This window comes from Poromitra crassiceps (genome assembly GCF_964638095.1).
Source record: "Poromitra crassiceps genome assembly, chromosome: 11".
NCBI lineage: Eukaryota > Metazoa > Chordata > Actinopteri > Beryciformes > Melamphaidae > Poromitra > Poromitra crassiceps.
In genome coordinates, this window is record NC_139643.1 from 26,141,018 (window position 1) to 26,213,106 (window position 72,089).

General features: G+C 42.6%; 4 protein-coding genes across 5 annotated transcripts; 1 reads left to right on the forward strand and 3 right to left on the reverse strand.

Annotated features, from left to right (window-relative positions):
• Positions 1 to 1,142: 1,142 nt before the first annotated feature.
• On the forward strand, positions 1,143 to 15,699 carry LOC310785555 (synaptic vesicle glycoprotein 2A-like; the record flags this gene model as incomplete). The annotated part of the gene is made up of 12 exons (XM_083646673.1): positions 1,143 to 1,758; positions 2,646 to 2,826; positions 5,636 to 5,787; positions 6,713 to 6,846; positions 7,217 to 7,306; positions 8,213 to 8,320; positions 9,972 to 10,060; positions 10,156 to 10,320; positions 10,992 to 11,125; positions 13,711 to 13,914; positions 14,026 to 14,185; positions 15,516 to 15,699. 12 exons carry the CDS (start codon positions 1,143 to 1,145, stop codon positions 15,697 to 15,699), a joined length of 2,217 nt encoding a protein of 738 aa, XP_083502799.1.
• A 7,147-nt stretch (positions 15,700 to 22,846) lies between these two features.
• On the reverse strand, positions 22,847 to 26,917 carry LOC310784931 (cathepsin S-like; the record flags this gene model as incomplete). The annotated part of the gene is made up of 7 exons (XM_083645956.1): positions 22,847 to 22,946; positions 23,124 to 23,226; positions 24,025 to 24,190; positions 25,198 to 25,422; positions 25,575 to 25,727; positions 25,926 to 26,048; positions 26,798 to 26,917. 7 exons carry the CDS (start codon positions 26,915 to 26,917, stop codon positions 22,847 to 22,849), a joined length of 990 nt encoding a protein of 329 aa, XP_083502082.1.
• Positions 26,918 to 38,446: 11,529 nt separating this feature from the next.
• Positions 38,447 to 50,912, reverse strand: LOC310785582 (cathepsin K-like). 2 transcript variants are annotated; one of them, XM_083646706.1, is made up of 9 exons: positions 50,871 to 50,912; positions 50,453 to 50,500; positions 44,929 to 45,047; positions 44,715 to 44,834; positions 44,213 to 44,371; positions 43,519 to 43,740; positions 41,168 to 41,333; positions 39,988 to 40,093; positions 38,447 to 39,093 (listed from the first exon to the last, which is right to left on the reverse strand). In XM_083646706.1, exons 2-9 carry the CDS (start codon positions 50,475 to 50,477, stop codon positions 38,994 to 38,996), a joined length of 1,017 nt encoding a protein of 338 aa, XP_083502832.1. In that variant the 5' UTR covers positions 50,478 to 50,500; positions 50,871 to 50,912; the 3' UTR covers positions 38,447 to 38,993. The 2 variants fall into 2 exon arrangements, with proteins under 2 accessions (XP_083502832.1, XP_083502833.1); XM_083646707.1 differs by lacking the exon at positions 50,871 to 50,912 and having other exon boundaries at positions 50,459 to 50,492.
• Positions 50,913 to 59,236: 8,324 nt separating this feature from the next.
• On the reverse strand, positions 59,237 to 67,048 carry LOC310785585 (cathepsin K-like). Its single transcript, XM_083646710.1, has 8 exons — positions 67,013 to 67,048; positions 66,627 to 66,747; positions 66,420 to 66,539; positions 65,460 to 65,621; positions 65,059 to 65,283; positions 63,426 to 63,591; positions 62,926 to 63,034; positions 59,237 to 60,613 (listed from the first exon to the last, which is right to left on the reverse strand). The coding sequence occupies exons 2-8, from the start codon at positions 66,744 to 66,746 to the stop codon at positions 60,514 to 60,516; spliced, it is 1,002 nt and encodes a 333-aa protein (XP_083502836.1). The 5' UTR covers position 66,747; positions 67,013 to 67,048; the 3' UTR covers positions 59,237 to 60,513.
• Between the last annotated feature and the right edge of the window lie 5,041 nt (positions 67,049 to 72,089).

Below are 72,089 nucleotides of genomic sequence, written 5' to 3' on the forward strand. Positions count from 1 at the left end.
ACCTTCAGACCTGTCACATTTCAAAATGACCCACCTTCAGACCTGTCACACATTAAAATGACCCACCTTCAGACCTGTCACACTTCAAAATGACCCACCTTCAGACCTGTCACATTTCAAAATGACCCACCTTCAGACCTGTCACATTTCAAAATGACCCACCTTCAGACCTGTCACATTTCAAAATGACCCACCTTCAGACCTGTCACATTTCAAAATGACCCACCTCCAGACCTGTCACAGTTCAAAATGACCTACCTTCAGACCTGTCACACTTCAAAATGACCCACCTTCAGACCTGTCACATTTCAAAATGACCCACCTTCAGACCTGTCACATTTCAGAATGACCCACCTTCAGACCTGTCACATTTCAGAATGACCCACCTTCAGACCTGTCACACTTCAAAATGACCCACCTTCAGACCTGTCACACTTCAAAATGACCCACCTTCAGACCTGTCACATTTCAAAATGACCCACCTTCAGACCTGTCACATTTCAAAATGACCCACCTTCAGACCTGTCACATTTCAAAATGACCCACCTTTAAGGCAGTAGGAGGAGCTTACATGATGACACCACAGTGATGTGCTTTGATTCCTAACTCGCCCATCTTTTGGAGCGTGTCACGATCACATTGCCAGTGTGTGAATCATGGCCCACTGTTGAAGGCTTGGCTTGTGCTCTAGTTAATTATTGCTTGAGTCCATCTGTGACTGTGCAGATATGTAAATGCAACAGGTGTATTCTTCAGTTATATAATTACGGTCTAGGGAGGAATTTTGATTGGCTAAAAAAAACACTAATATATCTGTCCAAAGAAAAAGACATGGGGCACTATAATGTTGTAATAAGAGGTCCTCTGAAATGGGCATTGTGATTCCTTTTGCAGCTGCCTCCCTTCAGCACAGAGACCCTCTCCATGCATCCTTTCCACACATCATTTGAATGATTATGAAAGAGACCATACGATTGGCTAATTTCCATCTCCATTTCCTTCCTAGGCCCAAGAGGACCGAAAACCACCTCATCAAACCGGTGAGGTATCTGAGTGAAGCTTGCCACCAACAGCGCATCGTTCAGGAGGCCTCTCTGCCAAGTCTTTGACCACTTTTTGGATCTCCCGAGCCTCTTTGAAAAATGGAGGAGGGGGGCTACCAAAACCGGACTGCCTTCATAAAAGGTGCCAAAGACATTGCCAAAGAAGTGAAGCGACAGGCCTCCAAGAAGGTCGGCCGTGGGGTGGACCGCGTCAACGACGAGTACAGCAGGCGCTCCTACAGCCGCTTCGAGGAGGACGAAGACGACGACTACCCCACCACGCAGGGCAGCCAGGACGGGGGCTACTACCGCGGGGACAGCCAGGCCGCCAACGACGACGAGGGCGGTCACAGCGACTCCACAGAGGGCCACGACGAGGACGACGAGATCTACGAGGGGGAGTACCAAGGCATCCCCAGGGCCGATTCAGGCAAAGGAAGCCTGGCTGGAGGCCCCGGCTCGGTCGAGGCCGCAGGGCAGCAGTTCAGAGATGTCGGGGTGTCGGAGGCCGAGAGACGCAAGGACCAAGAGGAGCTGGCTCAGCAGTACGAGACCATCTTACAAGAGTGCGGCCACGGGAAGTTCCAGTGGACCCTCTACTTTGTGCTGGGCCTGGCTCTCATGGCCGACGGTGTGGAGATCTTCGTGGTTGGGTTCGTTCTCCCCAGCGCCGAGAGGGACATGTGTCTGTCCGAACCCAACAAAAGCATGCTAGGTAAATGACTCTGGACAAATCGTTTGTGTGGGATTGTTTCTCCTACATCTGCTGTGCACATTCTGTTTTCAGTGTGTCACGTTGGATGTTTGTGTTGCTAAGGAGAGGAGAGAGGTGAGGAGAGGAGAGAGGAGAGGAGAGGAGAGGGAGGGGAGAGGAGAGGAGAGGAGAGGAGAGGGAGGGGGGGAGAGGAGAGGAGAGGAGAGGAGAGGGAGGGGAGGGGAGGGGAGAGGAGGGGAGAGGGAGGGGAGGGGAGGAGAGGGAGGGGAGGGGGGGAGAGGAGGGGAGGGGAGGAGAGGAGGGGAGAGGAGGGGAGGGGAGGAGAGGAGAGGAGAGGAGAGGGAGGGAGAGGAGAGGAGAGGAGAGGAGAGGAGAGGAGAGGAGAGGAGAGGAGAGGAGAGGAGAGAGGAGGGAGGCGAGAGGGGAGGGGAGGGAGGGGAGAGGAGAGGAGAGAACAGGAGAGGGATGGGAGAGGGGAGAGGAGAGGAGAGGAGAGGAGAGGAGAGGAGAGGAGAGGAGAGGAGAGGAGAGGAGAGGAGAGGAGAGGAGAGGAGAGGAGAGGAGAGGAGAGAGGAGGGAGGCGAGAGGGGAGGGGAGGGAGGGGAGAGGAAAAGAGGAGAGGGAGGAGAGGAGAGGAGAGGGTGAGGAGAGAAGAGGTTTAACAGTCCATATTTAAATTGTCACCTGCCTGTGAAGAGAGGGCTATTCATAACAGGGTAGGAAGAGTGGAGGAGAGGCTCACATCTGAAACAGTGTCCATATGATCCTGCAGTGGATAAAACAATGGAGCAAATCATTTGTGTGCAGAAGCTGTTTTGCATTGAAAATGGTAACAGTGAGATGTGTGATGTTACAGTCCACTGCTCTTTCTGTCCTTGTCTCTGCAGGTCTGATTGTATATTTAGGGATGATGGTGGGGGCGTTCCTGTGGGGCGGCCTGGCTGACCGGATAGGCCGCCGGCAGTCTCTTCTCATCTCCCTCTCCATCAACAGTGTCTTCTCCTTCTTCTCGTCCTTTGTCCAGGGCTACAGCACTTTTCTCTTCTGCCGTCTCCTCTCTGGTGTCGGGTAAGAAAGCTCAGAGGATCCTTCTAGTTATTTTCGACCTCAGCCTTTATGTTCCTAGTCTCTGCCTTCATCATGAATCACACCAACAAATTGGATCCAAATCCTTTCAGTTTGCAGGAAGTGGCTGCTCTCCAATCCAATCCAACGTGCAATAAATAAAGGAATGAAACCCAATCACTTGTCAGTCTTTAGAGTCGTTAGTAAGAGTTTATTTTAGTAAGAGTTTATTTTAGTAAGAGTTTATTTTAGCTTATTTGTTGTTTGCAAGTTTCAGGGTCCCATTCTAGTACTTTTCTTTCATTATTGGTGGAAGGCTATGATATGAAATATTACATGAGTAACTAGAAATAAATTAGCTAGACATTTTAAACTGTTTTAACAATATACTATATCATGAAGCTGACAATGAAGTCCAAAGGCCTTTTTGCCATCCCATACTCTAAATCCAGATGGACTATAGAGACACTGCGGAGTGCGCCATCATTCAGAAACCACGCCCAAAACGGGGGGAAACAACCCCCGTTCCCCCCCCAATCCTGGCGTTCTCCTATGTCACGTGCATGGTCGCGTGTTGCACACAGAGATCATATACATACAGTAAGATGAAGACTCCAACTTACTTCCTTGACAGCTAGATCCACATTTCTCTTCTCGCCAATTCTTAAAGGGATAGTTCGGTTTGTTTGAAGTTGGGTCCTATCAGCTAGTCACATACACTAACGTAATTAGGTACAGTGTTCTGGACGCTGAGCGCAGTGTCTAACGAGATCCGGCACCCAGAGGAGCAGCCTCGCGCAGCCTCACCAGCTTTTTCTCTCTCAGTACTGGGGGTCAACAACTAAAACTATAACTGTAATTTAGCCACCTAAAACAACGCCCACCTAAACAAATCGATATCCGTGTACATGCACGCTCTATTTTGACAATTTTCAGCGCTTTACTTTTCCGCAAAACAGCAGTTTCATTCGGCACTGCTTTTTCTCCAAACCGTACAACTACCGTGTTCCTCCGCTAAAAGCCAGGTCAGAGCCGCAGCACTGGATTACTCCGCAGTTATTTGGCGGTAGGCTATTTTATTTCTCCCGGTTTGAAGACACAACAAATAGAATACACGGACGAAAATATGAGTGATTTTGATAGCGAGGATGATATGCCATTCACCTTGGTGACAAGAGGATACAATTATGAACCAGAGAGAATACAGAAGAGGAACCTTTGCAGAGAGTGAACAGGCAGAGAGATGCGCCTGCTGTCTAAATGCCTGGGTGCCCTGGCTGCAAACCTTATTCACCATTCCCAGGATAAATTGTGGAAAACGACCCAGACCAGAGAGGCCAGGTGACTTGTTGTCTCTAAAGTAAGTCAGTGTTTTATCTCTCTTCTTCCTGTTTTGTAAACCGCGGCTCTGTGCTCTGTGCTGGCTTTAGCGGAGGAATACGGTGGTTGTACGGCTGGGAGAAAAAGCAGTGCCGAATGAAACTGCTGTTTTGCGGAAAAGTAAAGCGCTGAAAATTGTCAAAATAGAGCGTGCATGTACACAGATATCGATTTGTTTAGGTGGGCGTTGTTTTAGGTGTTTTAGGTGGCTAAATTACGTTTTAGTTGTTGACCCCCAGTACTGAGAGAGAAAAAGCTGGTGAGGCTGCTGCCGGATCTCGTTAGACACTGCGCTCAGCGTCCAGAACACTGTACCTAATTACGTTAGTGTATGTGACTAGCTGATAGGACCCAACTTCAAACAAACCGAACTATCCCTTTAATGGCTTCCTTGTTTTGCTCGGGAGTACAAAAAAACTTTAATTGGCGATTTTTTTACATAATGTTGTGTGCACAGCCCATCACACAACAGCTTTTAGCTATGTTTAATTAAAGGAAAATGACGCTGGTGTATGGGAGTGAATGGAGCGCTTTCCCCCGTGATGGGTGTGGCCTATTTCATGCAGTGTCTCTATTGTAAGTGTGGTAGTTGGAGGACACATTTGAGACATATTTTGCTGCTGTTCATTCTCTCCCATGACTGCTCCCCGGCATGTATGTAGCTGATGTGCCGATCTCTGCCTTTCTGGCACCACAGTCATCACATCATGAGCACTCTGTTACTGTAGGCCAGTGGTTCTCAACACTACCACCAGGGGGTCCCCAGCAAATTGCTGAATTGTTAACACCATTGTTTAATTTACAAGAAGTTAAAACAATTAGAATACAGAATGTAGAAGAATGCCTTTTTCGCTCAAAGTTCCTCTCTTATGTCTCTAACCTACAATACAGACAGTCATGAACTGGACAAAATCATACCTGTCAATACAACAATTCTCAGATAGTCCAACAGACAATATCTCATCAAATGGGGTCTCCGGCCCGAACGTGTAGGCTACTAAATGAGGGGTGCTTGATATGAAAAAGGTTGAGAATCATCGCTGTAGGCTACCTTCTGCTGTGGTTTAGCTAAGTGGCAAAATGTTCCATGTTCCCACAGAGCCTCTGTGACTAACCGTAGTGACACAAGAGCAGAGGGAAAAAACAGAATAGTGTTCATCCTTTTATTGACCAAAAACAACAAGTGCAGTAAATGTGCAGCTTTGTGATGTAGGATTTGTGTTGCTAAACTGTCTTTGTGTCTGTGTCATAATCTGCCTCCTTCAGCTCTCATATCAGACATTTTGATCTGGTCATGATGGAAGGTCTGATGTGCAGTTCCTTGTGCCTGGTGACAATTGCTCTTGCTTTATTCACCTTATGTAGGCCCGGATTTTTGCTATGAACTATGGGCAGTGCAGCTCTGGACTCAGCTCATGTCTGATCTTTGCAGGATTGGCGGCTCAATTCCAATTGTGTTTTCCTACTATTCTGAATTCCTGGCCCAAGAGAAGCGTGGAGAGCACCTTAGCTGGCTCTGCATGTTCTGGATGATTGGGGGAATATACGCATCTGCTATGGCCTGGGCCATTATCCCTCATTACGGTAAGTACAAGAACCTGCATTTATATGTTTGTTCATTCTACCTGCCACACCTCAATGCATTCAAACAGATTCTGCAACATGTCATAGTCCATACTGACCCTGTCGACCAGCCCTCTGCTCTCTTGTACATACTGTAGTATATTTATTGATGTTTTTGATGAATTTTTTACTCTGCACTGTTTTTGCCATTTCTTGTGTACTGCTGTATGAGTTGTTTGTCTTGACTGTGTTTCTTATATACAGTATATATATATATATATATATATATATATATATATATATATATATATATATATATATATATATATATATATATATATATATATATATATATATATATATATATATATATATATACATACATTGATTGATTGATTGATAGATTTATTTAAGTGCCATGCACTCAAGGTGCCCAACCCCCGTGGGTTTACAAGACACACATACACAATAAAACCCTAACCTCTGCTCTATACCTGGTTGATCTTCTTCAGTGTAAGGTAGATGGAAAATAAGGGGGAGCACACAATTTGTAGCTTCTTCAGTTTTGACCTACTGGTTACAGAGACTGTTCTTTAACCGGAGAACTCGGGTTTAGGCCTCTTGGTCAGCAAGCATCTGCTCTACTGCAGTGTCTTGGATAAAGACTGTAATAAATCTCTTCCAGCTCCAGTACTCCAGCACTGTGTCTGACCTCTGACCTCCCTGGAGGGGGGAGAACATTTCTCTCCAATTACAGCGAGAGATAGTTTTACCCAAGTCTTGTCATTGATGATCCAATTTGGTTTGACTCTCATTTGTAGGGCAAAGAAGAGTTCATGCGAGAAATGGAAAGGTCTGAGTTGAAATGAAGCGGTTTCAAAGTGTAACGTGTAAGTAAGCTCGTTTATTCTTGCATTGTAATGTTTCTGTCTTTTCCTTTTTGCAGGATGGAGCTTCCAGATGGGTTCGGCGTACCAGTTCCACAGCTGGCGCGTGTTTGTGTTGGTGTGCGCGTTTCCTTCTGTTGCAGCCATCGCTGCCCTCAGCGCCATGCCGGAGAGCCCTCGCTTCTACTTAGAGGTCAGCACATGTTATTTCCCCTGTGCTTTCTGGGAGGAGAGAGTCTCTGCTGGGAGGAGAGTCTCTGCTGGGAGGAGAGAGTCTCTGCTGGGAGGAGAGTCTCTGCTGGGAGGAGAGTCTCTGGTTGACCGTATTTACTGAAACCAAACAAGAATGCAATTCATTCTGCCATCATAAATATAAAATGTTGCCCCCGTCCCTTTGGTTTGACCCATATGTAACAACATAACAGCATACACACATCAACATTATGAAAAGTCTTCGTAAAGACAAGTTTGTTAAACCAGAAAGAATCGACACATCTAGGGAGATGTAGAAATGCAATGCACAATGTATGTGATACGATGTAACCTGTGTTCACATTTCACAGAATGGTAAGCACGACGAAGGCTGGATGATTCTAAAGCAAGTTCATGACACCAACATGAGAGCGAAGGGATACCCAGAGAGAGTGTTTTCTGTGAGTATCTAGGAGTCAAACAACTAACAGACATGTTGTTTTGATCAGCTCAGCGGGCGTTCATATAGGCACACGATCAATACTTCTATTATATTCATTTAGCAATGGTGGAGCGCCACAGCAAGAAATACAAATACCGTTTTTTGCACTGTAACCTCAAACTGCACTGAAATCAAAACTGGGAACAACGCTGTTTCAAAATATTGGGGACACACTGACACAACATGAGTTTATTATGTTAAGGTTCCCTGCAATTCTTTATCAGACAATGTTGAAAGGTTATAGCATATTTCTTGTATCACATTTTGAACGGGGAATACAGTTACCGAATATGACTTTTACAATATATTAGATTTTATTCTAGTGGGTCCATCTACAAGCTGTATAATCCATTTAAAACATGCTGAATTGGGTTTTGAGTTAGTATTTAACTTAATAGAATAAGCAAGCGCTTAGAAATGGTGCCCCTTTTAGCTTGGCATCAGCCTACTTACAGTGCAAAGACAGGTCTATGTTAGGATAAAAATACAATACAATTCAGTAGAAAAGTGTCACATGGTTAAAGGTACAACATGTACGATTTCCTACAAAAGATATTTTGGTCAAAACTGTGGTGGAATTAAACATTGATGATGCAGTCTGATGGGGGAAAAGTACCATTGCTATTTTAGAATTTAATGGAAAAAATAAAATGCTATATGTGTTCTACATCTCACGGTGACATCTACCTGAAGTTCCTCTCTGGTGGACTGGCCGGTAATAGTCGAGGGGAAATAATGTGAGAAGCAGCTGAGAGGGATTAGACAATGTGGTACAGTAGCCATCATCCAAATAGATTTGAGTTGAAAGTCATACTGCCAATAGGTTCTACCTCTAAAGCAAATCTGTCCTTTTCTTTCATCCAAGGTCACCACAATCAAGACTGTGAAGCAGATGGATGAGGTGGTGGACACCGGCACAGACACACCAGTCTGGAAGCGCTATAAACTGAAGATTATCAGCCTCTCCCAACAGGTGAGAGAAGTGAAGAGAAATAAAATAATAATAATTTGTGGTAGAAAATATCAACATATCGTTGCTGTCACACACACACACACACACACACACACACACACACACACACACACACACACACACACACACACACACACACACACACACACACACACACACACACACACACACACACACACACACACACACACACACACACACACCACTAGATTATGATCTGTAATTGTTATCCTCTGCACCAGTAAGTGTTACCCTTCTCTTCTGTTTAAACTTGTTTCCCAAACCTTTTCTTTCAGTTTTGAGCCTGGCTTTCATTTGCCCTCAGCCTACGTTCTGCCTACACTCTCCACATTGACCTCTTGTGAATCTGCTGCTGTACTGCCTGCCTGCCTGCTTATTGATTGAACTACCTCTCCTTCACTTTTTGTATTGAAGTGCTGCATTTGTGGGACTAAAATTGCACTTTTAAGATTCAAGATTTCTTTTATTTGTCATTTTTGTTGTTGTACATACATAAAAAAAAAAGGTGTCTCTATAAACAGTGCAGAGAATCGCCATTATGTCTAGAATCACATAAGAGCAATTGTGATGTCATCAGTGATGCAAAGTTGTGACATCATCAGTTTGTGACACCATCAGTGATGTCATAAGAGCAGGTGAGGCCGCACAGCGAGCCGAGCCCACACAGCGGTCGAGCTGCGTATGCGAGCCTAGGAATCGGATGCCTAGTATTAGAAATGAGAATAGAAACAAGTAAAATATCCAGTGTCAGATTGTTCAGTCTCACAGGACAGGAGCCAGTGCAGGTCAATAGTAAAATGTGTGTCAAAGGGATATCCGTGCATATCCGACCTGTTGTCCTTTGCCACATGTCATCCCCTCTCTCTCCCCACCTTTTCTGTCAGCCTACTGTTCTATACAATAAAGGCAAAAATGACCCAACAAATAACCTTAAAAAGAAAAAGAGAGAGAGCGTAAAGTGCATTTAAAATACATGTAAATCAGATTAATCCAGAGTAAGGGGACAAAAGCGTTTTTTTCAGTCAGAACGCTAAGAAAATCATGTTGAGAGCGCTTCCATTGTGCACAAAACACAGCGCACGGAGTGTTTTTTTTGTGCTCCGTTTGTTTTCCCTTGTAGTCGCGTGCAGTACAGATCAGAACACAACGACCACAAGGACGGTAGCCAGCTGGTTTTGTCTGTTTGATGTTGTTCACTGTCAACACGAAAGCCAGATTATTGCCAATTCTGGCAGCAGCGGAGGTCGAGAATACCTCGGGAGGAGAGAAGGTAGGAGGAGTGGAAAACAGGAGCAGCGCGCTTTTCCTCTAATGTTCAACTTTTTTTTAGCACGTCCTTACATAAAGAATGAATTGCAGAAAGACGCTGGCAGCTCCAAAAACGCTTTTGGTCTGGATGGCCCCTAAAGTGACCAGTGCATGGGTCATTCGAGGTCAAGAGGGGAGAGTGGGCATGCTTACGTGTTCATGGACCGCCTGGGGGAACTGAAGCTATTCTTCTTTATGTTTTAGCTTGTGTTGTGTTGCTATATTGACATTAAAGTTAACCGAGAAATTGCATCACGTCTTACATCTTTGTCTCCCATGCTTCCTGACACGGCCATCTTGTTTTCTTGTTGACATGTTACAGATGCGGAGTAACTTCCTCGCCTGCTTCACCCCAGAATATAAGCGAACCACGTTCATGCTGATGGCCGTTTGGTTCACCATGTCTTTCAGGTAGACTAAAGACACACACACGATCCAGTGTTTTGTCGTTAATACTGTGATTCTCAATCAGAGCTATGTTAACCTATCTGCTCTTTTCTTTGCAGCTACTACGGCCTGACGGTTTGGTTCCCCGACATGATCAAGTACATCCAGAAGCAGGAGTATCAGTCACGCACAAAGGTGTTCTCGAAGGAGCGAGTGGAGCATGTCACCTTTAACTTCACCCTGGAAAACCAAGTACATCGTGAAGGACACTACTTCAATGACAAGTAAGTACTGTATGTAGGAGGATGGAGAGCCTTTTGTTTTCCATGATCTGAATCAGCAGTAAGAAACAAAGACAATCCCATGGTACAGAACATCAGCTTATGGTAACATTACGTTATTCTTTTTTGTTTTTAGTTCTGATGTTTTTAGAAGTATTCTTTTTAATCTTACCTGAACAAATTATTAATTTGATTCCCACTGTTTTTATATTTATTTTCATTTAATGTTCATGTGTATAGCGACAGATACATAAACATAGAAACATTTAACAGGAAACTGTCTTACGTCATATATGATGAACATTTCTAGCCTAAGCTAATTTACAATGTTTGTCTCTCGATGTTATAGGGCAAATATTAAAAACAGATATACAATAAAATAGACAATAAACAGTAAACAACAAGGATGGAGCACACACAAATGATAATCAACATAAAACAGCAAGTTTACCCCACACTCACCCACACCCACTCTCACACTTAGCCTTACACACTCAGATACCCGCACACCCACACAGCCCACCCCACACACACACACCCACACAGCCCACCCCACACACACACACACACACACACACACACACACACACACACACACGACGTCCCTTCTATGTTTCATTATTGCGTGAATTCACTAAACTAAGCTAAAAACAAAAATGTGATCCATCCACAAGATTCCTCAACCTCAAGATGAAGTCCATGGTGTTTGAAGACTCCGTGTTTGAGGAGTGCTACTTCGAGGACATCACCACCACCAACACCTTCTTCAGAAACTGCACCTTCATCGCCAGCTTGTTTTATAACACAGGTAAATACCAACGGGAACTCAAAAGATATGTCATAGGTACCAAGTAAGGGATAATGTACAGAGAGTCATCGGCTTGAAGGGAAATATTTCAGCAGTATCAAAGTGCTGTTGTTTTTTTGTTTTTATTTATTTATTGATGTTTATGCGTAAATCACTTGACATACAGAAATCAATTCTTATATGGTATAACCCATCCATCATCACATAGATTTACATAGTTTTTTTTACATACATTATATAAAAACAACATAAAGACAGAACAGTACACAGAAAAAAAAGGAAAATAAATTACAACGAACAAAAATGTTGATAGAAAAGAAAAATATATATATATACCACGTGATCAAATCTTATATCTCATAGTACTTGTTATATTATCAGAAGGGAAGAACCTCATTTAGTCTTTAAAGTGCTGTTGTACTGTATATCGTGGCGGCTGTGATTCGTTGTAGGCCGAGTGCCAAAGATAATCACAGCCGTGACGATATACAGTAGCAACATCACGACCTCGAGTGTGATATTGTTTCATACAGTTGTACAGCATAAACAAAGCTATTCATCAAGCATTTCTTTTAACCAGAATCCAGACTGCAAGGTAGCTAAGCTAACGTTACTACTAAGCTACTTTGAGGTTAGCACAGACGAATTCCCGTTCAAAATTAAGGTCAAATGTGTCCATATCGCTGTCCCTGCTCCCTACTAGCTGCAAACACTGTTTGAACGCAACCTAATCAAGGTTAGATGAGAACAGCTGTGAAGCAGAGTCATACAGTACTGTGCTGCTGTTCTACAGGGCAGCCATTGAATCCATCATCCGCTATGGCATCACTACATGGTTTGGTAACCTGTCCGTTAAACTCAAATCACAACTCCAAAACCTAATTAAGAGGGCTGGTAAAATTATCTCCTCTCCAAGAGATCTTCGAGGAGACGGCGAGGAAGCAGGGCCTCAAAATTACCTGCGACCCAAATCATATCCTCCATAAAGAGTATGAGATGCTGCCGTCAGGCAGAAGGTACAGGTTACCAAACTGTAAATTGAACAGGTATAAATTTTCCTTTGTCCCACTGTCCATTAAAGCACTCAATAGTAAGAGATAACGCAGACCAACTTAATACAGCTCATGTTCTATTTTTAGGGAAGCGGTGCAATATTTAATAATCTTTCATTTCAACATTTTTCTCTTTCTTTGCGGAGGGCTGGTGCAATACTTTACTACTGGGTACGCTTGATGTATATGTACACTGTAGGAATTTAATGTTAATTGTCGTCTGATTGCACTGTCTATATGTCAATATGTATATGTCTAATGCTGTGTCTCTTGATGCCCAAAAAGAATTTCTCCCAAGGGAGACAATAAAGGCTTATTCAATTAAATTAAATTCAACAGTGAAGCGTCCCATGATGTTAGACTAAATATCATCACAGCTGGAATGCCTCTTGTCCAATCAAACTGCTCGGCCGTAACTGTTGTATAATTTGAAATAACTCCAGATGTTGTGCCGGAATTGGTATCCCCTGTTTCCCCTTGTGGTGTGTGTTCACATTGATTTCATGCCGGGGAAGAACATAATAAAACAATTACATTTTCTGCAGAGTGTTTTTCTAGCTTTCCTGGCTTTTTAAAACGGAAAACATTTCACAGAATACAGAGAATAAAAGTACATCACCAAAAATAACCAACCTGCCTCATAACGAGTGAAGATCATACATACAAAACACAAGCAACTATTCATTCTACAAGGAGTTCTGTCAGACAATACATTTGTTTACTAATGATTTATTAAGTGCTCATCTCCTTGTGCAGTGGCAAAGCTGCACCCCACACTGCCAGGTGAAACACCTTTTTTGAGGGGAAACAAATTGTGGCACAACGTGACTGCAGAGTGATACCATCAGATGACATTGACATTGACCTGACATTTCACATTCTCCACATGTCTGAGAGACTCGAGAGGAACAGTAATAGTTTCATATCTCAATCCAATGTGGGTATGAGGTAGTTTGATATTTAAAAGCCTCCACAGTAACTGCTTTTAGAGAGTGGTATCTTCTGATTTCCCTGAAAACATTCTTTTGTCTATATGTCATCTTGGCATAGAAAGATGTGGTTGTCGTTGAGCACTATAACCATGTTCCGCCCAACTCCCCGCAATTAAATTCTTATTGTTTTCCTGTGTGAGACCAATTGCAGTGTAATAACGAAGCTGATGTGACAATACAATAGTGGGGCTTCCACTCCCATCCTGGAGGAGAGCTTGTTTTGAGGAACATCGTCTGACCTTTTCTGCTGCTTGCCCATTAGGAACATGTACTGTAAGCAGTCTCATGGGGACAAAACGTGAATGTGACTGCGGTTTTCATGTTCAGTGTTTCTGTCTAAAAGGAATTTTGATTAAGAGCAGATGCTGACAGATGATTGGTTGCACAGTTTCTATGCAATGCAAGGTTCAGGCTCCCTCTTCAAACGGGCCTTTTGATTCGCTCATGCTATCCTCAATATACTGGATTATGTAGTAATTGGTGCTAATCAATAGTGCATTAACGACTGTTTATTTGTCTCTTTCTTTCTCTCCCTCATTAGACTTGTTCAAATACAGGTTTGTCAATTGCAAGCTGGTGAACAGCACCTTTATACACAACAAAGAAGGCTGCATGCTGGACTTCAGCGATGACAACAATGCTTACATGATCTACTTTGTCAGCTTCCTCGGCACGTTGGCAGTGTTGCCAGGCAACATCGTGTCAGCTCTACTTATGGATAAGATTGGCCGTTTGAGGATGCTGGGTAGGTAACAGACTGTAGATAATTCACCTGTGGGGATAATTATTATTAGAACTACAATTCCATTTTCTTACATTCTTTTCTCTCATCTTCTCTCTTCGGGTTTCTGAACAGCGGGCTCCAGTGTCATATCTTGCATCAGCTGTTTCTTCCTGATGTTTGGCAACAGTGAGTCAGGAATGATCGCCCTCCTGTGTCTGTTTGGCGGCATCAGCATCGCCTCGTGGAACGCCCTGGATGTGTTAACGGTGGAGCTCTACCCCTCCGATAAAAGGTAAGAGAGGAACAGCTGGTTTTTCTGTGGGCGTGACAGATCAAAGGTAAGAGGAACAGCTGGTTTTTCTGTGGGCGTCATGTGGAAGATCTTATTTTGTGTTTTCTCACCATGGTCAGACAGCAGTGACAAGAGCACATCTGGGCCTCTTAGAGCAGACGCTCTCAGGCGTTTCATGTCATGGTCCCTCAGAGAGTCAATAGTCATTCTTCTGCATTGTACAATTGGAATAATTTCTAGTAAATTAAATTATAGGCCAATGAAATTAAACTATTCCTCATTTTGCTGGGGACCCTCTGGAACCTCCACAATGACCCTTGGAGGTCCGTGGACCACACTGTCACATGTCACAGAGGCAACCTGCAGAATAAGTCCTTACCAAGTTTGGTTTGGTAGACGGTTTTGGACTGCAGACAAAGATGCCAATAAAGCAACACCAAACGTTTTATTTATTTATTACATTATATTGAAAATAAACTCACAAATTAGCATTTCAATTTACCAATTGAATCACCTCACCTTTTTGTAGATAAAGATAAGTGCATATTTACAAGGGTACAGCTTTCCCAGTGACACATTTTACATATTGGTACCATTATAGTAAAGCAGTAAAGTAATGTTTAAGTTATAGTTTAAGTTTAAGTTATAGTAAAGATCATAAGGACATAGTGTACAAAGTGCAAGACCACCCCCTAGTGGGGTAACCAGAGCTACTACAACTCCATAGGAAATGTGGATACAAAATTACAGAAAATTTACAAAATATTGACCAAATAGATAGGGTGCAGACTAAACATTGGACCCCAAAGGGGCATCATAAATGGTGCAACCTAGTCAGCCTATAAAGGGAGTGAAGATCTAGTGACGCCAATGTCCCTGGAAAGAAGACAAAGGATTATAAGAAACATTTAAGTTAAAATTCAACGTTTAGTCTGTACACTGTACATGACTTGACAAAGGCCACCAGGCCAAAACGTTGTTTGTCTATTACATTTTAAATCTTGGCATCTGAGCCAGAGTGTGCGGTTTCTTCTTTTTCATATATAAAAAATAAAACACATCTATACATCATAAAGTAGATAAGTAAGGATCAGTATTATACTACATAGCTTTCACTTAACTCAGTAATATATATACCGTATGTACGTGTATATGTGTGTGTATATATATATATATATATATATATATATATATATATATATATATATATATATATATATATATACACACACACACACACATATACACATACATATATATATATATATATACACGTACATATATATACAATTATTGTAGCTGAGATGTGTTTCTGTGTTTCTCTGTTCAGGTGCACAGCGTTCGGCTTCCTAAACGCTCTCTGTAAGCTGGCTGCAGTTCTGGGCATCAGCATTTTCCAGTCGTTTGTGGGCATCACCAAGGCCGTGCCCATCATTTTTGCCGCTGGCGCGCTCGCTGCAGGTAGTTTCCTCGCAACAAAGTTGCCTGAAACCCGGGGCCAAGTGCTGCAGTAACACAAAATGACCACCAGTGGGCAGCAGAGTGGACCCGGAGTGGGAAAACGACAACAACACGAACACCCCCGGCAGACAGCTCCAGCCTGCCCGTCCAACACCAAGAGGACAGACTGACACCCTCATTGTAAGCCCAGAATCCTATGAAATATGGATTTCATCGTCCTAACACTACACAGACCCATGGTGTTTAATAGCAGAGCATACAGGTGTAGAATATGACAATACCGCTACAGATCGATCTTATAAATCCAGCGCTGCGGTTGGATCCAGAATGACTAACACTTTATTTCAACTGCACTCTCACACATTATGCATTGTTAAATGTCAAACATCTTACAAAATGAGTCATTTACACTTGTTGATACTATACAGATTGTGATAGCAACTTATATTGTGGTGTGTGCAGTTAGGATAAAATGTTCATTTCTGTCCGTGGATATAGAGGAAACACTGGTGTGAGAGATTTCTTAGTGTTCTCATATGTTTTACACTGTCGAATGCCATTGACAATATGGAGTGGTCAAATATATATATATATATATATATATATATATATATATATATATATATATATATATATATATATATATAGACATTAATGGGAAAATGTGTCAAAAGATTTAGCCGTGGATCTGGTCCCCGTATTTAAATAGAATTGCTTTCCTTTTGCGTCTATCCTTGGCTTGCAACAACTTGATTAAATGTTCCTGTGAAATGCTAACGATACGATCTAATTTGTCACATTTCTGACCAAACCTACGCTCTTAGATGAAACTATATTGTAGCATATTCTTTGATCTCGCACAACAAAATTCAGCGTGAAAATATATTCCGTAAAAAACTGCCCAGGACCGGTTCATTGGCTACTTCCAAAGGAAAACAAAAGAATATGCCTTCTGCCTATTGAAACCAGGCCAACCTTAGAGCACAAAAAAGATTCTCAGACAGGTGAAGTATCAAGACGCATTTCACAGGATTCTCTGTGGTAAATGGGTAGATTTTGATCCAGTTCTTGAGTGTTAGCATTCTTAGCATCAAGCTACCCCCCCCCCCCTCCTTCCCTGTTGTTAAAGCATACAGCTATGGCAGTGTCATGGTGTTTATGGTTGTGTTAATAACCTAACACAGTACAGCTATGGCCGTGTCATGATGTTTATGTCTGTGTTAATAACCTAACACAGGAACGTTTGTGAGATTGATTTTGGTCAAGTGCTAAATGTGATAGCATGCATTATGACATTAATATTTGTCTAAGTGTGTGTGTGTGTATGTGTGTGTGTGTGTGTGTGTGTGTGTGTGTGTGTGTGTTAGACGAGGGAGGAGAAAGCAACTGGTTTATTCTTTTAATCTCAGCATTTCATACCAATCATTAGATCCAGTGTTAACGTTTTCAAACAATTTCTACTCATTTCGGCTACTCACTCCTTTCAAACAGATTAACTCGTGTCTCAAATATAGCTGGTGTAATGTTCAGATTTCAGCACCATATTATAAACAGGATCATTCACTTATGACTCAAACATAGAGTCCCATTCTAGCCCATGTGCTTAGTAGCGAGAGCCTTACTATGAAAACAAGCCACACGAAGATGTCTTTTGATTGTTTTGCTGTGTTTTCTTTATGTTATTTCAATGTATTTTTTATTGTTGCACTGCTTTTCCTGTTTGTGTGGGCTTGAAACATGTGCAGTGCACTGAAGACTGTTTTTTTGTTGTGTTGTGCGCCTTGGAAAGTCACGACATGATGGCGTCGTAGTCTTAAGCACAAATTGAATGGGACCAAAACAAGCGATTGACCTTAAAAGTCAATGAAGTCCTATTGATCAGGCAACGTTGCGCACAAGAGACAAGCGAAGACGCAACACCTTTTGTCTCATTTTGCTTCATTTCAAGGGCTCCGACTCGGTCATTCCTTAACTGCCTCCGTTTGTGCCAGAAAGGATGAAAAAGTTCTTACCTACTGAGCTTCTAAGCCTCCAGTGGCATACATACCTTCCAAGAAGCACCAGTCGTGACTTTAATATCAATCGGATAGACGCACACCAAAAGGAAAAGTGCAGAGTCACGGTATTAGTAAATATGACTTATATTATAGTAGTATAGTATATTTGTAGTGGCAAGTGGTCATAAATCTAGCTCTCTCACAATCAATAAAGGTGTTCCACAGGGATCCATCTCAGGCCCAGTATTGTTTACTTTATATATAAATTACATTCTACCCTCCTCTGCACTTTATAATGTCCATTATTATGCAGACGATACAATCATATATTGTTTCGGAAACACCCCCGCCCAGGCGGTTGAAAGTCTGCAAACTGCTTTTGACTCCTTTCAACAGGCACTTTTTGACCTCAAACTTGTCTTGAACTCAGACAAAACAAAATCAATGTTATTTTCACGGTCCCATAATATAGACAATGGTCTCTGTATTTGCACTCAGCAAGGCGCACAAATCGAAACCGTTGGTTCATATAAATATCTCGGCATTTGGCTGGACACCAAACTGTCCTTCCAGATCCATGTGGAACATCTCACAAAGAAACTGAGGAGAAAAATTGGTTTTCTTTATAGAAATAAGTCCTGTCTTGCACCCTGTGTTAGAAAGTTCATTGTTCAGTCACTAATATTGTCTGTTTTTGATTATGGGGATATTATTTATATGCATGCTGCTCCATCCATCCTGAAGCCGCTTGATGCGGTGTATCATAGCGCCTTGCGCTTTATAACGGGTGATAGATTTCTTACTCACAGATGTATTTTATATGAAAAGTTAGGCTGGCCCTCTCTGACAGCTCGAAGGGAGCAACACTGTCTTTTATTCATTTATAAAGCCCTGATTGGGAAACTCCCCCTGTACATGTCCTCACTCATTAGTCAAGTGAACACAAACTATCAAACCCGATCGCATTCACATATCAGGTTGTCTGTTCCACGAGCAAGGACTGAACTAGGAAAAAGTGCATTTTCTTATTATGCTGCTGAGAAATGGAATTTGTTGCAAAACATTCTGAAATTGAATCAGCTGATTCCCCTGGAATCCTTTAGAGTACTTCTTGACGGTACTCTGCAAAATGAATGCTCTTGTTTTATTTGATCTGCTCTTACCTTGTTTTATTTTTTTTATTTTTGTTTATTTCTATCTAGAATCTTGAATGTTTTCTATATAGTGTAATATTTGTATTTGTAAGTTGTCTGTAATATTGTAACTATTGTAAATGTTCTCACTGTAACAGGGCTCCCTTGAAAATGAGAGCTTGCTCTCAAGGGCTCTTCCCTGTATAAATAAAGGTTAAATAAAATAAAAAAAAAAATTATATAAATATTACATATCATGACATCAGTATCATTTCTCCAAGAGTCTACATCACATGTGTGGTGACAATCAGTGGTGAGTGCGTGGGTGGGTGGTGCTGCCCAGGTGTTTAAATGCCATGTGAGTGTGGTGTGTGACCTGGAAGATGTCCTCTGGATTGTGTGCGTGTGCATGTGGAAGGTGTGTCCTCTTTAGACTAAGCTAATTCATAAGCGTGTTCTTCAGTTAGAAGTGTGGTGTGAGAGAAAGAGAGAGAGAGAGTTTAAATGTGTCAGATCTAGATTGCATTCAGAGGATCAAATCTCTTTTGCTGTTTTTTTGTGTGTATTTTCATATGGAACCAGGTTCATTTGGTCTGTCTTGTCCATGTTTGAGGGACTGTTTGGGCGTTTCCTTCATTTGTGGACGTGTGTTAGACCGACTACAAACGGTACGCTGTGCTAAATGTGTCTGCCACATATTTTTCTACTTCTTTTCTGTCGCAGTGGTTTCATCCCTGTGATAAACACAGCTCAGTCGGGGACCACGGAAAATATTAACACTACGAAGAGAAGAAAAGAAAACATGCAAATTATGCAGAATAGACTGTTGTTCTTTATCATAATATGAGACTTGGGTGCTCTTTTGTTGATGCAACTCGGTCAATTAAGGAAAACATTCAGCTGATAGTTGGAAGCGTTTTGGTCGAATGGAAAACAGGATGTCACATCTTAAATTCACAAAGACAAATTCACCCCTCAATTCCTCTATATTCAACCGATCGTTACGCATGTTTGTATCGTATTGTCTGATTGGACGTCCTGTATGCCAGCTGTTTTTGTCCCAAGCAAGAAGTCGTGTTTTCATTGTTGTTGTATGACGACACATAGATTTGCTGCTTGCAGTGGTTGTTCTTGATCAAAGTGGGGTTAAATTGGTGCAACTTCTGTATGTGTTTTGAAAGTTTGTGGTGACTGTGACTCCTCCTCCTCCTCCTCGGACCCAGGTGACTTTTTCGTTGTTGTTTTTTTGTTGTTTCTTTTTATATGCCTGATTTTCTGAGGAGGATGCTCGTACTTGTACACCTCATCTCGTCACAGCAGTAGAAGGTGTGGCCAGAAAAAGGGGCGTTGCACTTTGGTGAAGGGAGCCAAAAAAAAAACCTGCATCAATGTAGTGATGTAGAAACAGTAGAATTTGACATGAACCCGTTTGTCCACGTGAGTCCGTTTTAATGGCGGCAAGTGTGAGCAATAAAGTGGACCCTTGCCCCTCTGTGGAAACCCAGAAATCAGTCTTTAAATTGGGAAAGCACCGCAGCTTGTCGACTCATTACTTGAAACTCATGTCCCAAAAATTGAAAAGTTGACTATTTAATGTTGCTATGTGTAGGATTTTCAACTATCACATAGGTGTGAATTTCAGTTCTATCTGGAGTCACGATGACAGTTGATCTGGCAGTGATATGGGATATGATAAAACGAAAGCGAAAACCAGCCTGAAGGCGTCTCAGCAGTGGGATAACTGGGTGGAGAACTTTTTATGGCCTGGTTTTTGTCCAATCAACTCTTAGAGGTCAAGATCACTACTAATATATCTGTCCAACACAGTCTCTTGTGAAATAGTGACATTGGTCGACAGCCACAAAATTTCACAATTTCGGCTCTAAAATTGTTAAACTTTTTTTTTTAATGGGAGTTTTTACAGGGCGCTCTTGACCACCTCAGACCCTCTAACCCTAACATTAAACCTAACCAAAAACCCACCAATTTTCTTTTTTCAATTTAACAATTTTTCGAGCCGAAATTATGACATAGAAACATTTTTGGGCCGTGAACCAATGTTACTATTTAAAAAAATTATAATTGGAGACTGGCCGGATCTGTCCTGGGCGATCATCTGGGTCCTTTATAAGGAGTCGTAAAGTATTTTGGATTCTTGAAATTGGGATCATATCTGGTTATTTAGATATATGTAACATAATAACTAAGAGAAGAAATGTATCATGGGATGAAGATGACCACTCAGGTTCCTCATATTAACAGTGAGTGAATACAAGTTGCTCACTCTCTCATGGATGACTGGATCAATCCAAGCCACAAAAAACCAAACCCCTCACCAGTAAAGAACCTGCAAGAATCCTTCACTGTGGTGGGACCGAAGGAATTTATGTTTGCCTTTCCTTTAGTTTGACTCTAACCTGTACATTAAATGAGAAAATTCTACTCTAAATGTGACGTTCAATTCGAAATCAATGTGCCGTGTGTAACAACTAGATGTTTGTATGTGCAAGTATGGAATTTGTGGAACAAAAGAACAAGGAAAACAATTTCAAAAAAAGTTCAGTAAGACACAACTCTATTGTATGTTGTCTTTGTGTTTTGTAAATGAAGACTAAAGATGTTGGTAAATTCAATATTTATTACTTCTGGATATTGAGAATATTTTAGTGATGCTGAAAAGGTGCTGTATTTATTTTATGTGAGAATTGTTGATTATGCTGGGGTTTGCACTTTTGTGCCATTTATCTATCCAGTTCTATGAAGAAAATGATAAATCATAATGGAAATAAAACCTGAAGAAAGAAAACCTGTTATGTTTGCATTATGAAGCGTTTCAATTCTCTTTCACTTCGGGGGGTGGGATGTTCTTTAAAATTCTACTAATACAGCTTTTGCATGAAAAGGTTCTGGTCAACATGAGATCATTGTCAAGGCTCTATCATCACTACTCTTTACTTCAGTCCCTACCTTTTTCATAAAACAAAGTCCTCTCCAATAGGGATGTTAATGATTAATCGATCATTAAGAATTTGATCGATCAAACTATGCTAACTGATTAATCGACAATGTAGGTTATGTGCTATTTTCTCATTTTTATTTTCTTTGCTGAAATGATTTAACACAAGGGTGAGATTTAACTTTCACTGCTCATACAGAGGAAGAAGTCAAGCTAGCAGGCACAAAGTCCAGTGTGGGAGAATTACTCAAAAAGACAACAGTAATCATTGTAAATGTTAATACAATGTTGAATAGGTCACGTCCACAAGCACAATGACAGCTAATGCAGGACGTTTAGTTTGGTCAACTTGTTGGGTCGGCCTAAAGACAGGTGTCAAACCCTGCATTTTATATTTTATATATCAAAAGCCGTTTAAGATTAATTTATCGTTAACATGACCAATTAATCGATTAAAGAAATTGATAAAAACTTGCATCCCTACTCTCTACACAGGCTTGATTAAGGGTAACTGTCGGGAAGAAGATTGTCAAAAGAAATTAGTTTGTTCAGAGGCTGCAGGTTTATTTCTGGTACCAACAGTGCTTATACTGCTTTAGTGTCCCTGATCAGAGCAAATGTTTTTTCGTCAATATTTTAATTTGAACAAACTAGAGCAAAACAAACTCAAGACACAAACCTACACAGAAAAACGGCAACCTACACAGAAAAAGAGCAAATGACTTTCATGCTGAACAAGCTTGAGAACTGCAACAAGGCTTGATGAGAACCAGCTCAAGTTCAGCCCAACATAATGATGCATCATTATATGCACTGTATAAATTAAATTAGTGGTTTGAGTCATACCAGAAATTGCCTTAACAAGCAGCCGAGTCACTACTGTCCAGTAAATAATATTTGACTGCCCCAAATTATGTTTAAACACCAGCCACTGAAGCAGTTACCATACAGACATGCTGCCTATCCAAGACTTCCGGCACAATTCTTTTGTCAACCTCAATGTTTTCAAAGACCACCACACAAGTTGCACAGATCAAGTGTTTATTTCATTTTTAAAACTAAATAATGCATCACTATAAAAAAAGGCATCAAACATATCCAGCAACTTGGGAGATCACATGATGGGGAAACAAGGGTAGAGAGCGATGCCACACTGGTTTCGGCGATTCCGAGCCATCTTGATGTAGCCTCCATCTCCGTATTTTTTGCCCCAACTGCAGAAAAAGTCAAAAGCATAGTTTAAAAAACAGAAATGACAATCCTCAAATACGGAATATCAATGACACGCAAAATGCCACATACAAATAAAGCAATTTGGGTGCTCAAGAATACAAATTTAACGTCCCATTTTCTGCCATTTTCACACTAAACCACAAACCTCCCAGACCAACCTGTTCTTGATCAGCCAGTAGTCGCATCCATCTTCGGTACCAAACCCAACAGCCAGCACTCCATGGTTGATATGGTGGGTACATGTGTGGTCTGTGTACACACCTGTTGAAGACAGGTGAGTTCTCCTTTCAGCCCATAGACCCAGTAGCAAAGCTGGGCTCCAAGTCTTAAGCCACATGCATACATAGATTCACTCTGAAAACATCACCTCAAGTCCAGGTTTGTTCCACTTACTTTTCAAGCTGAAACAAATAAAAACTACCAAAACTGCTTTGCGTTTGTGCTGCCTTCATGTTCATACGGCTTTATCTTTTGTGTTGCCTTCATGCTCAAACTGCTTTGCGTTTTGCGCTGCCTTCATGTTGTTTGTGTTGCCTTCATGTTCAAACTGCTTTATCTTTTGTGTTGCCTTCATGTTCAAACTGCTTTATCTTTTGTGTTGCCTTCATGTTCAAACTGCTTTATCTTTTGTGTTGCCTTCATGTTCAAACTGCTTTATCTTTTGTGTTGCCTTCATGTTCAAACTGCTTTATCTTTTGTGTTGCCTTCATGTTCAAACTGCTTTATCTTTTGTGTTGCCTTCATGTTCAAACTGCTTTATCTTTTGTGTTGCCTTCATGTTCAAACTGCTTTATCTTTTGTGTTGCCTTCATGTTCAAACTGCTTTATCTTTTGTGTTGCCTTCATGTTGTTTGTGTTGCCTTCATGTTCAAACTGCTTTGTGTTGCCTTCATGTTCAAACTGCTTTGTGTTTCCTTCATGTTCAAACTGCTTTGTGTTGCCTTCATGTTCAAACTGCTTTGCGTTTGTGTTGCCTTCATGTTCAAGCTTTGTGTTTCCTTCATGTTCAAACTGCTTTGTGTTGCCTTCATGTTCAAACTGCTTGTGTTTGCCACTCACCATGGCGGTAGAAGACAAACTTGGGACGGGAAGCATCAATGGCAACCGAGATGGGTCCGATAATAGCCAGGCCCGCCTTCAGCGCATCTTCATCTCCCTCCGGTAAGAAGGCATAGGCAGAGCAGTTGGCAGCCCGGTACCGAGCGTTATACCTGCACTGACCAACCTAAAAAGACATACTGAGCGTTATACCTGCACTGACCAACCTAAAAAGACAGATACTGAGCGTTATACCTGCACTGACCAACCTAAAAAGACAGATACTGAGCGTTATACCTGCACTGACCAACCTAAAAAGACATACTGAGCGTTATACCTGCACTGACCAACCTAAAAGACAGATACTGAGCGTTATACCTGCACTGACCAACCTAAAAGACAGATACTGAGCGTTATACCTGCACTGACCAACCTAAAAAGACATACTGAGCGCTATACCTGCACTGACCAACCTAAAAGACAGATACTGAGCGTTATACCTGCACTGACCAACCTGAAAAGACATACTGAGCGTTATACCTGCACTGACCAACCTAAAAAGACATACTGAGCGTTATACCTGCACTGACCAACCTACAAAGACATACTGAGCGCTATACCTGCACTGACCAACCTAAAAGACAGATACTGAGCATTATACCTGCACTGACCAACCTAAAAAGACATACTGAGCGTTATACCTGCACTGACCAACCTAAAAGACAGATACTGAGCATTATACCTGCACTGACCAACCTAAAAAGACATACTGAGCGTTATACCTGCACTGACCAACCTAAAAGACAGATACTGAGCGTTATACCTGCACTGACCAACCTAAAAGACAGATACTGAGCGTTATACCTGCACTGACCAACCTAAAAAGACATACTGAGCGTTATACCTGCACTGACCAACCTAAAAAGACATACTGAGCGTTATACCTGCACTGACCAACCTAAAAAGACAGGAAATAATGAGCGACCATGCGTTTGCAGGAAGAATATATTTCTACAAAAGGTTCAACCACCCAATGCACCTGAACCTTTCTGAAGGTGCTTTTATGATATTTTAAAGCAGCCATCCTACAGACAACTTCGTTTTAGTGATGTGGTCTGCTTAGTGACCATGCCTGGCCTACACTACCTGGCAGTGTCAGGTTAGGCCTACACTGCATCCAAGTCAGAAACTTACCTTGCCCATGTAGGGGTAGGCTGCCTCAGAATCAATGCCTTGGTTTTTCACAACATATTGGAAGGCATTTGACATAAAGCCACCGTGACAGCCACGGTTGCCGTATTTCCTGGAGCAGTCCATCAGATTTTGGGGACTAAGAGACGTTAAGTTGCCTGTAGTCTTCTTCAGCTGCCCTTCCAAAGCCCCAACTGCACTGAAGGCCCAGCAAGAGCCACAAGAACCCTACAAATAAATAGGGCAACCAATTCAGGCACAAGGAAAAACATGGGAGTTTTGATCTTCAAATTACAGCCACAGACAAAATAATTCATCCTCCAGATGTTCAACCTTAGATTTTGGGTTAATGTGCGCTGCCTTTTGTGCTCAGCGCTCACCTGCATTTTGACGTCTGTGACCAGGCCTTTCTCTCTCCAGTCCAGAGACGGCGGCACAACGCTCTGCTCCGCCCCGAGAGAGGGGGTAGGACCCCTCTCCAGGTCAGATGGTACATGGGTGCCTGTGAGTGTAACACTGATCTCTTCAGTAGTCTGCAATTGAGAAAACATAAGAAAATGGCTCAATTCTCTGCTAGTTTCTTTCAGTCACTAGCTAACCAACCGTTGAGGTCATTGCATCACTGGAAAAAGCCATGAGGCCACCATTGCAACAACATGGTGAAATCAATATTGACGTCTGCTGGTGGTGTACACACAAGGAGGAGAGATGACGTAGGCCCATATACTCACCAAGTCTCCCAAGTGGTTCATTGCCAGTTCATAGGTGTGCATGCCCATGGACGTTTCCAGGTTGTGGACATTGATCATTTCCAAGTTCTCTTCCCATATCCGTCTGCGGCCGAACTCCTCGATCTGGATGGACAACATGAACTTCATTGTGATGCATTCAATGGTTGATCTTTATGACCTTAAATGTGTCACAAGACGCAAACACTAATCACACTAAATGTAGGCTACAGAGCAGCAGAGGTGAATGAGTTTATAGTTGTAGCTCTCCTGCAGAACTTGTTAAGCGGCAGACAGAGGGTCAAGAATGAGAATCATTGCCTGGACTTGTTGATCAGTTTAGCATGACATGCCAATGAATCCCCAGCAACAAGCACCACTTCAAATGAAAAAGAATATGTTGTACACCACATCAGGACTTTACTAGAATGACACAGGGGGACTGGGCTTTCTGGAAGACACATGGCATTGCCACAAAATGCAGGTAGCTGATAAGGTTTGAAATGACATAAGGTCAGCAGAGTCCAGGCTGCTGAAATGAGAATAAAAGCAGGCAATATACTCTGTAAGATTTTTTTTTTTTTTTACAGTTCATATCCTGATTTCAGTTGCCTGGATTCACATAGCCTAGGTAAACCCAGCCCCCACGTGACCTGCTCTCAGAGTTCTCAGTCACTAGCACTCACTGTAGTGACTGAGAACAGGTCTGAGAGCAGGTCACGTGGAGGCTGGGTTTACCCAGGCTAGGATTAACAGTGGCTATACAACTTCCATTCATTTAGACATCTGACTTTGCTTATGGTGTTTAACCGTGCAAATAAATAATACATTTTAGAATGAGACATGGTTGACAAGGTGAAGGAAATGAGTGCTACCTGCTGAGAATACACTTTATTGTGCATCTTCTTCCAGAGCTCCCAGTGCCGATCCAGTCCTGGGTTGAGCAGGGCCACTGCAATCCCACACAGGAGGGTGAAAAGCAGGCTCCCCAACATCTTTCCAGAGCTGAAAAAGATAGGTCTCATAATTGTCTCAAACGATAAGACTATAGTTCAGCCTTGGTTTCAACATCGTTCTGCAGCAGCACCCTATGCAGAATATAGGCCATCTTTGATGTCTTAACATAGTTGGAAATCTAAAATAGGTGCATCAACATGCATGCAGTTAAAAACGCAGGTAAACAAGCATTTCCAGTGTCCAGAAAACAAAGCCTATGCAAACACATTTAACACATTTTCAGATGGGTCTAAATTTGAGAGACATTTCAGAATAATGTATGTTTTAATAGGCCGAGATGGTGGGGGAATCTAGACTGGCCCCCACTTTTCTTCTTTTAAGCTGCAACTCTTGTCATAAAGGGAGGTGGACAATTAATTGATTGCAAGACTAGAGAGACCAATGATGTCAATGCTGCAGCACCAATCTAATTTATTTTCTGACTTGTCAAAAGCCTAACATAAGAGAGCCGTATTAAGTTGAGTCCTCTCTTTGGAAGCATGAAGACGCCGACACATACCTGAACAGCAGACCACAACGACCAAAAGTGGCGCCTCTCTCGGGTTTTATTAACGAAGCTCATTACGCACCTGGAACAATTAAAGGCGGCCAATTTGGGGGGCTCCCAAGACCCGCCCTGCCCTACTCTGCCTCTCACCATCATAGATATTATATTATTATAGATGGGTCACCGCAGGCTCCGCCAATTCTAACAAATGGTAGCAGGCAAGTCTCCTAAATGGGCGGGTCCGTGGAAAACCATGTGCAAAACCCACGTGACAAAATAACAGGAAGTGAGTTGAAGTTGGGCCGTCTTGCTTGCTTGAATCCCATCGTCTTTGCTCTCACTCAACAGTTTGGAACCTAGCTGAAAGCGCGAGCTGAAGATTGAAAAATGGCGTCGGAAAGTGAGAGTGAGAGCGAGAGCGAAATTGAAAATGATCAGGATAAAAGGGGAATTGAGAATAAACGTAAAAGTTTGTCGAGTGTTTCAAGTGGCACAAGTCAGTCAGTGAAGAAAGTGAGGAAAGGGTTAGGTTCGGATAGTGAGTGTAGTCGAGCAGTGAGGAAGAAGCAGGAGTTTGTAGTGGGGATGAGGGTGGTTTCATCGAAAGAGGATGGTATATTTAGTGATCAACATAAAGTAGGGGAGTATGTGGAGAGGGTACTTGGGCAGGTAAGGTCAGTTAGAGTAGCAAGAAGTGGATTAGTTATAATTGAGTGTGTTTCAAAAGAGCAGAGAGACAAAGCTGTAAAGGAAATAAAGTGGTGTAGAAATAGGGCTACTGGAGGTGAACGTGCTAGTGCAGCTATTGTAACATGTTTTGTACTTGGATCTGAGGTAAGGAAGAAGGGTGTGGTGAGTGGTGTGCCTCTGTCGGTAGAGGCTGAGTTGTTTGAAAGTGTGGAGGGTGTGCTGGAGGCAAAGAGATTGACACGAAATCATGGGGGGGAAAGGGAGGAGAGTTTGTCTGTGTGTTTGACCTTTGATGGAGAGTTGCCTGAGAGAGTGTATGTGGATTATTGTTGTTATAGGGTAAGGCCGTTTGAAAGAGCACCGATGAGATGTTATTGCTGTCAAGAGTATGGTCATGTTGCTGCTGTGTGTAGAGGGGTCCGGAGATGTGGGAGATGTGGGGGAAAGGAGTGTGAGAGAGACACGTGTTTAGAGGAAGACAAGGCAAAGTGCCTACACTGTGATGGTGATCATCATGCGGGTTCAAAGCAATGCCCAAGGAGAGTAAATGAGGTGAAAGTGAATCAGATTAGGGTAAAAGAGAAGGGTATGTCATATGCTGAAGCTGTTAAAAGAGTGGAGAATGAGAGTGATAAAATGGAAGAAATTGAAAAGGAACCAGAGAAGAAACAGAAGGGAGTTGAACAAATCATTTGTGTGGACAAAAAAGGATTTTTGACATTTATGGCCATGGTGATTAATTGTACAGAGCAGATCAAGGGAAAAAAGGAAAAGATTAAGATGATGATGGATGCAGCTAGAAGGTTCTTGAATGTTGTGGACATTTCTGGAGAGGAGATTGAGAAGGCGCTGAGGGATGAGTTCCCGACGACTGAGCAGTAGAATGGATATATATAGAGTGAATGGGAGCATTATGGGTGGATACATGATGAACACTGTAAATATAAAGAAGACATCAAATTTCATTTGAACTGTGGAGGGCAGTAATACGCCTAGTAGCGTCTACACTGCCGGAAATAAAAAAGAAGAAGAAGAAGAAGAAGAAAGCGCGAGCTGTTGTCTGCTGTCAGTCACTGCAACAGGAAGTAACAACAGCAGCACAGCACAGAAGCACCATGACAGAGAGAGAGGACACCATGACCAGGAAAGAGAATTCAAAGTGGAATAAGAAATTGTGACAGAATTGACAGTAAACAACAAGCCTTTCATCGTTTCCCCCAAAGACCGAACCTGGCAGGTAAGTGGGAGCTATGCTAGCTAGCTATGCACCTGCCAGGCATGTCTCCAGGATATTTTAAGGTGTGTGTGTGTGGGGGGGGGGGGGGGGCTTAATATAATTGAGTGACACCGTGTTCAAGGTTAACTGAAAAGAGTTACTGCGAAGAGGAAGACCCGGGAGCATAAAAGCAAAACTTTTACAGCAAAAGTTTTGGCCACCTCTGGTTTGGAAGAGAGTATTTCCCCATTCATTTTTCTCAATCACAATAAATCCTTATCTAAAGTCTAGTTTTTAAGCCTGGAACCAAGCCAAACAGCCAGCTAGAGAATTGTGACCATAATACATTTGATAAAAAAGGAAAAACATTTAAAAACAAAAAAAGTGCAGTGTGTACAAGAGTGTGTACATTATTATTTTAAGAGTAAAGGAAACTGTGAATCCCATAATCCATTCCGGCATTCCCAGCCAATCAGAGAGATTAGTGGATGATTGAGCGACTGAGCGTTTCAGCCAATGGGAGAAACTCCCATTGGCAGTGGGCGGGACCAGCAGTCTGAGCGGCCGCCATTTATGCCGCGTTCGATTATAAGTGGGATGTGGCAAGTTGCCAGTTGCTACTAGCAAAAATAAAATAAAACGCCAATATAACTCGGAGTTCCTACCCGCAAACTTGGGTATGATTTCTCAACCCCCAGTAGCTCCCACCACGTCATTTGACGTAATTTCAAGATGGCCACGCATGTTGTTTATGGTGAGAAACATCAAACTTTTATCAGATTGAATGAAACGCATCATTTTGCGTCATGTTACTTGCTACTTCCCAGTGCAATCTCGAACGCAAATAGGTTGGATGTGACGCGTTGGCCACTTGCCACTTGCCAGCTCCTACCATAAACGAATGCAGCAAGAGTACCGCAGGGATGACGTATTTTTGTAGGCTTAACCAGAAATCGCCACCATGTTTCCTTCCCCTCTGAGTGAAGCGCTTTGAGTGTCTAGTAACTCCAATCAATTAGCCTATTATTCATTATTATTATGTTGGTTGGTAACAGATTTCAGAACGGGTGCTGGCGTTGAAAGCAGCGTGACTCATAATAGCTTCGACAATACTTTCAGTCATTCAGTGGCTGTTTTAGCCCTTCACTTTGCAAGCTGTAGCAAGTCTGTAGTAGCCTATCCAGAGAGAGAAATGAGTGTAGGCCACCAATCACAGACGACCATACAGCTAGCCTTGACGCAGAGACGAAGTTTAAGCTCAAAATTGTAAACAGTGCAGTACACCCTCCCAACCACTGAGCTCCCAACTGATACATCCGACGCTGTTGAGCAGTTTAAACCCAAAATGACACAGCCGAAGAAGGCTGTTTTTGACATCATCATCAGTGATGTCACAATGCCTCTCTATGACATCATCAGTGGGACAAAAATTGAAACAGAACAATGCCCACTTGCTCCCTGCCATTGTTTCTCAACTTGCTCGCCCGTGGTAAGTCTACCTTGGGTGGTTACAACATTATGGCTAATAATCAAAATCTCATTGCAGAATATGAACGGGATACTCTTCCGGAACCGTGACGTCAAGGAGCCGTCATGTGACTGAGGCTACAGAGTGGAAGTATCCAAGCCAGCAAGGGTAAGTTATTTAAAAAAACGTATATTCTGCCATGCCAATTGATTTTATTCTGGCTGCAAGCAAGTCTGTGTTTTGTAGTCTGACATCGCCAAACCAACTCGCAAAGTGGTTGTGGATCTGACTGCCCGACCATCTGGTGCCGTTCAGGTCCCGTTCAACGGGAGGGGACCCAGACGCATCTCCCAGGCTGTGATGTGTGTGTTGCTGTGTGATGGTGGCTGTGTGTGCCTGCTGTGTGTGGCGTGCCTGACCAAGTTGGTGCCCTAGGCAAGATTTTTGCTGGTGCCCCCCCTCCCCCCTCCCCCAAAGAAAATATAATAAAAATTATATCACAGCTAATTCCACCACTGCAGTGCAGGTTCAGAATCGCCCTCCCCCAGTGGTGCTGGAAGTACTTTTAGGTAGGGGGTGCTGTAAGGAAGGGACTCTTGGTGCTGCCCGCGAGGGCAGCGGCGAAGAAAATTAGACGTTTTTTGGACTTTCATCCATATTTAGAAGAATATTTAATTTTAAATTAACATTAGAATTATACTGTTGTGATGTCATTATTCAGTATCTTCTCCTTTTCTCACTCACTTTCATGTAAGCACCTGTTCTCCCTTTAGTCATTTTACACTACAACAGACAGAAACACAGGCATAAACACTGAACTTATTATTATTATTATGGAAAACCAGATTATGATGAAAATCAAACACTTTTGAAGAGAGAGCGTATGAAGTAAGATTAGAGCTGGGAAGCACAAACTGTTTTTTAATGCATCTTGTTGGTGGCATAAACACAAGACAGCCAAATCCAACAATTTCGAAAATCCCATTTCTTGCCACCAGGGGGTGCTGCAGCACCCTCAGCACCCACCTTCCAGCTCCCTTCCCCCACTCTGGGAAAAAGCTCCGAGCAGGTAGAAGGGGGCGTGGCCGCGCAGGGGGTGGGGTGGTATGGATTAGGGACCATGGTGAAAGTGCTGCAGCAGGCAGCCAGAAAGCCAGAATTAGAAAAATGATTTCACTATTATTTAAAGACTTAAGACGTTGTTCTGCTTATTTTTTGTCTACTATTGTAAAATAATAGTAGGCCTATTATCATGAAAAAGTTTTTTTTTTTTTTTTTACCCTCTCTGGCGCCCCTAACGGCTCAAGCGCCCCTAGCATTTGCCTAGTTCGCCTAATGGACGGCACGCCACTGTGTGTGTGTGTGCTGTGATGTGTGTTGCTGTGATGGTGTGTGTGTGTGTGTGTGTGTGTGTGTGTGTGTGTGTGTGTGTGCTGTCATGATAGGCTTGGCTTGACGTTACATGATGCAATGTCATTGGTTGTGTGTGGTTGGAGGGTCTGTGCTGTCATGTGTTTTGCTCTCCAGCCCCCCCGGTCCATTCTGTTCTCATATTGTGTGCACGCACAATGATGCATTATTTGTCAGGAAGATTTGTATTTAGCAGAGATTATGATTATTATTATTATTATTATTATTATTATTATTATTGTTATTATTATTATTATTATTACCTTTATTATTATTATTATTATTATTATTATTATTATTATTTTGTGTGAGATAGCAGTCACTCACTCTCAGTCTCTGCGCTGTTTGATCATTGCATTGCTGAGGTGATGGACTAGGTTTATTATCGGGGGGGGGGGGGGGGGTTGTCTCAGAGGGTCAAGGGTTCAGAGCCACGGTTTGCTAGCTACTCAGTTCATATTTGAATAACTAGTTCTGATACCATTGGCACATGCAATCTCTGTCTCTCTGTCTGTCTGTCTATGTGTGTGTGTGTGTGTGTTAGGGATGTAACGATAACCGGTTTTAATGATAATCGTGATAAAATTCCTTACGATAACCGTACCTTTTAAAATTTTCATTATCATTAAAACCGTGGTACCGTGATTACCGTGTTACCATGATTACAGTGCTTTGAAAAACATGGTAAATACTGTCCATCATCAACCAAACTTGGCAACCGTTTCCCAGATGCAAACGCACAGCCTTGGAGAAATGGTTTCAGTGAGTGTATCAATCCTTTTTGGGTCTGAGTTTTCAATATAAAACTTGGTGAAATGATTTCTGTGAGTGTATTAGTACTTTTTGAACATTTTCAGCACATTTTAACAAACGGTGATAATTTTGGTCACTATAATCGTGATATGAAAATTTCATATCATTCCATCTCTAGTGTGTGTGTGTGTGTGTGTGGGGGGGGGGGTCACCTGCTGGCTGCTGTGGGTAGTGCTATGTCTGTGTGTGTGGGTGTCACCTGCTGGCTGCTGTCATTAGTGCCCGTTGGAGCATGCAATCACTGTCTGTGTATATGTGTGTCACCTGCTCACTGTTGTGGGTAGTGCTATGACTAATTGTCCATTTTTGGCCATTTAATCGGCCATAATAACCTAATTCAAAAATCCTGTCACCGTCTGCTCGGGACCACCTCCATGCCAAATATGAATACTGTCAGGCCGACAGTGTCTGAGGAAAATGTAACCGAGAAGATACATACATCAGAATCTGAATCAGAATTATTTTATTTGCCAAGGTATGTTTTCACATACAAGGAAATTGTCTTGGTGCTCAAGTAACGTGTAATAGATTAGAACAAATATACAATATAAACTAGGGGTGCACCGATCGATCGGCAAGCAATCTGTATCGGCCGATTTTGACCTCAAATATGCGATCGGCGATCGGCCATTTTTTTATATATATATATTTTTTTAAATAAAAAAAAGCCCTATCACTAATCAGGCTTTCCAACGATATAAAATACAATGCCAATTGGTATTATTAAAGGGGAGAGATAATCGACCTAAAATAACGTTTCCAAACTTTCTTTGAGGAGTTTATATATCGGTGATCGGTAATCGGTGATCGGTCGATGATCGGTTGGGCAGATATTTCCCATAGGCAATCGGCAATCGGTGATCGGTGATCGGTGGCAAAAACGTGATCGGTGCACCCCTAATATAAACAAATAAGATATAAAGATAAAGAATATAAAACATATTAGAACACGGCTCTCTCGAATACTCGATTCTGATTGGTCAATCAACAATATTCACCGGTCATTATTTCTCGACAACCGACCGCTGCTCTGCCACACCTGGATTAATCAGTTGGTAAGAGCATTTTGTCCGCAGACGCTACTAATTAGGCCAACCAGTTGCAGCTGTGGTGTCTTGTGTGCCAATTACGAATGAAACCGCTTTGTGTTGAAAACGCTATTAAAAAATCTATTTGAATAATTATTTTTGTCAGATTATTGAATGATTTAGTTGTAGGCCGTGTTCTAAGCGGGATAATGTATACTGAGCCGGTGATTACTGGAAATAATGACCTTCAGGTGAATATTAAGCCCTCCGCTGCGCGTCGGGCTAAATCATTCACCTGTCGGTCATTATTTCCACAGTAATCACCGGCTCAGTATACATTATCCCTTACGTATATACATACATACATACATACATACATACATACATACATACATACAATACATACATACATACATACATACATACATACATACTGTACATACATACATACAGGGGGTACGGTGGCGCAGTCGGTAGCGCTGTCGCCTCACAGCTAGAAGGTCCTGAGTTTGATTCTCGCCTGGGACGCTGTGGGCGCTGGAGCTGTGATACCCCCATATCTTCAGTGCCTACTGCCCAGGTGGGCTATCTCGTCGAAAGGGCCTTTCTGTGTGGAGTTTGCATTAGGGCTGCACAATATATCGTTTCAGCATCGTCATCGCAATGTGCACATGTGCAATAGTCACATCGCAGAAGGTGCAATGTCAAGTAAGGCAAATTAACTCACAACATACAGTAATGCACGCCCTCTCTGTGACGTTCTAAGCTCTTTTCCTACTAAGTAAAGTACCTTTACTCACTTAGCATCCTGCAACTGCAGCTAAAAACACACTCTCCTACTACGTCAACCATGCAGGTTACCCACTAGGCCACCTTCTTAAATGGGCAAGGCTTGAAAGACCTACAGTATGCAAGTCTTTTGGTGAAAATTCCTGTATTTTTTCATATCGCAATATATATCGCAGAATAAAAAAATATTGCAATGCCAGTTTTTTCCAATATCGTGCAGCCCTAGTTTGCATGTTCTCCCCGTACCCCCCAGGGGGTTCCTCCGTACATAACCCCCCACTAAAAACATGCAGAAGATCGTCATCCGACCAGTGACGACAACATCTGAAGTTGGTCCCCGGGCACTGGAAAGAAAAAGCGACCACTGCTCCTGGCCTGCTAACCTGACGCTGCCAGATGGACGGTATAGCTCCACATAGGTTTCACTAAACCAGTCGATCTGGGAATGAAGTCACCAGACCCGCTGACGGAGGCGGGCACTTTTTCCAAGCTACTTGGCAGGTGATTGGATGACCCATCTGTCTATGGGTAAGTTCTATCTTACTAGTAGAACTCAGACAGTAAGTATAAATGGAAAAAGCTCCAAATCTATTTTAATTTCCACTGGGTCACCGCAGGGCTGTGTTCTTTCTTCCTTTCTTTTTATTTTATATACAAACGACTGTCTTAGCAAATATAAAAATCACCATATTATAAAATTTGCTGACGACAGTGTTATCTTATCTCTTCTCAGTCAGTCAGACCAATCACATGGACCCATAATACAAGACTTTGTAGACTGGTGTGATCGCTCTCTTTTGGATCTAAATGTGTCCAAAACCAAAGAAATGGTAATCTCACCAAAACACATAGACATCGCTCCAACAACCATCCACGGAGCTGATGTGGAAATTGTCCAGAACTATAAATATCTGGGAACTGTGTTTGATGACAAACTGAGATTCAGTGACAATACAGATATTGTTGTAAAAAAGGCTCATCAGCGTCTGTACTGTCTTCGTAAACTAAACTCCTTTGGAGTCGACCAGAGAATTCTGGCCACGTTTTATTCTTCCTTTATTGAAAGTATTTTAACATTTTCATTTATCTGCTGGTTTTCATCCCTCTGTCAAAAAGACAAGAACAGACTGCAAGGTGTTGTCAACCTTAGCTCTAAAATTATAGGCAAAACACAAAGATCCCTAGTACAGTTTAATAGTGCACAAGTGCTCAAGAAAGCGCACAAGATAATCAATGACTCCACACATGTCCTTCATGTCTGTTTTGATTTAATGCCATCAGGAAAGCGCTTTAGACAGCCTGCCTGCAAAACAAACAGAAGGAAGTTTGGTTTTGTTCCAGAGGCCATTCGACTGGTGAACAGCCACAGTACAAGAAATGGTCAGTTTATCTAGACTAAGTCTGCACCTTGACCTTTTGATTTGAACCCTTGAACAAGTATAATATGCACTTGGATTGTATTGACTGAATTTAATTTGTATTGATCTGACATATTCCTTTGTGGTGTTGGATACATTGTAATCAGGGATCTTGCTTTATCAGTGCCATTTATTGTATTTATTGTCTTGTTTTTTGTATTGTTTTTGGATGTGTACAAAGTACAGCTTGTTTGCAGTATTCATGCCTTAAATTGCCCCTTGCGGGACTAATAAAGTTTTTTGAATTGAATTGAATTGAATATCACCGCTGGTGGGTGTTAACTTCAACCAATCAGATCGCCGAAGGTGCCTGTGGATGATCTCCGTGGTATTCATTGATTGAGTCCTCACGGTCGTAAAGTCACCTTCGAAGCATTTAGTTAGATTATAACAAACTAGTTGTGTGGCTTAGCCTTCCCAAATGTTGAGGGTCGTTTTTTAGAATTTAATACATAGAATTGGGAACGTTACATTCAATTTCATTCAGACTGCCTGTCACTTCCGCGGCGGCAGCCATGTTGACGAGTGAAAAGAACTACAAAGACCATGTACCCACTACTTGCCCAGACGAGCCTGAGCCCGCCTACGGCCGCTGATTCGTCGGGCCGGCATGGCTCGACCAATCATCTTAACTGCCCGTGCGGGTCCAGACCGTCACGGAGAACCAAATGAAATGTGAGTTCACGTGACGGGCGGTTTACCAGGCTACTGGCCTGCCCCCTGGAGGAAGAACAAGCCTGGATGGGTCAAATGCAGAGGACATATTTCACCGGCCACAGCATGAGTGTGTGTAGTGGCCGCATGCATGTGTTGTAGTGTTCGTGTGACAATAAAGACGGGCTTCCGTCTGAAATCGTGTTTTTTACATACTCGAGATTACATCTGCCTTGCCTCTTAGCCTTTGAAACTTTCCCCTCTTGTTTTAGAACTGCTTAGATTTTCTTTTTTTTCTTTTTTTTCTTAAAACAAAAACAAAAAAAACTGCTTAGATTTTGGTGGACAAAGGGTCAAATTTCAAGGTCACTGTGGTCTATTCCAGTGTTTCTCAACCACTGGGTCGTGACCCACTGGTGGGCCACGGAGAGCCATCTAGTGGGCCATGGAGGATCTCTCACATCAAGATACAGAATGATAGCCTATCATTTATTTGGGAAGGTGGTCCTCGGAAATGTTTTAACAATCAGAAGTGGGCCTTGGATTACAAAGGGTTGAGCTTCCCTGGTTATATTCCATCAAGGAAGGGGGCGGGGCTAGGTATGGGAAGGCTGTAAAGAGTGGAGATTCAAGGCGTTCGTAGGGTGTGTGGGTGGTGTGAGGGGGTGTGGTGAGGGAAAGGTACGGAGCTGCTCCTGTGCACTGACGTTGAAATGGAACAATCCATTAGCTGTCACTTCTTATCAGTGTAAGCTCTTTGCTACTACTGCTACTACTACTACTACCAGGGGCGGACTGGGATCATAATTCAGGCCGGGCATTAGATACCAAGCAGGCCAGGCTGATACGGGCCGACGCGCGTGCCGGCGTCGGAAGGGCGGCGGCGAAAAATTTGGGCCGTTTGAAGCTCAATTTGGGCCGTTTGAAGCCCAATTTGGGCCGTTGGAAGCCAGATTTGGGCCGTTTGAAGCCCAATTTGGGCCGTTTGAAGCCCAATTTGGGCCAAGTCCAATTTTACAATGAGATGCACCCACTTTAAACCTGAATAAAGTAATAAAACCACTAGTAAACCAGTAGGCGGCGCCTGGCCTGCTGTTCAGTGAGTGGCCTGGCCTGGCCTGCATTTTTTTTTTTTGCAGGCCAGGCCACCGGGCATTTGCCCGACGTGCCCGATTATGCAGTCCGCCCCTGACTACTACTACTACCACTACTACTAGGCTGCTACTACTCCTACTACTAGGCTACTACTGGTGCTGGTGCCACTTCCACTAATTCTAGTAGCATAATAATAATATGAATATAAATAATATTAATAATAATACATTATTATTATTATTATTATTATTATTATTATTATTATGATATTGTCTCATGTAGGTCCCCAGCTACACTACAACACACCATTCTTAATGAATGACCAGTATTCATAAACTGTGGATTAATAGGAACAGCAGGATATTTTCTTTTAATTGAAAGAAAAATAAACTAGAATGTACGCTAGAACTTATTCAATGACGACCAGGAGAAAAAAGCATGCAATTCTAGCAGACTTTATTAACCACACAACCTAATAAAAAAAAGCACTCAAATTGGGTTTTAAACATCTTTGTTCATTTGCCCTATTAATTTAAATAAAATAAAATAAAATAAAATAAAATAAAATAAAATAAATTAGAGTAAGGCCACCATTAAAATGTTAACACTTAAAGTAACTGATAAAATATTTCAGTGTATAATTTATTTTAAATTTGGCTAAAATATGAATAATATGTATGAATAAAAAATATTGCTAAAAGGCAAACAATTGCACATTGTAGCTTAACAAAATAATATATAGGCCAGATGTTTTCAAAGTGGGAGGCGGGCCTCCCCAGTGGGGCTCCAAGCAGTTTCAGGCTCAGTGACTGGAAGTAAAAAATAGGCATCCAAAAAGGGGGCGCCTTTTTCCAAGCTTTGTCTGGGGGAGGCCCACAGTCTCAGACTTTGAAAACCCTTGGTATAGGCTATTTCAGCACTTCATCTGCAAATGCAATGCAAAACATGCAAACAACACATCTCTGGTTAGTTGACAAGCCACATTTTCACACTTTGGGGTAGACTGCCTTGTTGGCAATGCCACAGCGGTTCTTGTTGTTCCTGCGAATTCGCATGTATCCTTTTTCTCCCCAATCAGTTCCCCAGCTAGAAGCACAAAAACACTGTTATTTAAAACCTGCAGATGTAAAAACATTCATTTGTCATCGACATCCATTATCTCATCCATATTGCCCAAATTGACCAGGTAGCCTATAAAAATGACGGCCTTCCGTCCCATAGTAACATCTAACATCTATCATTCGCGCGAGATCTTGACATCATCAGATCATGCGACAAATCCGGATACGGTTTGTGAAAACAATACCGCCCCCATCTGGCAGCGTCATGTTAATCCAACATATGATGTCACAAAAATACGTGAAATGACCACAACCTCTTAACACTGCATTCCGTGGTGGTGTCACTGACGGAATGTGTTAACTGTTAACGTTACGTAGAACGTTCCTGCAGCACAGACACCGGCTCTATCTCCTTACTCGGCCCGCCCTGCTCAGCCAAGTAACTGCTTCCCTTGCCCCCGCCTCGGAGGAGCCACCGCTACTTCCTGGTTACCGACCACCGACTCGGCCTGGTAGCCAGTTGGCTCGCGGTTTGGCCTGGTAATATGTCACCGGAGCCACAGCTTGAATCGCCGGTTAAATTTAGGCAGGCAAGCAAACAACTTTGTGGTTGGGTTTAGGCAAATTAAACAGCGATTGGGTTTAATATGCAACAAAAGCAGCTTGGTTGGGGTTAGGGGTTTGAACCAGGTTGTGAGGATAAAGTTGCAAGCCTGGAATGCTGTGGGTATGCCACTCCCACCCCTTCTCCCTAGGTCGTGGTCATCTCACGTATTTCTGCGAGATCAGGTTGGACCGTCTGGCTTCAGCTGCATGGGTTCAGTGCTGTGAACTAACTTCCAACTACTTAAGGGGGACATTTAATAAGGGAAAAGGGTGCAAGGGTAAAGACTCTTTTAAGATGAGGAGATGAATCCACCTGTTTTTCACCAGCCAGAAGTTTTTTCCTCCTTCTCTCCCATAGCCCACCACCAGCATAGCATGAGTTATTTTCTTGGATGTGCAGCGTCGTGAATTATATATACCTGAAAGATGAACACAGTAATATTTTGCATAAAACAGTAGGCTATCATACAAAACAAAACAGACCAAATGCTTCCAACACTTGTGGTGTAACTTTACTGGTTTTTGTACAGTAGTACAATGAGGTTTTGGGTCATGCCTTTTTTCAGCCTCAGTCATGTACCCTTGATGCCTGAATGTGATACTTTAGTTAGAAATCACATTCCAAATCGCTTATACCATAAGGGTGTCAAACATAAAAGGTCCCGGTTTTCATCACTCACTACAATACCAATTGTCCCAGTTTCCACCACAATAAAAAAAAAACAGTACATAGAGGTTTACCATGTTCTGTCATGTGGAATTAAGTTGAATGAACCTCCATTATGAAAAAAAGTGTGCAGTTAGAAGCAGAGAGCTGCCTGGGCCTGTATGTATGTATGTATATATATATATATATATATATCAAGGGAAAAGTAGGCTACTCGTGCACAATCCAAGCAGGGAGGTGCTGGTCACAGCAAGCAGGATCAAAATAACATAAAAACAGTCTCTACAGGAGCAAGTCCATATGAAGTTGACCGCAACACTCCAGAAGAACAGGGTGACCAAAGTTATATCAAAAGATCATATTTATTTTAGCAGAACAACGCGTTTCGCAGGCTTGCTGCTTCATCAGGTTCATAGTAAAAGTGCAGTGATTACAAACACCTTTGTAGCAGGCCGTGTGACTGAACGGCCCGCCCCTCAATGAACAGGTCAATTAAGCAATTAAATGAGGAAACACAGGTTACACAATAAAAAAAAAAAAAAATATATATATATATATATATATATATATATACACAGTATATATATATATATATATACACACACATATACATATACATCACATATATATATGTATATGTATATATATGTATATATATATATATATATATATATATATATATATATATATATATATATATATATATATATATATATTTAGCTGCTTCATTCTCTAGAAACACAGATTTCCGTTTTCTCAGTTATTCAAAGCTGGAACTGAGCCCAGAGTCTCCCTTTCATCCCCATGCTGAGATTTCCAGCCTCACCTCCTTTGTAGCCTTTGAATGAGGCCAGCTCGGCGTACACACCAACAGACACTGGTCCCACTGCTGCCACCACAGCCTTCAGCTTCTTCTCGTCTCCTCGGGGAAGGACCCGGTACCCGGAGCAGTATCCGGCCTTTCCCATGACGGAATAGTGACACTTCCCTTCCTTGAGGTGGTGATGAATACAAACAAAACAGAATACATCACATGTAACATTCCCACAATAAGCTATATATGTTTATATATATATATATATATATATATATATATATATATATATATATATATATATATATATTAGGGATGCACCGATTGCCATTTTCTTGGCCGATTCCGATTTCCGATTTTTGAATAGTCTGACTTGCCGATACCGATTTTTGCCGATTCCGATTTTTTTTTCTAAAAACAACAATTGACAGCTTACACAAACGTTTTTGTAACTTTGTTTAAAAATTAAGATTCATAGAACAATTCTTACATCTAATGGGGATCCAAATAAACAAATAAACAATTCTTATCATTTGCATGAAGTAGGACCTTCTCACTCAAACACTCAAAATAAAAGTGTTCCAGGTTAGGCTACTGGACAGAGCTTTTTTGTGCAAATACAATGAATACAAAAATTAAATTAAATCCAATAGCCTATATCCCACAGCTATCATGCATTTACTTTTCCAAAAGAAAACAGGTGCAACAGAACATCAAAATGATCCATGGACAAGGAGTTTATAGACTGGCTCCAGACCAGTCCTCTTGAGTAGAGGGGAAATGAGGGTAACACTTTACAATAACGTACACAAATCCTATAGTAGTTACTGATAAACTAACCATTAACTAATCGCCAGTTAATCATTCGCTAATGAAAAATTTGGCATTAGTTTATCACTAGTTAATCATAGTTAATGAGTAGGTAGTCATTAGTTAATGATTAGTATCTAATTTCCTGAGTAGAGTAGTTAATCAGTACCTAATGATTACTAAATTTCAGCTCGTGAATAGAGTAGTTAATCATTACTTAATGATTCCAAAATGTCAGTGCGTGAATGTATTAGTTAATCATTAGTTAATCTTTTTGTGTACCCTATTGTAAAGTGGTGCATCATACTCAGTAGTTTATGAATACTGAATCATTACCTGTCCATTAGTTACTCTTTTCGCACCCTAATATAAAGTGAAAGATATCCTTATCAAATAAACACTCCCTCCAGGTGAGATTCGAACTCTGAACCCCAAGATTGTTAAATTGTAAGTCTGGTTCTCTACCATCTGAGCTAACCAGCCTGTTACTTGGTAGAGCCATACTATAGGTCTGTAGAGTCAGAGACTAAGTCTCTGTCTCCACGGCTTATTTTTGACTTGCATGTGTGACAAACTGCAAGCTTTGTCTACTTCACTGACGGTGAAAAAAATCCACAACGAGGAAGGTATGCTGGCGTGTGTGGTGTGGTGGCTGGGTGCCTGTCTCGGTGCTTTGGGGTGCGCGCACGTCATGTGAAAATCGGCTCACAGAATCGGCTATTTAGAGTGACCGGAACAGATCACCGATCGAGGCCGTTCACGTGAAAATCGGCCATTTCCGGTCACGTGCCGATCGATCGGTGCATCCCTAATATATATATATATATATATATATATATATATATATATATATATATATATATATATATATATCTTAGCGCGGAGTCATTACGCCAAAGAACTAGTCGCCATGCTGCCATGCCATCAGAATCAGTTGCCATACCGTCCCATGCCATAGATCTTATCGCTCTGCCATACTTGAATAAAGCTTGCTTGTTAAAACTCTACCCTCTGGTCTCTCATGATTGAAATATATATATATATATACAGTATATATATATATATATATATATATATATATATATACATACACACACCTATTTTTGAAAGGCTGATTGTCAAAATACAATTTCCACTTCAAAACAGAACACAAATTCATGTTCCATCCAACATGCTGCTTCATAAGATTAGTTGAATGACCTTGCTGGATGTTTCTGCCTGTGCTTTGACAGCCAGTGTGACAATGAAGATGTCTCCAATTCTATTTTGGGCATCAAGACTGCCCCAATCTATGATGAGTGAACCTGATGACGCTACCCGTGAAACGCGTTGTTCACTGAATAAATCTCAGTAAGCCAATTTAAGTGTGCGGTGGTTATTTTCTTCAATTTATGTTTCATGTTCCTGCAAACCGACCAGCACCTGATCACACTGGCTGTGTGTGGGGAATCCTTTTTACTACTGCCCCAATCTATGTTTAGATTAGGGATTGGGTGGCTATTTTGAGATCAGCATCAACAAAATGATTTATTTGCATAAATACTGAGGATTACCTTGTGTTTGTAGGGGTAAAAGTTCTCAGAGTCGATGCCTTTGTTGCGGATTACGTAGTCAAAGGCTTTAGCCCTATGTCCCCCTTGGCAGCCGTGCTTTCCATCGATCCTGCAGTCCATCAGGTTCTGGGGGCTCAAGGGGACCAGGACTCCGTCCCGCTTCATCATCTGGCCCTCAAGGGCTCCTACAGCACCGAACGCCCAGCACGATCTACATTCACCCTGTGTGTGTGTGTGAAGAAGGAGACAGAGAAAAAGGAGAACAAATCTGAATCATGATGTAAAATGAGTGTTTCCATTAGCGTACTGACTCACCTGGTTTCTTATCTCACAGCATGGCTCACCTGGTTTCTTATCTCACAGCATATGACTCACCTGGTTTCTTATCTCACAGCATGGCTCACCTGGTTTCTTATCTCACAGCATGACTCACCTGGTTTCTTATCTCACAGCATGGCTCACCTGGTTTCTTATCTCACAACATGGCTCACCTGGTTTCTTATCTCACAGCATGACTCACCTGGTTTCTTATCTCACAACATGGCTCACCTGGTTACTTATCTCACAGCATGGCTCACCTGGTTACTTATCTCACAACATGGCTCACCTGGTTTCTTATCTCACAACATGGCTCACCTGGTTTCTTATCTCACAGCATGGCTCACCTGGTTTCTTATCTCACAGCATGGCTCACCTGGTCTTGGACCGGACTGACCAGGCCCTTCTCCCTCCAGTCCACACTGCGAGGAGGGGGCGGCGGCATGCTGCTCTCTTCCTTGATGGTCCAGTTTCCAAAGTCACTAATGTCCTCCTCCTCTAAGCCGTTCATCTGCTCATTGAATTCCTCTGTTGTCTAATAGGAAAAAAAAGGATTCATAAATGTGTGTGAAGGACAAAAGTATTACAGTTTCAAAGGATGAAACACTACCTCAGGCCTGTTTCATAAATAAGTAATAAAATACCTATACATATTTAAAATATATAGGTGCTTTCTCACCGGTACCAGCACACTTGTCCCCAAATTTATCATAATCTAAGACAGGTCTATTAGTCATAAGTTTCTCATTCTAGTCCAACTATGAACATTTTAAAGAAACCCTGCTTTAGGCATAAAACTACAAATACAAACTGTTGATTGATTCATAATTCATTGATAGATTGATTTTATTGGGTATAACAGTGGAGTAGAAGCCTACCATGTCAGACATTTGGTTGAGTCCCATAGTGAAGCTGTGCTGTCCTGCTGAAGCCTCCTGGTTGTGTCTCAGCACCTGCTTCAGGTCCTCCTCCCAAACAGTCCTCCTGAAAACCTCACTCTGAAACAAACACATCGACTGCCTGTCAGACGGTGCACGTTATGTGTGTGTGTGTGTGTGTGTGCGCGCGTGCGAGATGTTTTCAGAATCTTACTTGATGATCATAAACCTTCTCATACTTGATCTTCCACTCTTCCCATTGTTGATCTAAGGCAGAGGAAGACTGACAAAGAACCAGAGAGGCCAAAAGCAACACGACACACAACGTGCATTCTGCAAAGACAAAAACACATTAATGAGCAGATAGATGTCTAATTCGAAAGGTTATTCTGACAATCTAGACAAATCACTCAATCTAAATCTAAATTGTCTGAATACATCAAAACTATCTCCGTTTACTAATGTATATGATTATTATTGTAATTATTATTATAATAATAATAATTATTATATATGGTCGAGATTTCAAATTAGCTTTTTGAAAATTGCTGGATTAACTTGCCTTTTAAGGCTCAAATCAACCTAAACAAACATTTTACATATTCATACTTGGCGGCCAACCTTTAGAATTTATGTGTTTGTAGCATCAGTCCCTGTATCAGAGATAACTAGTTCAACAATAAAATATAGGGCTCTATCGTCCCACTGGCCTTGAATTAGTGCTTAGCGCCAGGCGCAGCCCATATTAGTGGGCGTGGACCGACCCAGTCGATATTTTCGTGTCGGCGCTACACGCGGCCTTACGGCGGGTTCACACATACGCCTAGAGCGACGCTTAAAGCTACGCTTTAAGCTACGCCTACGCATATAGGCATCGCTTCATGCGCGCTAAGTGCCTATTTGCGTTCACACAGGACGCCACACTGAAGCCCCGCTCTGCGCTATGCTGATCACATGAGCAGCGGTTTTTTACACTTTTCAGATCTGATTTATAGCATGGGTGAGTAATATAAACCTCTTTTTTATTGTAATGTGCAAGTGACGATGTCTGTCTATTTCCTGGCCGGCTGTAGTTGTTATTTTCCCTTGGGTAATCATGTGAATGAATTTGCGCTGACATAGGCTATAGCAGTCAACACCATGAGTGATACATGCATTGAGACAGGGGGGGTATATATACATCTGACAGAAAAGACGTTAACACGTTCACTGCCGTCGACGAGTTATCTCGTCAAAAAAAATCCAACGGTTGACTGCCGTGGACGAGTTATGGGACGTGGATCAAACCCTTTTACATCTCCTATAAATATATGGGAGCTATTGAATGTGTATAACCTATTTTACCGACCCACTAAGTGGCGACAGTGCTCTCCAGACTAGAGGAAGCCGAGCAAAAACACCAGGAAAAAGCGTGAGGAAGCCATTCTCATGAAAATGGTTTGGCGCTGGCGCACAACGGTGGGCGATTCCAAAAATAGATTCTGGGTGCAACACACTTTGAAACACCAGCAGAAAGCCCAGAATCGCACGCAGCTTCATCAAAGCTCACAACCGAAAACCCAGAAACGAACGAGCACCATCCAGACTCGCCTGATGAGCGGCCGCCAGCAGTCAGGCAGCACAGACAGGCAGCAGAAACTCGCCTGTGACAAACGCTGCAAAGCCACCAGAGACACACATACGGAGGGAGGAGTTTGAAGGAGAGGGGGGTGGGGGTGCTGTTATGGAGGAAATTACTGTTCAGAACTATATTGTTTAGATGTCTGATGTCTCACTGATGCCAAAAATAAATGGTTAAAGTGACTGTTCTGCCTGTTCTATCGAATCACGCACACACGCACGCACGCACGCACGCACACACACACACACACACACACACACACACACACACACACACAAACACAATACAGTATACACACTTGCCCAAGGGCACCCATAATCACAGGCACGTGAGGTGGTTCTAAAAATCCATTTATCTCAAAACTCTCTGAAAATCTCTGAAACCATGCTGTATTCAACTGCTAATGCCTACATAACAGAACATGATAAAAACTAACTCTTTTAGACAGAGAAAGCACACATTCTATTAGTTCTTTTGAGATATTTTGTGTTCACAAAGTCCTAGCAGAAAATAATCCTCGGCTCTTGAAAGATGAGCCAGAATCCTCAAAAAAAACCTTGGCAGAAGCTACCTACTGATTGGAAAAAAGTGTTGGCAGTGAATGTGTTAATATAGAGGAACACATGAAGGACAGCTCTCCTACTATGCACTCGTTAATTCACGCTCCACCCTCCCTTTTGGGCAAACTCGGTAGAAAATATGGCCCAAGTCCGTCAGAAACAACAGCCAACAATGTGATTAATAATATTTTAATTTGAAATTGGTTCAATTGTGAAAATAAACAGGACGCTCTTTGCCATTCTTGTTGCTCACTTCCTGCATAGCTTGACAGTTCAGCGCGCCTAGACGCTGAAAAATAGAACAGACGCCTAAACGATAAATGCAGCGCAGCGTAGGCGCAGCGAGAGCGTGGCTTCAGCGCAGCGTGGCAGCGGTCTGTGTGAACGCTCTCATCTGTTAACAAGGACGCCTAAATTTTATGCGTTGCTTATGCGTTGCTTAAAGCGTCGCTCTAGGCGTATGTGTGAACCCGCCGTTAAGCATTATAACCATGCCTTTTAAGCGTAGAATTATTCACAACGTGCTCATTGGAGAAGTGCAGTAAACAAATCACAATGTCCCTTTCATGTTCCATTCCACGGAGCGATCCAATCCGGTCAGAAAAGCCCCAAAGCACTCTGAGCTCCCCCCCTCCCTCTTTCATCCCCGTCTGTCTCCATATATATTATTTCATATTATTATGCTTCTCAAACCAATCTCACTGCAGTTTAAATACAGCAAGCATGTAAATATGCTACATTATAGCAAGATCAAAGTGAAAAGAATGTTGTAAACGCATCGGCTAGAAAAATATAGCCTATCCCTGGATGTCATGATGAGATTAGATTGGTGAAAGTTTGGGCAGAATGAATCGTTTTCTCTCGCTACCTTTTCTTCTCCCCCACTGCACGGGTAGGATGATGCAACAGCTGAATGACAGGGGCTCAAAACTATGGTATAACAACTTTTTTTTGTGCCTGTCTGACGCGCGCGAGAGAGAGAGAGAGGGAGTGAGAGAGAGAGAGGGGGGGAGAGAGAGTGAGATCGCAGAGGAGATATGCGCACAATTACGCACAATAACATCTCCGGCGCACTGAATAAGGCCTGGTTTTGAAAAGCGCTAAACGCTACAGTAAATTAACGCCAGGGGGGAAGATAGCGTTAGGCCGGTATTTAAGGCCGAAATGCCTATTCTGGCACTGCGCCACGCCTCTTCGGTGTAAAGCGCATTTTGGGGCCTAAAAACATGATGCTATCTTCCCGAGGCAGGCGCAAAGCATATTTTTTTTTGCATTTAACGCCAATTTAGCGCCTAAGGCCAGTGGGAAGATAGGGGCCATAGACAATGGGCCCTATCATCGCAAAAGAGGTAACTTTGCGTTTGCGCTTGTTTTGTGCTCGTTTAACGCCGCACGCAATGCAAATTGGGAGCGTGCCCAAGCGCATGCCTGTTATAATTCTACTGGACATGCATGGCGTGCCACATGCCAAACCAGCGCTAAATGTGGGAACAGATGGCATTCTCCTATCGTCAGCATGCACGCAATTACTTTGCGCTAAGAGCTTTGAAAAGGAAAAATACCCCACTGTGCTTGAGCTAGGGATGCCACGGTATGGACATTTTCCCACCGAGTAATAAACACGTGTTACCGGTTACACCGTAGTAAAAAAAAAAAAAAAAAAAAAATTTTTTTTTTTAAATTTAACTGCTCTCAGTCCAACACACCCGTCAAGATAGTCACCAATACAAGCGTGGTAGGGATGTCAGGTTAACCACAGAGAATAGTTTGGAACGGTTACGTGTGTCGGTCTATAAATTAGGCTACTTTGCACACAATCCTTTCTACCCCATGTTTCTCCCCCAGTCAGTCAGCCCCTCCCATCCCTGCTGCTGCGCACTGTTGTGAGCGCTGTCTGTCAGCCGCACATAACGTTAAACACTGGGGACAGATCTCCTCCTGGAGAAAAGAAACTAACGTCATTAGCCACAAATCTGGTGATTTTTTCTGGCCATGGGATTAACGTGACCAGCAAGCAGCAGTAAGCCAGGCAATGACGATAGCTGCCTGAGTAGCATCAGCATGTGCTTTTATCACAGCTAAGTAATCAATGCTAACTATTACCATCAATGTTAGCGGAGGTTTAGCTAACATATTAGCATCAATGCTAGCGGAGGTTTAGCTCTGTTAAAACCACATTTCCAGAGATGGCAGTGGCAAGAGAATACACACAGGCTTAGATAAGGGTCTTACCTACATGTGTATGAGGGGGGATTGTGTTCACAACATTTACAACTAACGTTACTTGCTGGTCTGTCTAACCAGAGATATGATGCACTCAGACAGCCAGGATAGAGGGAGTGCTTGTAATATACACCAGAGCAGCTGAGCGCATGCTGAAATGAGCGGGTGGAGTTGAAGGTGTTACCGGTGGGCATGTTATGTAATCGGTGTATGCCTCACCACCGTGTAACACCGGTAACACCTAATACCGCGGCAAGCCTAGCTTGAGCGCACCATAATCTCCTTTTGGATAAGTCATTACGCACGGACGTGCCACGCTGCTGCTAAAATTGGCTAACCAGCAGATTATTCAGGAAGCCAATCAACTACAATTCAATGAGAAACGTTTATCACATCGCAAAGAGGGGTTAATCGCAAATTAATTGGGGAAACTTGGACATTGTAGCCTACTTGCAATGCGCCTTCACCTTCACCTATCCCATAACCCGGAGGGTCGTTAGGGCACCACAGATGATCTGTCGACAAGCTCTCTCCATCTGTCTCTGTCCTCGGCACGGCAGCTCTCACTACTGTTTCGCCGAGTTTTAATTGAGTCCTCCCATGTTTTCTTTTGTTTTCCCCCCCGTTTCCCCGCTGCAAATACGTTATTTCCAGTCAACAAAAGAACCTGAATTGCATCAAATCACAGATGTTTAACAGGTACATGATGTGATGGTGTTGTGAGATAGGGATAATATATACAGTCAATGCAGATAGGCTTATCCAAATTACGCATGGGGAGAATTACAGCGTATATTGCATGCCTCGTGCAAACTGTATTACAGGGACTGTGAGACGGGAATCTGATTGGTTTGATTGATGTAACGCCCAGGCATTGCCAGGGATCACCTGTGAATAATTCTGGTGCTTAAGACCACCCAAATCCCGTTTGCGCTGGAATTTTGGGGGCGCAGATGACTTGGCACGCCTCCAATGGCAGGTGCCGTGAACAAGCCGAGAATTGCCGAGAATTGCATCCCCACCATATATGACAAATAAAGCTCATTCATTCATTCATTCATTCATTCATTCATATTTCGTTTTAACTTAAAAAAACAGGGAGGTCACGTCTACCCAGACAATTATATAATTTTTAAACCGTTAAGTTTATGCATAAATCATTACAATATGCTCCCGTGAGGTGGGGATGCCTTTAGCGGCCGGGCGGGGGTGCAAAACTCGGCATAACACCAGGACACTTGCTCCTGGGGGACTGCTATCGTCCCTGCAGGGACGATAGCATGAAGCAGGCGTTAAGGCATGCAAACTGCACAAGCGCAAAAAGGGGATAGTACCTTTACCAAGAAGATAGGGCACCATGTATTCGTGCTAACAATGTAGTACTGTTGAGCAATACAAAGTAAAATAAAAACAGTATGGTAAATGGTACTGATATTTTGAATGTTAAACAGATAGTATGGTAAATGGTACTGATATTTTGAATGTTAAACAGATAGCAGTTGCTACAGTGGAAATGTGTACCTTTCTCAGTTTAAGAACTGTTAAACCTTTGGTATCACAATAATCAATACAATTAAAATGATACTAGGCTGTCATGTTATTCTGTTAAGTTAATCTTATAATATAGTAAACACTGCAAAAAAGAAGTTCAACATCTTGTTTTACGACAAAACTGCATTTTTCTGAGAATACTATTTCATCCAAACTATCCAAACACATTGCTACAAATAAGAGAAAAGGTTTAACAGTTACCTTGCTACAATCAGATGTGTTCTGTGTGGAAAGAAAGAGCTCTTCTCAGACTGAACATGATAGAATGCCTCCACGCTTCTTTTATAGTTTCCTTGGAGGAAAAAGGCTGTTGGGTAACAAAAGGGTGTACTGCACTTACGCCCTTTTCACACCCACAAAAACCCACTTTGATACTGAACAACCATTGTGGGTAGAGGATTCTAACAGCACTTAGGTAAACTCCAAATTCATGCTGATGCAAGTAATGCTAGCATTGGCAGCATGACCACATACTTTTCCCATGAAATACTTCCAATTGATTAAAGATTCCAAATGTTATTTTATAATTTAGGAGTGTGAAATGGTCAAGAGGAGCTCTAATAGTAACACTTCTGGTAGCTGAAGTTATCTGTGTTACCATAGGCGGATTATGACATGATGGGCCCCTGGGCCTGGATACATAAAGAATGAGAAGTTTCATTTGTTTCATAGGCTAATCTATTGAAATAAAAATATATATATCATAAAGAAGTAGAATAAATTGTCTCACATTTTATTTTACCATGTATTCCAAAAGCCTCCTGTTGATGACCATTTACTTTGAGCTCAGATAATTAATCAACGTTATAGGAGAGAGCTGTATGTTGTCATTGAGCCATGATTTCCCTTGTTATGCAGAGAAGGTCAGTAGAGAAGGTGGTCCTTAATGCGTCCGAGGTCAGATCGCTGTTCAGACACACACTGGGTCACTGTCAGATATCAAATATCGCAATACAGGGGGTCCCACAAGGTTCTGCGTCTTCAGCAATTATTTTCATATTGTACACTAATGACTGCATGAAAGTACACCCCAATAATTATATATTTTAAAATTCGCAGACGATAGTGATCCTGAGCCTTCTCCACAAAGACACAGATCCTTCTGTGTAGCACAAGGAGATAGACACATTTATCACGTGGTGTGACACCAATCACTTCATTTTAAACACCCAAGGCAAATAACTGACCATGAGCCAGTGGTCATCAAAAAACAGGTAACAACTCAGGTGTCCTCATATAAATATTTAGGTATACACATAGATAACCTCCTCTGCTCGATTCCCACCTGGGATGCTGTGAGCGCTGAAGGAGTGTGTGCCCGTCCGCATGTCCTCGCGTGCCCACCGCCTGGGTGGGCTCGTCAGAAAGGGCCTTTCTGTGTGGAGTTTGCATGTTCTCCCCGTGCCCCCTGGGGGTTTCCTTCATATAGGAACCCCTCACCAAAAACATGCTGGTCGCTGAAGTGGTGCCTCCTCTGGTCATTCGGGGCGCCTGATCGGAGGGAGGGGAACTCGTTGGAATAGCATGATCCTCCCACGTGCTATGTCCTACCGGTGAAGCTTCCCCTGTGAGGTGAAAAGAAGCGGCTGGCTACTGCCCATGTCTCGGAGGAAGCATGGAGACAGTTTTGGCTCTCCCCAGATCAGCAGAGGGTGGAGCAACAACCAGGATAAAAAAAAAATATATAGCACTAATGGGGGATAAAAATGGGATATAAAAATCAGGGGGCGGGTGAATAATAAGTTGCTGAACCTTACAAAATCTTAGAGCCTCCATATTGTCACTGTAAAGGTCCTTGTTATGTGTTATCTGTTTTTCGCCTTATATGAAGCCCTATGCACGACCATGTCAAATGCTTCTACCCTATGTTATGTGATTATTGTGTCATTGTTTTATATGAAGCAACGGTGTACCTTGCCTATGATGAATTTCCCCCCGGGGACATATAAAGTATAACTAACTAACTAACTAACTAACACGTGAATTGGAGCTGATGCGAGCCACCCACCTCCGAAGGTGGCCTGAGGCGGTCGGATATCAATGCGCATTGGGTGCGTTCAGAGTCAGACCTGTACTTTACTGAGATTGGAGCCCCAAAGATCGGAGCTGGGCCCAGTTAGTGCAAGGTCTGAACAGGCTCTAAGACTCTGGGCCAAGTTTATCCATACAATGTATATTGCATCGGGCGAGTGCATGGGGGCACCAGCCAATTTGCCTTGTTGGGGGGGCACCACACATTCAAATTCAATTCTTTATAAGCTTTGTCATATTTTCTTTATATGTGAGGCCTACTCCGCGGCCGAAATTAATCTTCAATACTAAAAGAATATATGCACAATGAGAAAGAATTGTAATTGTAGGTGCACCCCCCACCCCACCCCCCTCCATCACATTTAAATGTATCTACTTTTGTGTGGTGAGAGAAAACATGTTCACCAGAGGAACTGCAAAGAAAGGTTAGGCTGAAAACTACTTCCCCGAGTGTGCTCACCACAGTCAGGCTTTTCTTAACCCTGCCTGTTAACTGTGGGTGAGAGATCTTCACAATTTAAAGATCTCTGTATGTCACCCTGCCACTAACTGTAGACTAAGGGTGAGAGATCGTTCTCACAACTTAAAAGAGTGAAGAAGCTTCTTGAAAGGTTTTCTCTTTGAACTGGACGTGCAGTTTGTGATGCTTATAACAACCATAATAACGGATAGCCTATGCATTGCAATATATTCAGTTGGCTGCGCTCTCTGATGATGGTGTGAAAAAATAAATTACAGAGCAGTAAGAATTTGGTGGCTTAAACAACTGAGTTGGTTAGTTTTTACACCAACTTTGCCGGCTGGCGGTGTTCGGACCTTTGAGCCAATCACAGTGCTTAAAAAAGCGAGGCCCACCCAACGGGCGAGCCGGGCACAGTTTAGTCTGAGCCATGGAGCTGACAGATTGTGTTGTGAAATAATCAACAAGGATGGCTGGTGTCCGGCTGATTGTGGTGGGCTGGTCTGGACTAAAGTCCAGGTTCATCACATTGTCTCAATGTGCTGCTGCTTTCACCTTCTGCAGGTCCCAGGTCACATCAACTCACCTCAAGTGACTGCCTGCTACAGTTTTTGAGCCTGCCTTTGGTGGTATGGACCCTTCCTTCTCTGTGGTGCTGAAGTTGCATTAGATCTCTGTGTAATGTTTGTTTTAAGTCATGCTCTGTAATGGTTTGGCAGATTTTAGTCTTCATTCAGGCCTTTGAACAATTACGATGGAGACAATGCATTTTAGCAAGATGTTTTTGATATGAGTTGCATTCAAATTTAATACAGTATTTCTGTGTAAAGCCTAAAATTTGTAGGCTCAAGTCAATCTACGGTGTATGTTGTTTGGTAGTCTCTCCCCAGACTCAAATATTACGTTGAATCGCTGCACTCCACATACTACATAAATGAGTCTGTACCACTTCACAGCCACTGCTGGGGTTTGAGGGCACGTCTAGGGGGGTGAAATTGAATGAGTGACAGGTCGTAGCACCAATGAGAGAGTGGTTTGAACAATGGGCTGCACCTCCCGTGTTGTCTGATCGCAAAGTCGTTACTGATTGGGCAGGACTGTATCCATCACTGGCATATGACTGGCCAAGTGAATGTTTCCCTCCCATTACCAGCCGGCTGAGGGGAAGTGTCCCAGACCCAGAGAGAGATCTGCAGCATGCAGTAACGTAGTGTATCAGACCTAGAGAGAGCTCTGCAGCATGCAGTAGTGTAGTGTATCAGACCCAGAGAGAGCTCTGCAGCATGCAGTAACGTAGTGTATCAGACCCAGAGAGAGCTCTGCAGCATGCAGTAACGTAGTGTATCAGACCCAGAGAGAGCTCTGCAGCATGCAGTAACGTAGTGTATCAGACCCAGAGAGAGATCTGCAGCATGCAGTAACGTAGTGTATCAGACCCAGAGAGAGCTCTGCAGCATGCAGTAACGTAGTGTATCAGACCCAGAGAGAGCTCTGCAGCATGCAGTAACGTAGTGTATCAGACCCAGAGAGAGCTCTGCAGCATGCAGTAACGTAGTGTATCAGACCCAGAGAGAGCTCTGCAGCATGCAGTAACGTAGTGTATCAGCGTAAGAACTCACATGGGTCTGGCGTCGAGACTAGTTGTTTGGTAGCTACATTGTCTTGCATTGTCTGCTGTATGTGTGTGTTGAGCCTGTATTGTTTAAAGTCGAGCTGAACCAAAAAATGACTTTTCTTTTCTTTTCACATCAAAAGTTAATTTTTCAAGATTTCATTCATAACAGTAATCTACAGTTTGCTGACGTCACCTAGTACTATCAAATTTCTAACCCATTTCAACCAATCATATCACGACATGGCAACTGCCAATCAAATCTTCATTTCAGGATAATTTTCTCTTCCAAATGAAGGAGAAAATGGCGCCTAGTGCCTGCCTGTCATCTGACAGAATTTCTAGCCCATAAACTAACTACTAACTTGGCCAATTGTATGGAACATACTAAATAAATCAAACGGTAATGTCTGAGAATGCAAAGAAATGTAACTGGCTCGTTAAAACTCGCATTCCAGGAATATTGTATTTACCGCAATAGCGATAATGGCGCGCGCCTGAGACCCTGGTTGTCAGGGGTCGCCCCTCTGAGATTCCAGGCGGGCAGGCAGCACCCATGCATCGGATTGTCCGCTCGTTCCACACAGAAGTAGCTGGCTGCCTGGTACTCGGCGGATCTGTTGGAATTGATCCAAGTTTCCTTAAGGTCAAAGGTCTTCCTCGCAAGAGTGTAATGGGAAAATGTTTTGCTAACACATAACCTGTCCCCATTTGACCTCGCTGTTCTTTGCTGATGTCGACCATTTATCTGAAGTGAGATAGACGTTAATTTTGTGCCTGGTGTGGTTAAAAAGTGTTGCGTCGTCTTGTCTCAGTGAAGACGGTGTGGTTAAGGTGTTGTATCTTTTAGTTCCAGTAAAGACAGAGTTTTGCAAGCATGCAGAGCTGTCGAGACTTCCTGTCCTCGCTCCTCTGCAGGGAAGGTGGAGTCGATAGGCGGGGGGGGGGGGGGAGTCCTTTACAAGAAGAGATGCAAGTCTGTAACACTGTGGTAGCACCTGTGTGTGTGTTTGTGTGTGTGTGTGTGTGTGTGTGTGTGTGTGTGTGTGTGTTTGTGTGTGTGTGCGTGCGTGCGCGTGTGTGCGTGCGTGTGTGCGTGCGTGTGTGTGTGGGAGGGGGGGATGACGGATGACTAAAGGACTCAAGCCTGAATGCTGTATATATATGAGTGCTTTCTGAATAAACATTGCTGCTTCACTGCATACTTTGGTGTGTCGTGAAGTGAGACCTGAACTTCAGCTCCGAGACTTTGTCGTTTGTTCACTCAACTTTTACCCTCCACCAGAAATAACGAACACGAGGAAATTGAGTCATCTTGATCACAACTTTTTCCATCCATTGATTGGTCAACCTTGTCTAATTTCCAACAGATCCCACTCGCGTAGCACGACAACACGCTGAATCCCACTCGATTTGGGGGTGGAACACGCCAGGATTGGCCAATGCCAAAGCCAGTCCCCAGAATTGTCAAATCAAATCATCGACATGCTACAGTACTATGACCCGCCTCTCAACGTGTCATATCAGACAAGATTTGTTTTCAGTCTGAAACGGACTCCGACCCACGTGCCACTTGGGCTCCGAACGGGTGCAGTTCAACTTTAAGTTAATGTAAATTTAAGCCTTTTATTGGCAGACTAAATTTCACTCTTTTGCTGGTCAAATTGACGAAGGAGGGCACTTCACGTGCCGTCACCCTATAGGGCAGCACACTGTGTTAATCCTGTTAAGACATACATTCACCTGCATCTCATTAGGATTTACAGCACAGCCACCTGAACACTCAAAGCCAACAGCACAATAACAAAAAACTAAATTCACCTCACAGGTGCAGGTACACTCAATTAAAGCCAAAAGCACAATAACCCTCTAATTGTCCATAAACATAACATTTTGTCAAATATAAAGGGTTGGCGCCCTAAGGGATCATTTCATCCCAGGCTCAGGCAAGAAGGGCAAGATACGCGGTGGCCCTGCGAAGAGGCTCGGTATTATTATTATTTTCTTTTCATTATTATTATTATTTCATTAATTTAAGCTTTATTCAGGAGATTCCCACATGAGAGCAATGCTCTCTTTTTCAGGAGCGCCCTGCTCACATCTGCTGGCCACTGAGCAGCACCACTGGAGCGGTTGGGGTTAAGGGCCTTGCTCAAGGGCACCTCAGTCGGGCTTGGTGTGTTATGGGCCCTCTGAGCTCTTGGGCCTCTGGTCCTGTGCCTGGTAGGCCCGTTCGGTAATACATCCCTGAGTGTTAGCCCCCGTTCACACAGTATGCCGAAGCAACGCTCAACCTAAGCTGTACCTACGCTGAACCCACAAGTTTCATTTAGGCGTCCTTGTTAACCGGCGAAGCCGTTCACACCACCCGCACACGTGCCACGCCTTGCCGAAGCCACGCTCACGCCATGCTGAAGCGATCACTCAACCACATCCCCCCACCCACTCCCCCTAGTACCCACCCCTCGACCAGAAATCGCCGCCATGTTCCCTCCCCCTCTGATATGTGAAGCGCTTTGAGTGTCTAGTAAATCCAATCAATTAGCCTATTCATTATTATTATGTTGGTTGGTAACAGATTTCAAAACGGGTGCCGCCGGCGTTGAAAGCAGTGTGACTCATAATAGCTTCGACAATACTTTGTCATTCAGTGGCTGTTTTAGCCCTTCACTTTGCAAGTCTGTATTAGCCTATCCAGAGAGAGAAATGAGTGCAGGCCACCAATCACAGACGACCATACAGCTAGCCTCGACGCGAGAGACTCAGCCTTCATTCTTCAGACTGAGTCTCGATGTAGCAACCCCTGAGTCAACTGCTGCAGGCATCGGCTAAAATGCTCTCAAGCTATATACGTTATCAATCACAATGAAACTGTATCTAACTCCTGCACAATGTTGTTATCCAAAAATAGGGGACAAGAGTATCCCCAAATATTTTAGTTTACAATACCGAGCCCTTGTTCACATGCCAGAGCCTAAGTTTAAGCTCAACATTGTAAACAGTGCAGTACACCCTCCCAACCACTGAGCTCCCAACCGATACATCCGGCGCTGTGGAGCAGTTGAAAGCAGTTGACACAGAAGGCTGTTTTTGACATCACTGATGACATCATCAGTGATGTCACAATGCCTCTGACATCATCAGTGGGACAAAAATGTAAACAGAGAACAGTGCCCACTTGCTCCCTGCCATTGTTTCTCAACTTGCTCGCCCGTGGTAAGTCTACCTTGGGTGGTTACAACATTATGGCTAATAATCAAAATCTCATTGCAGAATATGAACGGGATCCTCTTCCGGAACCGTGACGTCAAGGAGCCGTCATGTGACTGAGGCTACAGAGTAGAAGTATCCAAGCCAGCAAGGGTAAGTTATTAAAAAAAACGTATATTCTGCCGTGCCAATTGATTTTATTCTGGCAGCAAGCAAGTCTGTGTTTTGTTAGGGTTCGCCAAACCACCTCGCAAAGTGGTTGTGGATCTGACTGCCCGACCATCTGGTGCCGTTCAGGTCCCGTTCAACGGGAGGGGACCCAGACACATCTTCCAGGCTGTGTGTTGCTGTGATGGTGGCTGCGTGTGTGTGTGTGTGTGTGTGTGTGTGTGTGTGTGTGTGTGTGTGCTGTGATGTGTGTTGCTGTGATGGTGGCTGTGTGTGTGTGTGTGTGTGTGTGTGTGTGTGTGTGTGTGTGTGTGTGTGTGTGTGTGCGCTGTGATGTGTGTTGCTGTGATGTGTGCGTGTGTGTGTGTGTGTGTGTGTGTGCTGTCATGATTGGCTTGGCTGGATCAGAGGGCCAAGGGTTCAGAGCCACGGTTTGCTAGCTACTCAGTTCATATTTGAATAAATAGTTCTGATACATATTGGCACATGCAATTGACCCTTTTCACGGGGGCCATTTTGTGTCGAAAAGGCAGAATGAACGCAGGTGCAAGCAGAACACTAATGAGTTTCCAACTTTCAGTCATGGAATTTGGAAACTCTCATTAGTGTTCTGCTTGCACCTGTGTTGGTCCTGCCTTTTCGACACAAAATGGCCACCGTGAAAAGGGTCTATTTGGGCAATCATCATTAATCTGCCCTAATAATTAAAAAATCCGGCCCGTCACCCGCAGGGGTGCTCTTTACACTAACGGAAAGATTCAGCCCGATCGCACGTAAAATGGCATAGCTGTGCCCCAAACACAATTCTGCTCACACACTCACACACAGACAATGAATGAATGAATGATTCTTTATTATTGTGTCATGTATACATTGTATGTGCAGCCCGCATGGGCTTACAAGACACCAATAATTCAAGCAAAGCCAGTGCAGCATATAGGCTTGTGCAATTGAACAGTAACAGCAACAACAACATATCATCATCATCATCATCACCATCACCACCACCACCACCACCACTACCATCACCACCACCACCACCACCACCACCCGCAGCATCAGAGGAAGAAAACGGAGAGACTGGGGAATCTTTTACATTTAGTTCATCGGGCCATCCATGACTAGAGTAGAGTGTGACTGAAAAATCAGAAAATGAAAAACATAAATGTTAATTAAATAATATATCTTGCCTTCTTTTCCAGCTTTCGAGATGAAATTAGCACTCTCAAAGTGATAATACGGAAGATTTTCATCTAAATAAATGTCTGTTAAGTCACTACAGTATCTACAGTATCTGATAGTGACTTAACACAATGGTGATTGAGCCTATGGCCCATTGATGGGAGCCTTTGCATTTTCAGTATTGCAGCATATGAACTTGGTGTCCTGACAACTCTTGTGTGAAGTAGGATAACAAGCAATTTTTTTCCGGTCTCTGCTAGCATTACGGGTGGTTACCATGGCCGAACAAACTGAGTAATGCCACATAATGTGTGTGGGGGGGGGGGTGTGTGTGTCAATGTCAATGTCAATGTCACGTGACGTCCGAAACGTTGTGCTTTTAATAAATCCACTTCGGGAGCATTATGCAGTGTGCGGACCTCTATCTTTTTTCTTAAGTTATCTCATTTGGTCCAGCACCTGTCTACTAGGATGTGCGCGCATTCCACTTTTTTCCCAATGCCACATAATAACACAGTTTGGATCTCACCTGCAATTACCACTGATCGCCAATAGGTGTCACCCAAGAGAACAAAACTGAAATCTTCCGTATTATCACTTTAAATCCTTGAAAATTAAACAACCATTCTAGTTTTTGGTCATCTGACCACCATTTCAGGTTTTTGTCGAGGGATATCATGAAACAATATACAGTATATGTTAGGTCATCATAATTTGTACAATATAAAAGAAAATGGGACTCACTTTTCACTTCCCCCAAATCGCACAGCTCACATAATCGGATCTCCCCTGGAATATTTTTGAATCGTCTGACCTCAATGGCCAGAGCAAGAATACCAGCTCTACAGGCCAAATTTATGTTTGAGATTCACATAAGTCCTTAATTTAGACAGAATTGGTGAAGTCACCAGTGATGTCACTCGAGCACTCAATGATGATGTCATCAGTGATCTGTGATGATGTCATCATTGCTCGATTGACATCACATCATTAGGTAATTAGGGCCATTAATCAGCCCTAATTACTCTCTTTAGACTTCCTGAAAGATTCAGCCCAATCTCACGTAAAATGGCATAGCTGTGGCCGAACACAATTCTGTTCACACATAGACAGACAGACACTTCGCATTCTAATTAATAGGATTAACAGATAGGCTGATTTAGTTGAAAACAGCCACATTTTCACAGTGTAGGGTAGACTGGAAAGGAAGCAATGCCACAATGATTCTTCTTGTTCCTGGCCATTCGGATGTATCCTTCTTCTCCCCATGAAGTTCCCCAGCTAGAAGCACAAAAACACTCACATTTAAGACCTTCCGACATCAAAGCATTCATATGCCTTCATAGAGTACCACAGGGATGATGTACTGTATTTCTGTAAGCCAACCCAACGCGGAAGTTAGGGTGATTTTGTATTGGAATTGGAGTCTCAATAAAAAAAAAATATATATATGATTAACATTTGTTTTATATGTTTTATACTGCGATATTTAGGGTTTATGAGCAAAGCAAAGATATGGGGCTCTATTCTCCCACAGGCCATCGGCGCTATTACGGGCCTTAACCGCAAAAAAACGTGCCTTGCGCCTGTTTCGGCAAGATAGCAATAGGCTTTAGGCTGCCAAATGCGCTTTAGGCCGAATGGGCGTGGCGCAGTCCCAAAGTGGGCGTGTCGGCGCTAAATACCAGCCTAGTGATATCTTGGGACCTGGCCTACATTTAGCGCTTTGCGCTTTTGTAAAGCAGGCCTATTCTGTGCCTTCACTGCTTCTTCTCTGTCACCCTTCTCTCTCTCTCTCTCTGAGTTCCCAGCATGCATTGTGTTTCTTCATTTCGCTACTAAATAGCCACCAAATGAGCCAAAATAGATATAAAAGGTAGTTCTAAATTAATGTGTAATGGTAACACAGCCTGCCATTGTCAACATTTCAATATTGGACCAAATAAAACCTCGAAATGAAAACACCACCCTATGTGAAACATATATGTCCTCCTGGGCCTATATATACCCCTTGTCGAGTTAACGTGATTTAGAGAAGTAACAGCGGAACGCGCTTCGGAACGCGCTTCTAATGGCATCTGCTATACTGTGATGTCCCTCCAATAACTTGGCCCTATTTCACATTTAGTTTTACAATAAAAACACATTTATGCAATGACTTGACATAATGTAGGGTATATTTATGTGCATCATCCTTCCTGCAGCAGGCGAGAGAAAATGATATCTTTCTGGACAAACTTTCACCAATCTAATAGGCTATATTTTTCTAGCTGATGCATAGAACATTATTTTCACTTTGATCTTGCTATAGTGTAGCGTATTTACATGCTTGCAGTATTGAAACTGCAGTTAGATTGGTTTGAGAAGCATAATAATATGGAATAATAGCCTATAATGCAGACAGACAGGCTGGATGAAGGGAGGGGGGGGGGGGGGGCAGAGCGTTTGGCTTTCGTCTGGTTTTGCGGGATCACTGGAATTGGAGCTAAAAAGGCAAGCGTGCGATTCGTTTATTGCACTTATCCAATGAGCATGACGGTGCATAATTTTACGCCTAAAAGGCGTGGTTGTAATGCTTTGGGCTGCATCTAGCGCCAGCACGACGATATCAAGTGCGCCTTTCCACGCCCACTGCTTTGATCTGCGCCTGCCGCTCGGCCTAGAAACTGCGCCGATGCAACGATAGGGGCCATGTTATTTTTTTATGTTTGGTTTATAATAATAAGATAATAAAATATAATAATAAGCTCAGTGTTTCTGCCTGTGTTGCTGTCTGTTGTAGTGTAAAACGACCTAAAGCGAGAGAAGGTGGTGACAGGAAAGTGTGTGAGAAAAGGAGAAAATACTATACACAACAGTATAATCCTAATGCTAACTTAAAATGAGATATTCCTCTAAATAGGGCTAAAAAAACATCCAAATGTCCAAATAACACCCACAATTTTTCCCTTCCTTGCAGCACCCCCTGCTTAAAATGACTTCCAGCGGCCCTGGACAAAGAGTATGTTTGTGTGGGACAATGCCACCAATGCTGAGTAGGGCTGCAGCTCATGTTTATTTTCATTATCGATGAATCTGTTAATTATTTTAGACTGATTAATCATTTGGTTTATAAAATGAAAAATGGCGATTTTCTCCCCAAAGCCCAAGATGACATCCTCAAATGTCTTCTTTTATCCTGACCAACAGGATAAAAGACTAAAGACATCAGAAAGCAGGAACAAGAGAAAAAAAATCTGAAAAATGTCTCTCTCGCTCTCATCTCAATATGTGGGACATCGGAAAAGGCATGAAAATGCTGTGCAGTCCGACACAAAGTAACTAACCAAAATCCCCATACATAAAAACTTTGAGACGAGGGCACCATGCGATGCTAACTTCAGAGTTTTAGGACACTTATCTCCACTCTATTGCCCAAATTGACCATGTATAAAAATACCAGCCTTCCAGCTCCGTCCCATAACAAGCAGGCCATCTGGGTTCAGCCTGCATGCGTTCAGTGCTGTGAAGTAACTTTGAACAACGTAAGGGGGACATTTAAGGGAAAGGGTGTAAGGTGTAAAGAACCTTTAAGCATAAGGAGATCAATCCACCTGTTTTTCACAAGCCAGAAGTCTTTTCCTCTGTAGTCTGTCCCATAGCCCACGGCCAGCATAGCATGATTTGTGTTCTTGGGATTGCAACCTGGTACATTGTATATACCTGAAAGATGAACACAGTTAATAAATGTTCTATATGGTTGCGTAAAACAGTCTAATACAGTGACAAAACAGTGCCACCAAATGCAAACACTTGTGGTGTACCTACAGGTTTTAGTAGTAGAGTGAGGTTTTGAGTCATGCTTTTTTCAGTTTACCCTTGATGCCTGAATCTGATACTTTGATACACAAATTTCTGAACTTTTTGTTCGATATATATACAGTATATATATATATATATATATATATATATATATATATATATATATATATATATATATATATACATATATACACAGTATATAGCTGCTTTCATTCTCTACAAACATAGATTTCAGTTTTCCCGGTGAGTCAAAGCAGTAACTGAGCCCAGAGCCTGAGGTTTGCAGCCTCACCTCGTCTGTAGTGCTGGAACGATGGCAGTGAGGCATCCATCGAAATAGAGATTGGTCCCACCACTGCCAGCATGGCCTTCAGCGTCTTCTCGTCTCCGTAGGGAAGGAACTTGTAACCGTGGCAGTATCCCGCATTCCCCATGAACGAATAGCGACACTTCCCTTCCTTGAGGTGGTGACGAATACAAACAAAACACAATATACAGTATATATTTTCATTACACACATACAGTACACACACACCTACCTGTGTATCCATCTATCTATACACACACACACACACACACACACACACACACACACACACACACACACACCTACCTATGTATCTATACATACACACACACACACACACACACACACACACACACACACACACACACACACACACACACACACCATGTATCTACATTACAAAACACATTTTTGAAAGGTAGATTGGAATGTTGGTGCTACACACCACACCAGATAGACGTTTGTCAAAGTACAATTCCCACTTCAAAACTTAATAAAAATCCATCTTTCATACAACACACTTCATAAGATGAGATGAAATGACAGGTAGCTTGATGTTTGTGTCTGTGCTTTGACAGTCCATGTCAGGGGCGGACTGGGACCATAATTCAGGCCGGGCATTAGATACCATGCAGGCCAGGCCAACACACGCGGACACACAAGATTTGGTGAATATAATGCTAACGTGATGATACATGTTACCTCAATAGAATTCAACATTGCCTAGATACTGTAACTGCAAGTATAATATGAAGACGTAAAAACAAAAACATGCCTCTGTACAAAAGCTTCACAGCAAACTTAATTTAAGGAAGAGTGCAGTGTCCTGTCTTGTCTCGTCTGAGGTTAAATGCAAATACAAAAATAATACAATCAAACTGCTTCATCTCCACTTTAAACTGTATTGGGCAGTCCTACTGATAATCCCATAAAGCACATTAATTTGAAAGCAATAAGCATATAGCCTACATGTTTCACTTTATGCTCTGAAATTGTAGCCTACCTGAAGGTTCCTGATTCTGATAAGTTCAACACCACCTCCAGCTCTGCAGGAGCACCTGCTGCAGTGCTAGTGCTGCTTCTGCCTCCTTCTCCACTTTTGTGAAGAAAACCCCAAAAGCAATCCAATCCATACTTTCAGTTTAGTCACTACTGTTTACATTTGACCAATGGGATTTTTTTTATATAGCCTAATATAAATAAATAAATAAATACAAATTAGTGTTATTAATTTAATTTATCTCGAATATTCTAGAGGCAATAGACAATTGTCTACCACTGATATTGTAGTTTAGGCCAAGACACAACATAGGCTTCTTGCTTTCCACCTCTCTGCACCTCTTTTCTTCTCCATTTTGGCACCATTCAACAGCAAGCCCTACCCACCCATGCTGGGGTCTCAGCAGGTCCTGACTGAAAAGTTAACTCATTCCTCCCTGCCTGGCTGCCTGCAGCCTGCCCGAAGCGCCCGATGATGCAGTCCGCGCCTGGTCCGTGTGACTGAAGATGTCTCTAATTCTACTTTGTTTTTTTCTTTTCTTCTCTTTAGATTAGGGATTGGGATATTTAGAGATCAGCATCAACAACATGATTTATTTACATAAATACTGAGACTAACCTTGCCTTCGTAGGGGTAAGATTTCTCAGAGTCGATGCCTCCGTTGCGTTTTACATATTTGAAGGCTTTATACATGTATCCCCCATTGCAGCCATAGTTCCCATCAGTGCTGCAGTCCACCAGGTTCTGGGGGCTCAAGGGGACCAGGAACCCCTTCCGCTTCATCATCTGGCCCTCAAGAGCTCCTACAGCACTGAACGCCCAGCACGATCCACAATGATGACCCTGTGTGTGTGTGTGTGTGTGTGTGTTTGTGTTTGTGGGGGGGGGGGGGGGGGGGTGCACGTGTGCAAAAAGGAGACAGAAAAAAGGTAGAAGAAATCAGAATTAAAATGCCACAGTCTTTCCATTAGTGTAGTGTCCTCGCTTTTCGTCTTATCTCACTGTACAGCATGGCTCACCTGGTTTTGGACCGGACTGACCAGGCCCTTCTTCCTCCAGTCCACACTGCGAGGAGGGGTCGGAGACATGCTGCTGCTCTCTTGGTTGAAGGTCCAGTTTCGAAAGATTTTAGGGTCTTCCTCCTTTGCGCCGTTCATCTTCTCATTGACTTCCTCTGTTGTCTAATAGAAAGAAGAGGATTCATAAATGTGTGTGTGCAAAGGACAAAAGTATTACAGTTTCAAAAGATGAAACACTACCTCAGGCCTGTTTCATGTTCAAATATATTTACTGTGTCTCTATAGCAGGGTAAGGACACATCAAATATATTTTGTTCTCCCCCGTCTCTCGGTTGCATCCCTGGACCACCACAAGCAGGGGGAGCACTCCTCTCTCTTTAATCCATGGTTGTCCTGCCAGACAATTTGCTACTACTTGTTGACTATTTGTAATCTTGGATATTTTATATCAACTAGAAATCTCCTGCGCTCGATTTCCAGCCTTAAAACCTGTTATATAAGGATTTGTTTCAAAATATCTATGGATAAAATGAATGAGGAATTCTCTTCCGGGGCCAGAGACTTCACGTGACTGTTGAGATATTAAAAATCACAATAGTTTCATATTTGTCACGCTGGCTAATATTTAGATTTGTAAGTTTTAGCACAATCCAGATACACTGACAGTACACAAAGTGCCATGTGTATGAGAGCAAGTTAAATGTTGCTGTTTTTTTTCTCCAGATTTTTTTCTCACCAGATTACAATCTATTAAATCTGTCTATTAGATCTATTAAATATATCATAATCTAAAACAGGTCTATTAGTCATCAGTTTCTCATTCTAGTCCAACTGTGAACAGAACAAGTCTTTAAAGAAACCCTGCGTTAGGCATAAAACTACAAATGCAAACTGTCGATTCATTGATTGATTCATTGATTGATTGACTTTATTGGGTATAACAGTGGAGTAGAAGCCTACCATGTCAGACAGGTGGTTGAGTCCCATAGTGAAGCTGTGCTGTCCTGCTGAAGCCTCCTGGTTGTGTCTCAGCACCAGCTTCAGGTTCTCCTCCCAAACAGTCCTCCTGTAGACCTCACTCTGAAACAAACACATCGTGTGTGTGTGTGTGTGTGTGTGTGTGTGTGTGTGTGTGTGTGTGTGTGTGAGATGTTTTCAGAATCTTACCTGATGATCATAAACCTTCTCATATTTGATCTTCCACTCTTCCCATTGTTCATCTAAGGCAGAGGAAGACTGACAAAGAATCAGAGAGGCCAAAAGCAACACGACACGCAACATGTGCATTCTGCAAAGACAAAAACAACACATTAATGAGCAGATGGATGTCTAATTCGAAAGGTTATTCTGACAATCTAGACAAATCACTCAATCTAAATTTAAATTATCTGAATACATCAAAACTATCTCTGTTTACTAATGTATATGACTGAAGATATTAGCAATATTTCAACATCTTGTTTTATGATGAAACTGCATTTTTCTCAGAATACTGTTTCATCCAAACTATCCAAACACATTGCTACAAATAAGAGAAAAGGTTTAACAGTTACCTTGCTACAATCAGATGTGTTGTGGAAAGAAAGAGCTCTTCTCAGACTGAACATGATAGAATGCCTCCATGCTTCTTTTATAGTTTCCTTGGAGGAGAAAGGCTGTTGGGTAACAAAAGGTGTACTGCACTTACGCCCTTTTCACACCCACAAAAAGCCCACTTTTTGAAAGCAGTGCTGAGAGCCCGGCCAGGGAGGCGGGGCTGGGCAGCTCATTCGCACACCACAGAGAGCAGCGAAGCGTTTACAAGTTAAAACATGACAAATGTGAATATCTGAGTTATGTGGAATTTTTATAAGCATTTTACAAAATGTACATGGAAAAAAGAATGGCGAACGAATGGCTCTGGTGCGTATGCCTAAACCGGAAGTGGGCGTGACTTTGCCGCTCTACTGTATGGCTACATCTCCCCTAGTCTCTCCCCAGACTCAAATTTTACGTTGAATCGCTGCGCTCCGCATACTACATCAGTGAGTCTGTGCCAGTTAACAGCCACTGCTGGTTTTGAAGGCGGGTTGAAATTGAATGAGTGACAGGTCGTAGCACCGATGAGAGAGCAAATGGGCTGCGCCTCTGATCGCAAAGTCATTACTGATTGGAGAGGACTGGAGCCATCACTGGCATATGACTGGCCAAGAGAACCGTTCCCTCCCATAACCAGCCGGCTGAGGGAAAGTGTCCCAGACCCAGAGAGATCTGCAGCATGCAGTAACGTAGTGTATCAGCGTAAGAACTCTCATGGGTCTGGCGTTGAGACTACGGCCCCTATTCTCCCACAGGCCTTCGGCGCTAAAAAACGTGCCTTGCGCCTGCCTCGGGAAGATATCAACATGGCTTTACGCTGCCAAATGCGCTTTAGGCCGAATGGGCGTGGCGCACTCCCTGATTGGGCGAGAATGGGCGTTTCGGGGTTAAATATCGGCGTAATGATATCTTCCCACCTGGCGTAAATTTAGCGCTTTGCGCTTTTGAAAACCAGGCCTATTCAGTGCGCTGGTTGCGTGGAGCGCTCCCCTCTGGCTCCCCTCTGTCACCCTTCTCTCTGTGTCACTCTCTCCCTCTCTCCTCAGTCTGACAGGCACAATACGACTCTCTCTCTCTGACTCCCTCGCTCAGACAGACACAACACACTTCCCATAGGAAAAATAAGTTGTATGTTCACAGCCTGGCGTCCCAGCATGCATTGTGGTACTCCATTTCGCTACTAAATAGCAACCAAATGAGCCGAAATATATGGTTACATGCTCCCAAAATAATGTGTAATGGTAACACAACCTGCAATTGTAGAACATTTCAATATTGGACCAAATAAAACATTGAAATGAAAACACCACCCTATGTGAAACATATATGTCCTCCTGGGCCTATATATACCCCTTGTCGATTTAACGTGATTTAGATAAGTGACAGCGGAACGCGCTTCTACTGTCATCTGCTATACTGTGATGTCCGCTCCAATAACTTTGCCCTACTTCACATTTAGTTTTACAATAAAAACACATTTATGCAATGACTTTACATAATGTAGGGTATATTTATGTGCATCATCCTTCATGCAGCAGGCGAGAGAAAATGATATCTTTCTGGACAAACTTTCACCAATCTAATAGGCTATATTTTTCTAGCTGATGCATTTAGAACATTCTTTTCACTTTGATCTTGCTATAGTGTAGGGTATTTACATGCTTGCAGTATTTAAACTGCAGTTAGATTGGTTTGAGAAGCATAATAATATGGAATAATAGCCTATATATGGAGACAGACAGACTGGATGAAGGGAGGGGGGGGGGGCAGAGCGCTTGGCTTTGTCTGGTTTTACCGGATTTGTCCAGGAATTGGAGCTTAAAAGGCAAGCGTGTGACTCTTTACTGCAATTCTCCAATGAGCGGACTATGCATAATTTTACGCTTAAAAGGCGTGGTTATAATGGTTGAGGCTGAGTGTAGCGCCGATACCAAGATAGCGAGTGCGCTGGTCCACACCCACTTACTGCGCTAGGCGGCCTAGCGCTAGGCCTTAAACGCAGTTTCTACGCCGATTGCAACGATAGGGCCCTACATCTCCCCAAGCAACCCAATCGCCAGAATAAAATGTTGGCATTTAATGAAAACCAGGATATATCAGCGTAAATTTGAATATATTATCCTATAGCTACTATATTATTGATTTATTGCAGTCTGCTTTATTTAAATTTTTTCACACCCTTTCTCCAATAACTGAATCAAACGAGTTTTCAAGTCTTTATTGTGAACGATATAGGCTACTAAGACAAGATATAAGCGCGATATGTGCCCTTCATTCTTGGCCATACACCAAACTCAATGAAACATGTGGTGGTTTAATCTTTATCTTTATCTTTATTGTTTATTGAAGCAGGGACAGCACACAATAAATAATTTGCACCAGAGATAGCTAAAAGCTAATTTGCATCTGTAGTCCCTGGGCACACAGAGTCCTGTGCGCACACAGTACATATCAAATACAGAAATTAAAGGAAAATCCTAATGTCTAAACAATCAAGATACATGACAAAAAATGATACTTACTATTAGCAAGATACAACATATACAATGCGCATAACAGTAAAAATAGAACATAGAGGTAGATAGCAATCCACTAAAATCGCACATTGGCAAATGGTAAATGTTGCCTCGTTATTGGCAAGCAGTTTCCTTTGCAGTTGGGTTTGGCCATGGTTAGGCATAGCGGTGCCTGGTGATGATCTGCACTCTACTCAGTGCACTTTTCTAGTATACAGTAGTACTGCTGTGTAATCTGATAACACAAAAAGTTGAAATATTGTGCTTAGTTTACTAGTGCTAGTACTGCAGAAGATCAGATCGTCATCGTCATCCGACCAGTGACGACAACATCCGAAGTTGGTCCCCCGGCGCTGTACAAGAAAGCGACCACTGCTCCTGGCCTGCCCCCCGGAGGAAAGGACATGCCTGGATGGGTTAAATGCAGAGGACACTTTTCACCGGCCACCGTCAGCATGAGTGTGTTGTGGCCGCATGCATGTGTTGTGGTGTTCGTGTGACAATAAAAGACGGGCTTGTCCGTTACGAGAGAGTAGTCCATACCCGAGGATGCGCGTGGATTGCGACGGCATGTCCTGCCCATGATATTTTTTCCCCAGGATGGTGACGGCATGTCTTGCCTGGAATCTCCGGCCCCAGGATGGCAAAGGCATAAATGCTCATAAACAGCTTAAATGTTGAAAAATGAAAAAAAAAAAAAAAAACTTAGTCAGTTCCTGCCTATGCAATACTCAATACCCATGTGCAGTTTGATTGATTGGCCAACTTGCTGGGGAGATAAATGTGCCACAGACAGACAGACAGACAGACAGACAGACAGACAGTTTCCTTCATTCTATAGTAGTAAGTAGGATAGTATAGTAGGATGTGGTAGCACTGGACCACTTCCATGTAGCAGACCCTGCACCCCTGTGGTGGGCGCCTGGGCTGCAAGAGAAAAATAACATTTTCCTTCAGGGATCAAAAAGTATTACATGATCATTATTATTTCCACAAAGTTAATTGTCCAAAACAGGTTTTATTTCTATGGGTCAGACATTTTTAAAAGGATTTGAACTCATTCAGGCAGCTCCATTCTCATACCTTTACTTGAGGAGCAAATAAACAATCATTAAACAAATCTATCATTAGAAAACTTCAAAATGTCTGCTGTTACATCTCATTCCACTTACAACTAGAACAATCCGCACAGCGCTATTATAATTAACAACAGTTACATTTTCAAACACACCCATAGTCAATTATTCCCCTGATATCCTTTACTTTTTTATGAAAAGTTGCATTATGGCCAGAGATGTATTACCGAACGGGCCTACCGGGCCCAAGACAAGAGCTCAGGGGGCCCATTCCCATAACCCCCATAATAAGAATAATAATAGTAATAATAATCCCTAGCCTCTTCGCCACCGCGTATCTTGCCCACCTGGGCCTGGACCCTTAGGGCCCCCAACCCTTTATTTTTGACAAAATGTTCCATACTATACATACATAGCCTAACATCAGGCATGTCCAAAGTCCGGCCCGGGGGCCAATTGTGGCCCGTGGATCGATTTTAAGTGGCCTTCGGCTTGTCTCTCAAAATAGTGTGGCCCTCGGCCTCCGCACAGTATTGGTTAATCAAGCAAGTTCAATTCACCTTTTTTCCCTTCACCTAATGATGACAGCATCATACAGTTTGTAGCACCTAGTAGGAACAGCACAGGCAGAACTAATGTTTTCAGAAGGTAAACAAAATCCTGAGAGTACAATTGTATTGTATGTGATTAATTAATTTATTTTTATAACCCATATGCCTCCTGGTATTTCCACATTATCTAATCTGGCCCCCATTCAAAAAAGTTTGGACACCCCTGGCCTACGCACACGCACACGCACACACACACACACACACACACACACACACACACACACGCACGCACGCACGCACGCACACACACACACACACACACACACACACAATTAGAGGGTTATTGTGCTTTGAGTGTTCAGGTGGCTGTGCTGTAAATCCTGTTGAGGTGAATGTATGTCTTAGGTCCGGATTAACACAGTGTGGTGCCCTAGGGTGACGTCACTTGAAGTGCCCTCCTTTGTCAATTTGACATGCAAAAAGGTGAAATGTACTATACCAATAAAGAGCATACATTTACATTAACAATACAGGCTCAACAGACGCATAACTACAGTCAATTTAAGACAATGTAGCTACCAAACAACTAATTACTTTATCCAATAGCTTGACTTGAGCCTACAAATACCATTTTAGGCTTTACACAGAAATACTGTATTCAATTTGAATGCAACTCATATCAAAGACTCCTTGCTAAGATTCATTGTTTACTCAAATTCATGGTTTCCATGGCCTGCATGAATGAAGACTAAAGCTGCCTTCACAATATAAGCAATATTTTCTTCTCTCACAGCGAGGTAGAGCAGAGAAAGGTCAATTTGTAGGTAGGTCAAAGTTTAAACAATTTGGAACTTTTAAGTTGTGAAAACAATCTCTCACCCTTAGTCTACAGTTAGTAACAGGGTGAGA

Coding starts and splice junctions, on each gene's coding strand:
- LOC310785582 (XM_083646706.1), bottom strand. CDS start 50,477: ATGGTGCCCTATCTTCTTGGTAAAG. Junction 45,048..50,452: donor GCCCTATCTTCTTGGTAAAG/GTACTATCCCCT, acceptor TTGTCTTTGCAG/AATGCACGTTGTGTGTCGTG. Junction 44,372..44,714: donor TCAACCAAATGTCTGACATG/GTAGGCTTCTAC, acceptor TTTTCCTATTAG/ACAACAGAGGAATTCAATGA.
- LOC310785585 (XM_083646710.1), bottom strand. CDS start 66,746: ATGCACATGTTGCGTGTCGTGTTGCTTTTGGCCTCTCTGATTCTTTGT. Junction 66,540..66,626: donor AGAAGGTTTATGATCATCAG/GTAAGATTCTGA, acceptor TGTTTGTTTCAG/AGTGAGGTCTACAGGAGGAC. Junction 60,614..62,925: donor TTCTGGCTTGTGAAAAACAG/GTGGATTGATCT, acceptor TTGTGCTTCTAG/CTGGGGAACTTCATGGGGAG.